General features: G+C 35.3%; 3 protein-coding genes and 1 pseudogene across 3 annotated transcripts; 2 read left to right on the top strand and 2 right to left on the bottom strand.

Moving 5' to 3' along the window:
* The first annotated feature begins 15,622 nt into the window (after nt 1–15,622).
* On the top strand, nt 15,623–16,711 carry LOC130625064 (uncharacterized). The gene is made up of 3 exons (XM_057440145.1): nt 15,623–15,643; nt 15,775–16,114; nt 16,221–16,711. Exons 1-3 carry the CDS (start codon nt 15,623–15,625, stop codon nt 16,709–16,711), a joined length of 852 nt encoding a protein of 283 aa, XP_057296128.1.
* Nucleotides 16,712–29,423: 12,712 nt separating this feature from the next.
* Nucleotides 29,424–36,178, bottom strand: LOC130625919 (gamma-aminobutyric acid receptor subunit alpha-6-like). Its single transcript, XM_057441044.1, has 8 exons — nt 36,029–36,178; nt 33,911–33,999; nt 32,497–32,564; nt 32,198–32,427; nt 31,456–31,538; nt 31,116–31,274; nt 30,562–30,920; nt 29,424–29,868 (listed from the first exon to the last, which is right to left on the bottom strand). Exons 1-8 carry the CDS (start codon nt 36,145–36,147, stop codon nt 29,512–29,514), a joined length of 1,464 nt encoding a protein of 487 aa, XP_057297027.1. The 5' UTR covers nt 36,148–36,178; the 3' UTR covers nt 29,424–29,511.
* A 3,922-nt stretch (nt 36,179–40,100) lies between these two features.
* On the bottom strand, nt 40,101–40,763 carry LOC130625427 (adhesion G protein-coupled receptor L4-like). The gene has a single exon (XM_057440520.1). It carries the CDS (start codon nt 40,727–40,729, stop codon nt 40,241–40,243), a length of 489 nt encoding a protein of 162 aa, XP_057296503.1. The 5' UTR covers nt 40,730–40,763; the 3' UTR covers nt 40,101–40,240.
* Nucleotides 40,764–59,941: 19,178 nt separating this feature from the next.
* LOC130624980 (uncharacterized) lies at nt 59,942–60,601 on the top strand (annotated as a pseudogene).
* Nucleotides 60,602–72,089: the final 11,488 nt, after the last annotated feature.

The raw sequence follows: 72,089 nt of genomic DNA, 5'->3' as shown, positions 1-72,089 counted from the left end.
ATATTCGCTCTCTTCCTCTTGTTCCAACGTTTCTTTACTCCGTTAGAGTCGTTCGTTTTTAATAATGACGGGACTTTTTGCCCCTTCTTCCTCTTCTTCAGACATCCCGAAGATTTCGTTTTGTAGCTTTCTTGTCAGGGCTTTGGGGTTGTCGTGCTCGATTGGGGCTGTCTAACATACGTTTTTGAGACCAAGACCACCAAGTCTTGGAGGCAATGTCAACACCTCGCGCTCATTGGCGTTGATGGTCTTCCCTCCAGTGATCGCTGGAGTACACTGATGTCGTATCACGTCCTCGATAGGCTGCAGGTGTCTCTCAAAGCCAGCTATCGTTCGGATGAAGTAAGTAAGTTTGTGTTGGTATCCGCTGACATAGCATGCGTATGCCGCTTGTGATTGAGTCACGGTGATTCGGGATAGAAGAGACAATTCCTCTGGCCATTTTTCTACTAGAGCTTTACAGTATTTTTCTTTGTAACCTTCACTTCCAATCACCGCGGTCAGATGTCGTTCACCTTCTGTTGTTCGTCAAATGCACTCTGATAGGAAAGTGGTCTTCCAATTTAACACTCAGCAAGATGTAGTAGGATTTTTCGCGATTGCTGCAGATAAAATCTCAACTGAAATCTTAATGTTTGTAAGCTGTAACACCTGCCTGTGCACCTCGGTAAATGTCGAAATGCCAACGACATCTAAAATCCAATCTTGTGTCAGCAAATTTTTAGAACCGGAAATTCTAACCGATGGAAACAAGTTGTTTTGTCTGCAATGCTTTGCACATAGAGAGAGTACTAGAGAAACGCAAATCAGCAGGAGTAGTGAAATCTTATTCCTGCATCTTAAAAGGTTTTTAAAACATGGTGAACATCTGGTGAAAGACAGAGTTGTTGAATGTGTTACTTTACGTGACTCTCTCCTGCAACTACCTTTCGTCAGTAATACAGATACAATGTTTAATCAGAACTACTCGTTGTTAGCAACAATTAATCACTCCGGTACGTTGACCGTAGATCATTATTGGGCTTATGTTAAGGATCCTGCCACAAATTCTTGGTACCACTGCAACAATAGGGCGGTTTGCAAATTCTCTCCACCTATTCTCCACAACAATTCATGTTATATTCTTTGTTACGTTCGCTGTTGATCCGCTTTTTCTTTCTTTCTTTTACATTTATCATTACGTTTATAAAACCTGTACTTCCAGGGTCATTGGGGAGGAAAAGGTAAATCCGAGCGGTTTTGTATTACCCCAGCTAGTTCATTCGAACCAGTTTACCGTCAATACCCAGAAGGTAAAGAGTTTAGCTCACTCTTCTCTGGTAACTTAAAAGAAGCTTAGCAAGGGGGTTTGTTTTCAGACCCCCGTTAGGTAAGGTGCCCAAGTTTACTAACTTGGTCTTCAGACTTGACAACCCTGCTGTCCTTAGTCAAAATATGTACAGGCTGGTCCTGTCATGACGACCTCCTGTGTAAGGCTGAGTGTTGGGACCCTGTAACACATGTGGAAAGCTACAGTCAGAGTCACAAGTTCTGGTGCACAGGAGGGTTTTTATTTTATTCTTTTTTATATTATATATTTTTAAGATATACATTTTTTCTATTTGTGTTTGTTCTGTAACCAGTCCGTTTATGATCAACATCAGTTCGTCCAGGAGAGGTGTTATAGCCGTAGCGTAGACTGCCATGCCGATCGGATCACTTTGGATTGTTCCCTCTTTTGAACTTAGCTCTACGCCCCTAATAACAAATAACCTTGCTGTTGTGCGGTAGCAATTCGAAACATAGTTTGCGAAGACTGTGCATACCACGTTGGCGTTGTGCAGGAGGGCTTGTCGATTGATGTTGTTGAACGCATTTGATGCATCTACCAGAAGAACCGCCTCTGCTTCTTCACTTTCGAACACTCTCCTCATAGCGCGGACTGCAGCCTCTCCTGCCTTTTGGCCAGAACACATTTGCACCCTACAGCTCGAAGTAATGATGTCTTTCTTGATCACCGCCATCACCGTTTTACCACATATTCTCCGCAGTACTTCACCGACTCTGATTGGTCGAACACCGGGTTGCTTGTCGAACGGGACCAGTCTGCACGCAATGAAAGCTTCAAAGGATTCGTCACTGAGACTTTCCGTACAAGGACTCTTGGTTGCATTCGCTATGGCGATTTTTCCGCAATCAACGTACATTCTTTATGTCAGGATTCTTCTCCATCCATCTGAATCTAAACCCGATGGTCCAGAGCCTCCTTTGGTTTCGCAAGGACCTTCCAACTTGTTGTTCTCGTTTGCGTCTCTTGCTTTGGGGTGTTTTTGTCGTAGTAGACTGATGGTTTCGTCGTTTAAAGGCAGTATCCCACCACGCTTGTTGTTCGCCACGATCTTGATAGCGCCATTCACGTCACCTCTCTGCATCTTTTCTTTAAACATTTTCGAGAGCGTTTCGATGTCTCTCTTGTCTGTGGGTTTCGGCAGCCTTGATTGAATCGTAGCTGCTTCGTCTATAAGGTCTGCAATGTTCCCCTGGTGCCATAACTTTAATCGCCATTCCAATGATTCTGTATGGTCCTTCGCTTTTAAGGTCCTGCTTGGTTTTTGCAGAAGCAGGCCAGGTATGATATGGATAGCTTTCAATGCAACTCGACAACAAATCAACTCGAAGTGGACTCTTTTCCTTCCATGCATTCGTTAGTCGAGTTACTTCTCTAAGGAAATCTTTCCTGCTCCTTCACTGGGTAGTTTGAGCAGGTTTCGGCGCCAGTATACGATCTTGTCGTAGCTATCTTCAACCATTTTTGTGAAGTCGCTATCTTTCACCCCAATAGTAGCTCTCTGGCTCCACGTATATTTCGGGCTCGATTGCATTTTATTGATTGTTGGCTGTTTGCGATGTCGCAGGTTCTTCTACTTCAACTCTGTCCGCTACAATTTTACACTGCCTTTGGTGTTGAAGTGCGCCTCATGGCGTACGAAACCGTTTCCCGCATTTTATACACGGAACTTCTCCTTCAGCTTCTGTACTTAATAGTGTATTTATTGTCAGCTAGCTATCCTTAATTTTTTTAAGCAATTCATTGCGTTAAAAAGATAGTTTCACAAACAATTTCGTTAATTTTCACGATCAAGTTTTACGAACGACAGTTAAGCGTCTGCCATCGTTGAAGTCGTTGCACTATTTGTATATATATAGGTTTTATGTCCATATACGTTTCTTTGTTGTTATGTCAGTCGTTTTACCGTGTTTTTCTTTAATATTGTTGTGTGCACATTATTTGTATTGTCCAGAGGGTTGCTTTTCAAATTAACGTGGTTTTACAGACCATCCTGTAAAAGGGAGATCTTGCTTTTCATAGAGATCTTTAGAGGGTTTAAACCTCTTCCACTTAAAATAAGAGTCATTAGAATAATTAAATCACTACAGCTTGCTGTTTTGTTATCTCATAATCTTGAACGTAGTGTGTGCGTCAACAAGAGTGGTTTATTTGCGATAGCTCGTATTAACCTTTGCGCGAAATGTTGTGTTTGTCTAACGCGTACACAACTTTCGTCACGTCCTGCTGTTCTTCGTCTGGCAACTCAACAAACCTTTTTTTGTGGCCATGGGAACGTCAGTTCTAAACTTTTTTGGTGATAATGTTACCTCTATGGGTAAATGGAATTTAGGAATATTTCTAATGTAAATTAGGAATGTTTTTAACGTAATTTAGGAAATATCATCATTTTTGGCACTGTCTCCCAATCGCTATTTCAAGCCTTTTTTTAGACAAAATACATTTTCTGCGAATTTATTTTGATGAATAATCTCAGCTTGCTGTTTCTTATAAACAAAGAAGTTTCAGCCATTACTTACCGCTTTCTATAGTCCTTGGTACATGAAAAACTGCATTGTCAATTGTTTTGAACGACGCGCTTATTGGTTGTAAGCTCTATCCCTCTGAAAATGACAATGCTTCCCGGTAAGTTTCTCTAAAAAGTTATTTGCAAGGTTAGTTGTCCTTGTTAACCTAATTCGGAAGTTGCGTTTCTTAATGAGCAAATAAAAAAAACCCTGGGAAAGAGCGGTTTGTACCGTGTGACGATAACTATACTTTTTGATAACCTGACTTCTGCTCGACGCAATTAAGGAAGACTTCCAGTTTTTTTTGTGTGCCACAGGTTTTTTATTAAACAACAATACAAAAGCAAATTAAATAACGTAATTATTGGCGATGCTGTTCATATGCGTGGAAATTACCTTAAAAAACAAGTAATTTTTCTCTTTTCGTGCGTGCAGCTGTGGTATCTAAGTCAGAAAATTTACGAGCTTGGCCTTTGCCATGTTTTTTAAAATGCATCAAGAAGAAAGATATTCAGGCTGTGACAAAGATTCAAGAAAAAAGGTATATACATCTTGCTTTAATCTAGTATTTACTGAAACTAATGTTTTTGCAGTAACATAAGGTCTTCCGAAATAGTAAAAATTCTGGTATGATATTTAGAAACAACAATTAAAATAGCTAGCTTACTAGCTAGCTAGCTACCTAAAACGACTGAATAATTACTTAGTAATAATATTACGACCTATAATGACGCTATCAAGTTAATTAAAGACGGCAAAATGCACTGGGATGAGGTCGGAAAATATTATTTTTCGCAATTGCTGGCAATCTTGCTGAGTCCCATTAAGCCTTCCGAAAATAGTCATTCAATCATCAAGTCCGGAGTTTTATTCACTTTTTCTTCCCCCTAAGTAGCAAAGCGAGGAACATACAGTAACAGAACTTTTGTGACTCTTACTAGTAGTTAAAACGCCTAAAAACTTACCTGTCTTTTGAAAATACTCTTCATCAGTGTAAAAAAATCTTTGTTGTACAAACAGAACATTGTAACCAGAAGATAAGAGTGATTTGAAATCCATGATGTATCATGCCAATTTCCCAAATGATGTTGGTGTTGCAATTTTTTCAATAGAGCTACAAACCCGTCAATTCATTGCCGACAAGCGACGTGTCCAATCTTTTGAATTCGAACGCCAGTGTTTCATAATCCATATTTTCGTGAAAAGCGTCCTTGTGTAATCGGCAGTGGGTCGAAACCTTCCTGCCCTTGGTCAAAGTTCTGTTCATCTTTTTAAATGTGTTGTGTCCTTGTTATTTTTTTTTTTTAATTAATTCATTGAAAAAAGGGAGAATTGTGCTTTTAGATGCATTTTCTCCAGAGGAGTACAACCTCTAGCTTTTTTCCAAAGACCTAACAGGTTGAGTTCATCATTGCGGTGGCTAGCCACCTCTTTGTAAATTATTTTCTTTTGTTTATTAGGCTTAAACCCGCATGCTCTTAGCTTTAATTTTTCCACAGAAAATTCTGTAAAGATGGTATTTTTTAATGCACTGAAGATTTTCCAATTTTTATGATCTGCTTGAGTTTTAATGCTATTTTTTTATACTGTTCATATGTAAAATCAGCATAACCATTTCCATCTTTAAATAACACTTTGAAATTGTCAAAGTGTTCATGGTAACACACTGCAGTATCTGTCTGGCTAACATTTTTTCCGAATCTGTAACTGTCTTTAACTAACACTTCATAAAAATATGTTTTGGCACAACCACAAGTCAATGGATCTAACAACATTGCACCAATAACAGCTAAAAATAAATAAAACTATACAAGTTAAAAATTTACCTTACCATGCATGCAGATGATATTTAAAATTTCAAACCAAACGAGAGTGCTGGATAGTTGATTAGTGGTTGCAAAATATGTACACTATGCAAATAATTTTACCGATTTTGTCACTATTTGTCTTAACACGACTTGAAGCTGTTTATTTATTGTCTAAAGTTCCCGTGTTTCTATTATGACCGGCAAAGTACGCCGTATGTATTAAACGTTTTCGCTTAAACGTTTGGGCTTGTGATTTTTTTCCAAACGATTTTCTAACTGTTTCTCCAATATGAGCATTTAACAACGCTGCAGTCAATTCTGCTCTAGGCAACACAGAATCCTCTTTAATGGTATTTGATTTAGAGAACACAAATTGACACGAGTATGATCCATTTCTACATTTAAATCTAACATATACAACGGAACATGCCATCATTTGACAGGCGTCACCAAAATCAATTGTATTGATGTACACATATTCTGCATCTGATGGAATAATTGCACGTTTAAATTTGAATTTTCCAAACTTTCCAGTTATTTTTAGATTCGAGATCCATTTTTACCACAGCTCATCAGGAATAATCTCGTCCCAGTCAAATTTCCATCTCACACAAAGTCATGAAGATCCGTTTTAAATGAACTATCCAAGTTAAATTTCTCTCTGCTGATGTGACCAGATAAGATTGTATCATTTTCTGGAATTCAAGACAGTGGAAAGAATACGATTTGAAAATATGAAAATGGTTTTTATTTATTTGTCTGTATCACGCCATACTTAAGTGTTCTATATGTAAAGCTGAAGATGGTGTGAGGAGGTTGGCTTTACTTAATTGTATATTTTGATTTTAATTTGCTGTTAAAGGATGTGATGCAAAGCACCCAGCCCAAAATTTCAACCAAAATGAATCTAGCAACTTTTTACGTCTAGTTTATTCTATTACACTATACGGTATAAGTATTACACTAAAGTTATGTGGAATAACTATCACGTGATTTCTGTTTCTTTCTTTCTTCTTTAAGTGACATATTTATAACAGATTTTGACTAATAATCTATAAATTTTGTTACATTTGCGTTGGTCAAAATTGTAAAATACCGACGAAATTCTTCGTCTTTTGATCCGACGAAATTAGTAAATTATCTTCGACCTCATTCTTTTCTTAAGGCTGCGACAATCAGGTCATCACCTAATATAGTTAATGCGCTGCTTTAATGGGTCTTTTATTCAGCAAATAACTCAAATACAGCAATTACCCATGTATACACGTCTCTAGCAAAAGACAGTTCTTACTTGTTACAGGCAATCTGCTCTACGGTATACACTTAAATCATGCCAAAGAGACCTTGATTTGTATTTGTTAGCGTCAAAGTGAGTGCCTTTGATATCAGACATGTCATCAAGATATGCACCTTTACTATTTGCTGGTTCGCAAATTAAAAGATTCGAAGGCCTAAAATTCTTATGAACAATACGGTGATCCTGCCAATCTTTTAACGCAGATGTTTTTTTTATTTAACCACATTTGAACCTTGTGCAAATACAAACTCTTTCTTTTCGTTTAAAATTAATACCATTTGAGCTGCGCTATGGAATCACTTCTTCCCTCATTTCCACCTGTCACTATCACTACGTCTGAAGGTTGCAGTGCGAATCCGTAGAAACAAACAATATATTAACACCCTTGGTTAATTATTCTGTACCCAAAAAGAAATGATTTCTAAAATTACTCATCAATTTTGTTCTAATGGAACCGAAAATAAACCAGTGATTTGGTCTATTTTTTTTGTCTCCTCACTGGTAATAAACTCGCCATGATACTCTAACTCGATTTTATAAAACGTCTTTTTAGCTGGATCTTGAGAAAATAAATCGTTAAGTTTTTAATAAAGTAGAAACAGTAAAGCACAATCATTATATTTTTGAAAAAAGGCATCTGAATAGAAGTTACAATAACTGTTTTGTTGTTGATATACAGCAAGTGTATACATTCAGTATTTTACTTTCAACAGATGTTTTTGTTTTTCTTGAAAATCAAACAGACATTTTGCAGTAGTGCCGTTTATCCGCCTTTAAAGTAGTGAAGCTGTAAATACGTTTAAAATGTTATCAAAATGTCGTTAGTTTATTAAGAACAATTTCAGCTTCAATTCCTAATAGAAACAAGAAAACCTGTCGGTTTGAACACACAACTCGCCTAGGTGGACCTCCTCGAATGGGTCGATCACCACGATGTAAATTGCTAGCACTCTGGGTTTCTATTGCTAACAGATCAACCAAAATATGGTCATGAAAATCTGTCCATGCAAGAAAAAGAACTTGTACAGGAATATGAAATATACTTCATAAGATAAACAATTATTAATACACTATAATAAATACAACATTTTTTCTCATTATAACTGTATGCTATTTTAAAAATAAATGAGCAGCAAAAACGTTTGTTTATTCAATGCATTCTTGCATTGGGCATTATGGCCTAAATTTTAGAAATTTGTGCGGTGAAAAGGTATATAATTGTAAAATAATCAAATAGCTTAAAAAACGACAAAAGTTCACTTCTTAATTTGTAATGGTAAAGGTCACACTCGTTCAACATCAATGTATAAGAACTACTCAATCATTATTTTAATGGATTTATAGGTATATAAGAAAATATAAGCAACAGATCACCAGAATAATAAAATCCAGTTAAAAAACTTAAAACGAAATCTACAGTCATATTGGCGAAACTTGCATTTCAAAAAAAGAGAATAGTTAAAATCAATTTCAGTGTTATAATAAAAAAAAATAATCTATAAAGAATTTACGCTACATGATCCTGCTTTTACCTAAAAAATTTTCCTAGTTGGATTGTCATGTGGTACAAATTTCGGTTGAGAGAAAACACGGACGTTTCACGGTCAAACTCTCACAAAAGAAGCTTTGATTAAACAAGAACTACAAGTATCTAATTGAAGTAAAGCTAAACTAGCAAGAACTCGCCTAAAATTACACAATATGACAGGTTTAAAGTTAGAAAACAAAGAATCTGTGAAAAATTCAGCCCCTATTTTTGAAGAGGTGACCGGGTAAACAGTGTGTTTTCCCTCAAATCATATTAGATAGCCTGACAAATACAGAGTTGTAATTGGTTTTAAAAGTATCACGTGACAAGCTATATACAATGTAAAAATATAGCTATATATACATATGTATGTTTCCAATACTTCAAAATTTAGCTAAATAAATCAGGAGGATTCTCTGTTGTTATTGCAACTTCACATCGTATTTCCAAATGTATCAAGAGATAATCAATAGACGTCCCAACATTTTTCTTCTTTTATATAAACAAACGACCCGCTGAAGGATTCCGTAATGTTTTTATGTTAAAATCCAGTGAAAAACACATCCCGCATTGATATCACATGGATGCCAAAACAATGGAAATTTGAATAGAATTTTAATGCACACTAAGATGAGTTCAATCTGCGTCTCTATTTCTACCTTTATGATTACAACAAGGTGTTGTAAACATTCTGGGTACAGGAATGTAAAAACACAAACTTGAGTAGAAGCTCTAAAGCAGCCAGCTAGCTAATAAACTCAGAGAAAAAAATATTGGAGTCTGCGGAAATAATTTCATAATGTTTGCCATGCAACGACATCGACAGAAATGTCGAAGGTGGATCTGGGACTTTATTGTAATGTTGCCCACACACACAAATTTGATATGCAGTAAGGAAACTGCTAACTAAGCAGGTGCTGCTAATTAGGCAATTCTCTAATTTAAGAGTAAAACAAAACAATACTTAGGTTAAATATAATTTTTTTTACAGTACTAAATCTATGATTTTACCCTCCAATAATTTCAGGTTACTACAACCTCAAGGTCAGCTCAAAATAAATAAATAAATAAATAGTATAAAAATTAAATAATAAACTCCCTGGATACGAAATGAAGCTCAGTAAAGAACATGGATAAGATTTGAATAAACCTTATAGCGGCACTACTGCACTACACTTAACGTTCATAAGAAAAACGTTTTAGCATATCAATTTATTAAATATTATTGCTTGTGGTGTAGCGATGTTTTGAAATGTTTTATTATACCTGTGACATAACTAAAATCTTTATCAAGTTTAAGATATCTAAGATTTGACCAGAAAGTTGGATCCTACAAGTTTAAAAACAAAAACAGAAATAGAAGTAGGCGAAAGATACAAAAAGGCTAAAAGACTACGTTCATTTGTTTAGAATTAACAGTAGAGACTAAATCCAAAATGAGATTCCGTGGTATCAATTTAGACTAGCCAGGGAACCCGGAGTTGAAACGCTGGGTTAAGCCACAAGTAACTGTGTTACCTGGCTTGAACGCCTTGAAGAGCGATTAATAAGAAGTGTAAACTGTGCCACACATTCAGGTGAAGCGCTTTAGTATAGCATGTCAAGGTCTTTCAAAACAAAAGTCGCATTACCATCTAACCCTGATTTTAGGAATAGCGGTCTAAAAAACTTGGGAAACACATGTTATGCAAACTCAATCTTACAATGTTTTTATAACCTTCCAAAAATTAAAGAAGCCATTTCTGTCACCAAAACAACCTCCCCGAGGTTCTTGAATATCTCCTACCTGGTCTGTAATTAGACTTTCCATTTCTTGGAAGTCTTTTTAGTATTGGCATCAAGACATCAACGACTTGCAATTCATGTCATATTACCAACTCCTCAGAAGTTATAGCACCATGCATCCAACTTTCTTTGCACCCAACTTTCTTTGCACCCTACGTTACAATCTTCCTTAGATAAATTCTTCGAAAGCGAGAAGTTGTCAGACACCAATGCCTACTTCTGCCATGTTTGCAACGCTCATCAAACTGCTCTAGTTGAAAAAGAGGTAGTCGTGCGGTTCCCATCTCATTTTACAGCTAATACGTTTTGCCAGTGCCAACGGCCTTTTGTCAAAAATTGCCTCTCGTATTACTGCTTACCCTGGTACTCTTTCCATACCTTTTACCGTAGATGGAGAAGTGAAATTTCGTAAATATTTTCAATTAAGGGCTATTATCAACCATTGCGGCAACTTAAATAATGGTCACTACACAACCATAGCAGTCGACCAAATGGTTCACAGGTGGATACATTGCAACGATAGATCAGTAATTTTCTGTGATGACCTCCTTATTAACCGTCACGAGTCATATGTTTTCTTTTTAAAAGAGCTGAGGTAAGAATATTTTAACCAGAATGAGTCAGCTAGAAGGCTTGGCTACACTCAGTCTTGTCTTTGGAGAGGGACGGCTCCACTTATTACCCCAGTCAAAAATAAAAACAAAATCAAATAAAAATTAAGTTAGCAAGGGGGTTTGATCAAACGACGACTCCACTTATTGCCCCAGTTAAAAAATATATTAGCAGGGGGAGGGGGGGGGGGGGTGATCACACATGATCTTGTCTTTGGAGAGTAACGACTCCACTTATTACCTGAGTTAAAAACAAAGAAGAGCACAGTTGAACAGAAAGCGGTCAAAGTTTACTTTAGGAAGGTAGGAATGTCTGGTTTCTGCTGATGACCGTCCGCGGACCTCTTCGAGGTGACCCAGCTAGACATCCAGGGTACATAGGTTCAGAAATATGGGTCGAAACCTACCTGCCCTTGGTTAAAGTTTTGTTCATCTCTTCAAATGTGTTGTGTCCTTTTTATTTTTAATTTTTTTTAATTAATTTCTGGTAAAAAGGGAGAATTGTGCTTTTCGAGGCATTTTCTCTAGAGGAGTACAACCGCCAGCTATTTCCAAAGACCTAACAGGTTGAGTTCATCATTGCGGTGGCTAGCCACCTATTTGTAAATGATTTTCTTTTCTTTAAAAAAAATAGGCGCACAACATGTTTTTTCCAGTGTGATATATTTTCAAAAAATAACTTTTCACAATTTTTGCTGCAATAAAAACTCAGTTTACAACTCGTTGCTAACCTGTTATAGCAAAAACAGTTAGCCAACCTTTTTTTCTTTTTCAGAGATCGTTCCCGCTAAAAGTTCAATATTACTCCGGGCTGAGGGATTAATACATGCAAACAATGACACATATCCAGATAGGCATAATACCCTTTTTTGAACTTTCGTAACTTCGGATAAACAGAAACTCGGGAAACAGCCATCATTAACATTTGACATAGTGCTTAGTACAGGTAAACTGTGTCGTCAATGCGCTTAGGCGTAATACCCTTTTCAAAAAAAAAAATCAGTTTAAATAAGAATACGGGGAAGACAGCCTGTCGTTACCCTGTCCAGCAAAAAAAATCACTCAGCAATTCTATTTTGCGGAGTAAGTTTTCATGACACAAATAAAAGCTGTTGCTACCTACTAACTGCATTTAACATAAAAAATATTGATTAAGAATTTTGTTGTAGCTAGCCAAACTGCATTTAACTACTTTTACTCTTAAGCCAGAAGTGGCTAAAAAGCTAGCTAGAAGAGAGTCACAACCCCAACATAAAAATAAATAATAATGTACCAAACTTGGCTGGCTTTAGCAGAATGCTGCCTTGAAATCTACGTTAGCTAGCTAAAATTTGAAATTGGTTTGCTTCAGATATACACATGGCTAGAAAACGTGATGATATTTTCATCTTGATATGTGAAAACATAGACACAATGAAGAGAATATCTTAAAAGTTGATAGAACTAAAATTTAGGCAGTTAAATAATTATACTAACCCAACCAAATATTCCTCTTTCTTCAAAAAAATTTTGATTCGCAGCTTGGTGAAGAAGCCAGAGTATAACAAATATGGCGTCCTTAAACTCGGTCCCTCGAAAGAAACGACTCATACCTTAACCCTTAGAGCTCGGTTTAGTTGAACAAAATCCGTCTTGTTAAAAGCATAACTGGAAACGAAAATTTGAAGGAGTATCTAGCATAGATCACCAATTAAATTAAAATAACAGTCTATAACAATATTTGTGATGAAATTCCTAACGCAGTCTTCATTCTTTTCCCAATTTAACGAATATCAAGATACGCACACAGCTGGACTAGCGCTGGGTCGCGGGGTATTCCGAAATCTTAATTAGGCATTCGTAATCCAAATTAGGCTAGATCATTCTGCTAATACACTCAATCATAGTGCCGTGTTTTTTCCTGTGCGTGCATCATAACATTACGTAAATGCTATTCCAAAAAGATGTGGCGCAGAAATGGAGGTAGCGAAAACATTAGTGCATAAAAAACAAGGATAGCAAAGCGAAAAAAAGTAAAAGATCGACTAACTGCTGTGTTATAGGTGGCTGAACAGCCAAATTTCCTAGGAAAAATGAAAAGAGACCGAATATTTGATTTTACGAGGGTTTATGTCATCATACGTGCTCATGCCAAGCACCGTTCGTTAGGGACACATCTTATGGTTCAAATTATAGAGTTAAAAGATCGCTTTCTCAAAGCATTGATTAGATGTCTACTTTGCGTAAACCGTTTCTTTAAATTACTTTGCTAAACAAGCAAAAAGGTGACAACAAAGATTGCTCATAGATGCTGTGCACGGAGCAGTACGCGAAAGAAGTCAAGCTTTGAAGGTATGTTTTGTTTGTGTGAATGTTAAGAGAAAATTGTCCAGTATAGCATGGTTAAAACATATTGTGAATAAATGTTGAAACCTGAATTTTCCCCACGTTTTTATTGTAGATTTTGTTTGTTTTGAACGTTTTCTTCCGTGTCCGCTTAGTTTGTTTACATTTTTACCTCCATTTCTGCGCGCGCATCGGGCATTACGTAATCACTTAGATGCGCGCACAAGTAACTATCGGGACTGTGATTCCATGTATTTATTAGAAGTAGTACGTCTAATTAGCAGTGTTCGCTTAAAATTAGTTTGCCCCTCTAACTGATATCATGGCTTCAACCAACCAGACGCTATGCATGTGTTCTGTGTTTGTGTACTGATTGTTTTATTTTGCATTAGCTTTTACATTATAGCCAGCTATAGCTGGTTAACTCAGAAAGTCACCAACATCTAGCTAGCTAGCTACAGCAGAGCTAGAAGGCTAAGTGGTATAGTTCACAAACACTAGCTAGGTAACTACTAATCAAAAAATACGAAAACATTTCACTCGTTTAACAAAATATTCTGGTGTTCATATTTTTGCAATATTTAGGCATAACATGGACAAAATTTTCCCGGTTTTCTCATTTTCGGGTTATTTTCATGACTGTGATCAGGAAAAGTCGAAAAGAAAAGAAACAATATTTTATCGATCGGACTTGAACTAGTGCGTGCCAACAATATTTATTTTTTAACTAGCTGTGCGGAAAAATATAAGTAGGGTATATTCTCACCTGTGTTGTCTTTCCAACTTTCTTCAAGTTTTTTGTCGACTACGAATAAAACCTGTCCTCGCAGTAAACGATGCATAGCCAGTCAATGCAAATAAAAAAGTTTCGGGGAAGTTAGTTCAGGGGAGTTCATGGGCAGTGGTTGCAGCCCAGCCTCGGTTGCGTCGGATGCGCCAAACTACACGGCTTTGGTGAATAAAATGCGAAATCCGTGCAAAAATGTTAATAATGTTAAAAATTATAGAAACTTTAAAAAGAATAAACTTGTTGCATGGAATGTACGGAGAACTAATGACAGTATTGAATCTGTCTTATCTTACACTCATCAGCGTTTATGGACCTACTATGCGAAGACTACAGGAAGACAAAGAACGGTTTTATGAGACCCTCACAGACTGTTTAGATAAAGCGAAAGATGACAACATTATTATTCTCGGTGACCTAAACGCACGTGTTGGAAATGATTGGTCCTCTTGGTCCACAGTTCCTGGAAAACATGGAGTCGGAAATGTGAACTCGAACGGTCACATGAGACCGTTGAATTCTGTTCCAGATATCAATTGACTGTAATGGGAACAATGTTTCAGTTGAAAAACATTTTCAAGAACACTTGGCAACACTTACGCTCAAAACACTGGCACACCAAATCGACCACATACTAGCCAACAGGAGTGCAAAACAAAATATCACAGTTACTAAAGTATTTCCTAAAGCTGATTGTTTCACTGACCACAAACTTCTAATCTGTAAATGTAATTTCAGAATAAGCAAAATGAAAAAAGGTACAAAGCCACCAAAGAAGTTAGATACCCATATGTCTAATGAGAAAATACAAATGCTAAACCAATGTCTTGATGAAAAACACCAGAATGCACAGTGAATTAGAAAGAATTTAAAACTTTCCTCCAAGACGCTGCGAAACATACTTTCGGTAAAAAAATAAAGCAATCTGATGACTGGTTTGATGACCACGACGAAGAAATACGATAACTTCTGAAAAACAAGAAACTTCATCGGAATGAACTGAGAGCTGGTATCAGGATGTTGAAAAATCAATGGCTTCAGAAAAAAGCTGATGAAGCTGAACACTTTGCCAAAGTGAAAAACCACCGTGAGTTCTATGCAAATATCAATAAAATCTACGGTCCCAAAAGCAAGAATTCCCATCCTATAAGATCTAGAGACGGATCATTTCTAACATCATCTGTTGCCATAAAAAAACGATGGATTGACCACTTCAGTGATCTTCTTAAACAACCATCTGCAGTCAACTCAACAATTTTGGACGAAATTGAACAACTGCCAATTGACGAATCCCTTGATGCACCAATCAGCGAAGCTGAGCTAGAAAAAGCACTACAAAACACCAGACTTGGGAAAAGTCCAGGACCTAACGGTATCTTACCTGAAATCCTTGTCCATGGAGGAGTTTGCTTAAAAGCATTCCTATGCGCTATCATCACCTTATTTTGGAATACTGAATCCGTACCATCCGACTTAACGGACATCAATATGACAATTCTCTTCAAAAAAGGGGATTGCAGTCTTTGGGGCCACTACAGGGGAATCTCCCTACTTAGTGTTGTAGGGAAAGTTTTTGCTGACATCCTTTTGCAGAGACCGTAAACATTGCAGAAAGAATATATCCTCAGTCACAATCAGGGTATCGAGATGGTAGAAGTACGATTGATGGTATTTTCACCCTGAGACAACTGATGGAAAAGGCTAGAGAGCAACGTCAAAATATACACATTGTTTTTGTCGACTTTAAAAAAGCCTTTAACACTGTTAATCGAGATTTGCTCTTTTAAATTCTCGGAAAGATAGGTTTTCCGTCCAAGTTTGTACGTTTAATCAAGAAACTACACGAAAATGTACATGCACGTCTCATCGTTGATGGGTCACTAACTGATCCCTTCGAATACAACAGCGGCGTAAAGCAGGGTGGTAAGTTAGCTCCGACACTATGGAATATACGCTGCACAATTACTTCTCTTGCTTATAAAACCATTGGTCATTCGTACAGCATTAAAATACGATTTCGGTTTGATGGTGACTTGTTCGATCTAAAGAGACTTAAAACCAAATCAAAATGCTATCTTGACTTTATCAGGGAAGCACAATATGCAGATGATATAGCTATTTTCAGCAATTCATCCTTTGGTTTGCAGGCTCTTTTAACAGCTTACAACGAAATCTTTTAATTAACATCAGTAACACTGAAACCATGTGCATTGGAGAAGAGTGTAAATTCTTTTTGATGGTACAGAACTTATTAACGTCAAGCGATTCAAGTATCTCTGCAGTTTTGTATCCAGAGACTGCTCGATGAAAGGTGAACTGACTGTTCGTTTTCAGGCGGTCTCATCTGCATATGGTCGTTTGCGAAATAGAGTTTTTGATTCGCATGATCTTACTACCTCTACAAAAATCAAAGTGTGGAAGCAATGTTTATTGTCTTTGCTTCTCTATGGCAATGAGACTTGGACACTGTATCACAAAAACATCAATCAATTGCGTACTGTACAACAGCGTCACCTAAGAAGAATATTGAAAATCAAATGGTATGATTATGTTAGCAATGAGGATGTTCTACTTAGTGCTGACTTTGAAGACATCGAACTGATGCTCTTGAGAAACCGGCTACGATGGCTCGGCCACGTATCAAGAAGTGGAAGGAACACGTGCTATTGGTCGACCAAAATTAAGGTACAAAGACACGTGCAAAAGTATTTTGAAAGATGGGTTGGTTTTGAATGAATGGCAAAAACCTTTGCCAATAGATCTCTTTGGAAGGATCTAGTGTCACAGGTGTGTCTGAATATTAATGAGTTAAGAATTATTCGGTATGAGCGAGGAAGGGAGAAGAGAGCTAGAGTATCATGAATTTATTTATTTATTTATTTATTTGTTTATTTATTTATTTATTTTATTTCATATATTTAACTAAATATATTTTATTCATTTTATTTCATTTTGACTAGGTCTAAAGTTCTGTACTTTTATCTCTGTTTATCTATGTTATGCCCGCTTATCGGGTAATTGGCGTACATATATAGTTCAAGGGAATAAAAACTAAGCCTTAATTCACGTATGAACGCATCAGAGCTGGCTCCGCGTAAAAATTCACTAATGTGTTAATTTTTTATCCGGAGACGAAGAAAGGCTAAAGCAAACACAGATCCTGCGAATTGTGTGAAATACGAACTAAATTTAGGTGATTTTAGAAAAACCTGTTTTTGTCTATTAGGATGCTTGCTAATCTGAATTTGGTTCATAAAATAAAAATAATCTTATCAAAAGGAGACTTAACAAGCTAGGACTACGACGTTGTTCGCATTTACGACAAGGACGAAGTAAAAGTGGCGATATCAATACCAATAATTTCATTATTATTAATAACTTAATTTTGACAGATTTTGGCACTAATTTTTGCTTGTTTCACGTACAAAAAGTCAGTTGTGTTATACAAGTTTCTAAAAAGTGGTTTTCTATAAAAACTTTCAATAATATTTACACTCTCTAATTCACACTTTAGTTCAAGGGAAAAAATATAGAACAAGTGTAAATATAAGATCATATAAAAATACAGCGTCAACAAAATGCAAAATAAATAATGAATATATCAGTAAAATTTGAGATTGATTTTTTTTCAGCTGACTGAAAATGATTTCTTATGAAGACCAAGTGAAGGTGTCATGTTTTAATTCACGTTTGGATATTTTATCTATGAAGTTGCAAAAGTTAAACATGACATCTTCTTCGAAGTTTAACTTGATCTCCTCTTTAGAATACTGTGGTGAAAATAAGCTCCTTAGCTTTTCAGCAGATAGCAACCCTGTATACAGACTAATATTACAGCTAAATCTTTGTATTCATTCAACAGTTTACATATTCCCGTACTAAAAAACTCATCATTAAATGTGTTTATCTCTTTAAGGCATGAGGAGATAGTGAGTATTAAGCAGTGTTTTTAATAAAACTTTCCTTTTTCGCGAAAGGAGGGGGATCCTAAGATAAAAAGTTCCTGGAAGTTTTTAATCAAATCGCTGGACGAAGATTCACTTGAAAACGTTTCGATTTTAAATTTTTATTTTCTTATTTCAGAATCAGGCATTGAAAGCGTAGGTCATTGGCGTCTCCTGTATTTTCCATATGTATATAACAGAAAAATAGATATTTACATTTCATTTCAAGCTATTAGTGTACGTATTTCAGTTTTTTATCATTCTTATTAGGCATGTATGTATGATAGACATGGCATAATGAATAAAATTGCCTTGCTGACATAAACCTTATTGATCAGGCTTAATATGAAATGAGGTGGTCCATACCCATGTAATAAGTAGTAGTAATATTTATTTTATATGAGATAACTGTATATTTTACATTAAATAATACCTGCGGGTAAACCATCGGATAGTATAAAATGCTAATGCAGGTGATGGCCACCAATATAAGACCAAACAATTGCAATAAGCAACGTGAAACTACAAAAAAGAAATTTTTAGTGAAATCCTTTTTTTTATGCAGTGGAGAGATTAGTGCTACAACAATCCAGAAGAGGGGTTTTTCAGATTTTTTTAGTTGTTTTAAAGTGAGAGTTGCTATGTCGTATTGGTGAAAGTGTTGTTGGATATTTTTCCAATTAAGGATAAATTAATAACGTATTTATTTGAGACCAAATGAGGTTGTCCTAACAGAGGGTCTAGCTAGGAGTTTAATGGATTTACTTCTTGTTGAATGACCAATTTTAAAAATATCACAAATATTAACTGGAGAATGCAGATTGATAATTTTAAAAGTTAAAATAATATTGAGAAATTTTATAAGATCTGAAAAAGTAAGAATATTAAGATTAAGAAAAATAGGATTTGATGGTGAGTTAAGATTAGAAAAAGTAATGATTCGGAGAGCAACTTTTTGTAAGCGAAAAATTCTACATGACTTTGAAGTGAGACACACTTGTGGATTATAAGAAATACTAGTCGATTAGGCCCGTGGAAAAATCCACTTAGGCAGAAAAACAATTGAAAAGTTCTGTCATTTGAATTTTGATGACATCAGCAAATATTTCAGTATATTGAATATGCCTTTTACTAAAAAAAATAATCTAAAAATGCATAAAAAGAAAGTATATAAGTCATAATTTAACAAAAAAGTTCTTAAAATCTAACACAAAATATCAAATGTCAAATTGCATGAAATCCTCCCAACAAAACTTCAGACAAAATATGAAAAACAACGGCGTGCAAGGTGTAAAATCTAGTTAGTAGAAAGTTACAACATTGACAGTCACAACCCAGACAGTTACGACAACAATAATAATAATGTCAGAAATAACACATATCTCAAATATGTATATATACATCTTATTATGTGATTATGTTGAAAACCTTCAATATTTTAATCTGAAGTGTCGAAAAGAAAGGCTTGCAACAGTAAGCACAGATCTATGAAATAAGTTCTTTACGCATTTTAAACATTGTCTTTTCCTTAAATGCTTATACAACAATACAACCTGAACAATATCAAAAAGCCAAACTTAAACAAACACAAAACACCTAAAAACAAAAAGTTAAACTTTGAAAAATCATTTATTCGGTTGCATACCATCCTCTCCCGCAAAAATATGCACAAAATGTAAAAACTAACCGGTTAACAAAACAATTTTTTGTCTAATTATCCGTACTGACTTTACCAAACATTTTAACCTGAAATGTCGAAAAAGCAATGAGCAAGGAGGAAATTTCAAATCAACAAAAATTATTATTTTGAAAACATTGTATATTTATATGGTCCTTCCTCACAAAAGTTTACAATAAATGTAGAACACAAAGGTTTATGAGGAGCAAATCAATATATGAACAAAAATCAGTTCAATTGGCATGTTCTATATTGTCTTCAGCCATAAAATCTTCCACAAAATTGATATGAAACCCATCAAATTTAACTCAGAATCAATATAGAAAGTGTTGCGGAGAGCACGGCAAGGAAAGGGCACGGCAAAGGCAGGCAAGGAAACAAGAAGAGGAATCAGCAAGGCAGGGGTAGGCAAGGCATAGAGGCACAGGCAAGGGCATAGAAGCCAGGCACCAGAAAAGGCATAGGAAGGGTAGGGAAAGGCAGGCAAGGAAACAGGAAGAGGAAACAGCAAGGCAGGGTTAGGCAAGGCAGGGGCAGGCACCTTAATAGAGAATCCCCCTACAACTCAAAGATTCGTATACTCGATATATCTAAGATATGTATCATATTAATCCAGGAGTATAGAAAATATTGAGATGCAAATATTTCAAATTCAGTAGCTCAAACAAAGCTCTCAAATTTATATCCGGTCAATATATATACAGTGAATCATGTTAGCAGAATTATGTGCCAATACAAATATTTAAACAATCGGTCATAACGCCAAAAAAACTATCAATTTTTAATAAATCTGAGATTAAAAGTTAACTTGGTTCCAATGACAACAACATTAAAAAGTCAAGATATAGAAATAATTAGAGAAGTCCACGAAAAAGGCGAAACATTTACCTGGTTGTTGTAAGTGCAAGATAATTATGTTTTTCCTAGCCCTGTCCAGGATTTGAACCTGGGTCTCTCATTTGCATGAGTGTCATAGCCATTAGACCAACAGGGCATGATTATATATATAAAAAACTTTACATGTGCATCTTAATATGCTCACAGTCTTTTTACTAAAAAATATGGCACCTAGTTTGGTATATTTAGCACGAGGGTGCCGATAAGCCGCATACGCCGTAAAAAGTGCGGGCGTTTTCGGGCGAGTTCGGCGTTTTGAAAAAAATTCAGGTATTTGCCCGAAAAAACCCGCATAGTCCCGAACAATGCCTGAAAAAAAAAAGATTCACCACAAATGACTCTCGAAGAATTATTTAAAAAAGTATAAAAATTAAAATGAACTATGTGATAGCGAAGTTTTTAAAAGAACTGTTTTTTATGATTTGTGATAAGATTTACTTGATAAATAACTTATATAAAAACTTTATTAACTCCTTTCTCTTCAAACGCATTCTTTTAACTGTCGTCCGCCATGTTTATGTTACAAGGTGTTGCATTTCGGGAATGTTCCGGGCGAGTTCGGGCGTGTTCGGGAAAGTGCGGGCGGTTTCGGCCGGAAACCGTCAATTTAATTCGAAAAGTCGCCCGAACTCGCCCGTATATATGCGGGCGTTTGCGGCTTATCGGCACCCTCTTTATTTAGCTAGAAAATCTGAGCCACTAAATTATGTTTTATGCTTTAGTTAGGAGCTTTTTAGGGGTGTGAATGACCTAAAAGTGAAAAATAGTGATAGCTCTACATAACCTTCCATTTTCACTATATTTTTCAAAATAAATACTATGGACAAGTTTGCAAAAAACACATTATGGAGTTTGCATTTATTCTTTTATTTATAAAAAAAGTCCAGGCTCTTCTGCTAAAAAGAATATATGTCTATACCAATGTTCTTTTGCTGATTTGGCTAAACTTTTGGTTCTTAGTTTTTTGTCTAAAATTGTTAGAACCAACATATTTTGTGGATAATTGTAGATATTTGATGGTACTTTCCTAATCAGAGCATAATTAACTCACTGTGCAGTATGTGTATGACTAGAAAATATGTCTTAAGGATCATTTAAATCTAGCTACATAGCTAATTTTATGCCGGCCAAGTAGCCAGGTTTATGTCAGATAAGTAGCTAGTGAGAAAAACAGTTTTGTGCTGGTTAACTACCTAGTTTATGCTGCTAGCTAGCCAATTTGGTAGTGTTTTACCAGCTTATTTTGCCACATATGTTGGTAGTTATTTGCTAGTTAGGTGTGGGTGAGAAGAGGTTCATTACATGTAAAAAATAGTGATATACTAGCTAGCTATTCATACTTCCCTCTTTCGTTTTCTTGAAAATATCAGTTCGTCCCCATTTTCCGCTTGGCACCATCTTTAAAAAACAACAAACACTCCATCGCTTTGCTCTTTGATAAGCACGTTGTCTCGCTTACTATAAACTGTACTAAAGAATGACCACATTAAATTGCTGGATTACTGTGATTTTTTGTTTGAATTTTTATAATTCGGATGTATAGGGACGAAATCGCATAGAAATGCTATATACTCTCCATCGTACTTCTTTTCCCTTATATTTGGCTTATATAATGAGGAAATAGGCTCCGCTACGCTCCGTGCGCTGGCGCGCACTCCGCTACTCTCCGCAAAAAGCAGTCATTTAAGTGCATACAAAAATACAACTTGTAGAATATCAAATTATTATTTTTAGTATATATAATTGCATATGGTCCTCCCTCACAACAGTTAAATTTTTGCACTAAATTTGCAACACAAAATACAAATTCTAAATAATTCCTATGGTTTTCCTCAAAAGTTTAATCAAAATATAAAAGATGAGAGGTGAACGACAAAATCAAAGTTTGCAGAATTTAATTATTTTGGTATATATATGTCTATTGATATATGCCCTTTATAACAATATTTCAATCCAAAATGTGAAAAAGAAAAACAGTTTGCAACAAAATCAGTTATTCTGATGATATTGCATACACTTTTTCTCCACAAAAGTGTAAAAAAAGAATGGTTGTAGGAAATACTTCTGATTCAACAAAAATCAGTATTTGCATCTTGTACTCATTAAATATTACCCAAAATTTCAAAAAAATTTGATATGGAACGCATCAAATTTATAAATAGAGAGGGATCAGTCATTTCGGTATGTTGTACAGAGTCCTGCCCGGTAAGAATTTATACAAAATATAAAAAAAAACACAAGTTTTTTCGGTGTTGTACTCCCTCAAAAAAGTTGAAACTTTTCTTGAGACAAAATGCCATAAACAAAAACATTTTAGTCAGAACATCTAGAACAACAAAAATCAGTACACTTAAGGTACCAGAATTACTACATGTTAAATAAAAATCGTTTCGTCATATGTCATGTAACCGATGTATATAAGTTTAGTTACACAAAATGTGAAAATTACATTATTTGCATACACAAATTGTGAAAAATACATTTGCTTAAAAACAGTCCTTAAACTCTTCTTAAATATTATGTAATACTTTTTTAAAAGTTGTTGTGGCTTGTTAATTTAAGCTTAAAATGTCAATTAAAATAAGTTACAGTCACATTCTTAACAAAAACCACTAAGATTAGCTTACATGTAAAAAGCAACATAAAACTGAAGCTAACATAAGGTAGCTACAGCAGCTAATAGCTGGTCACTTAAATATAAACTGGAGACTTAGCTAGGTATAAAGAACATGGCTACATATTTATAAATTCCTAGCTACCTAGCTAGTTGTTGATGGTGTGTTGATTCTAGCTAACAAACATGTCTCGCATCAATAATATCATCAAAACTTTAAAAAACATAAACAAACCTTTCTATACTTCATTTATATACCATGCCCCTTTTTAAATGCTTTTGTAACGATTTATTTTGAAGGCAAGAGAAGACAAATGCTTAAAAAGGACAGCCATCTTTTTTGCAAACACAATTTCCGTTACTTTGTGCTAGAACTTCATTTAACAAACCACACAAAACTCGCGGCTTTTCACGACAAAGAAGACATATTTTTTTCGGCAACATCAAAGATTTTTTTCGGCAACATCAAAGGAAAATGACGATATCAACTTTGCCTGTCACAGAGACACGGAACTGGCGTATTATTATATAGATGAGAAGAAATGTATGATAAATTGAGAGGAGGATATCCTTAGGCACATAATATCATAGTTTGCATAGAGCTCCATTCGGTTTTCTTCCCAATTAAAGATATGTGAAAATCCAATCTAAAATTTCATTTATTAATATACCTAGATATCTTACATGAGATAAAAATTCAAGTTTTTTTTTCCATTCAATTTCAACCTTATATCATAGTTATTCAGTCTTTGCTAGATTTAATGCTATCTTGTTTGCAGTTAGCAATTTGTATATACATTTTAAGTCTATATTTAAATGCTTCTGCATTTTCTTTAGATCATGGTTAGCATGTAACATATAAGTGCCAATTATCTCCTTGGAAAAAGGAAGAATTGTGTTCGTTTATAAAGGCATATTTTTTAGAGGAGCTTTAAATTTTAAGACTTAACTGATCGGGTTTATCATTGTGCGTGCACTTTGTAACTTTCATTCTTATACTAAAAATATCAAAAAAAATCATGGAACAGCGTTGAATTGAAAACTTGGAAAAAGGCAAGAAAGTTTATCAATGTGATCTATCTTAATTTTCTGATCATTTCTCTTTAGTGTATACTAACTCTCTCAGCGATCACTGCCTAATCGGAATCAGCCGAAAAGCAAACTGTAAACGATATCCTCAAAAGAACATCAAAGCACGTGATTACTCAAAATACAACAAAGAAGATCTAAAGAATGAAATTCGCAACGTGCCATGGGAGAATTGTTTAACTGTCACCGACTTAAACCGAGCATGGGACTAATTCAAATACTACTTATCAACCGCAATCAATAAACATGCGCCACTTAAAGAAAATACTGTACGTGGAAAATCCAACCCCTGGATAACCAGAGAAATCAGAAACTTAATGAATACGCGAGATTATCATCATCGCCGTTTTAAACGATCAAATTCTACCGGAGATTGGGAAAGTTATAAATCTTACCGAAACTCTGTAACCAATCGCATTCGTGTTGCAAAGGCAAACCACGTTCGTGCTGTTCTGAAAGAATCTTCAGCAAATCCAAGAGATTTTTGGAAACAAATTAAGTCGTGCTACCCTACTAAAGATTCGTCAAGTCCGAGCAAAACATTCGTAATTAATAGAACAGTAACATCCAATATTCGATCAATTGCGAACAATTTTTGCTCTTTTTTCACCAAAGTTGGTTCAAGTCTCATGAAATCATCAATAACCAACTTTACTTGGAAACTATTCAACATACGTAATTATATGCGCACGATTAATAAAAGCAATGTATCATTTAAATTCCAACCAGTGACAATTAATCAGGTGAATAGAGTACTAAAATCGGTTAAAACGGCTAAAGCTGCTGGTATTGACACTATTCCCGGTAGGATAATTAACGACATCTCAAACGAACTAGCTGCACCTGTCATGTTCTTGATAAACAAGAGTTTGGAAACTGGTACATTTCCAACCTGTGAAAAATCTGCAAAAATAACACCATTGCATTAATCTGGCGATCGCTCAAACATAGATAACTACCGACCCATTTCCGTACTAAATGTGTTGTCTAAAGTCATCGAACGAATCGTCTACGACCAGCTAGCTGATTATTTAGAAAATCAAGATCTATTGAGTGAGCACCAATATGGTTTTCGACGAAAAAGATCTACACGTGAAGCGGTTAAATCACTTGTTGACGATATAAGATACAATATAGATAAAAGTAAGACAACCGGAGCTCTATTCATGGATTTGAGAAAGGCCTTTGATACCGTAAACCATGGCTGCTTTCTCCAGAAACTGCCTTATTATGGTATTACTAGCACTGAAATTGATTGGTTAAGCAGTTATCTTTTTAATCGAAGTCAAACTGTTTTCATTGATGGAGCATACTCAGATCCTGAAAATATGACGCATGGTGTACCCCAAGGTTCCATTCTGGGTCCATTGCTATTTATTCTTCTTATCAATGAGTTACCGTGCCAATTGAAACACTGTCGAGTATTGATGTATGCTGATGACACAGTCATATATTCATCAAGCAAGTCGTTGGATGAAATTGAACATTGTATAAATTTGGATGCAAATATCATTCACGATTGGATGAAGGAAAATTGCCTAATTATTAATCCAAAAAGGGCAAAACAGAATTTGTCGTCTTTGCGTCCCGAAAACCACAAGCCTCTGTCAATATTGTGATCGATCAAAATGATATAAACCAACCAGATTATTACGAATACCTTGGGATTCAACTGGAAACTCACCTTAACATGAACCATCACCTTAAAAAAACATACAAGCGTATAACCTCACGCATCAAACTTTTATATAAAATACGTTACAAAATTTCTCCAAATGTTGCTAGAAACCATCTTTAACTCAATGATCCATCCACTGTTCTTTTACTGCTACGACATATTTGGTGGAATGAATCAAACATGGATTGGAAAATTTGAGTCCTTGCTGAGAAGAGCTAAGCACATCAATAAAACCCGCAAGAATTGGTCAACATTCGTCACTCAAAGAAAACGGAAAGTAGCAATTGATGTGTTCAAAGCCGTTAACGATATTACTGTTGACAGCAATTACAAATTGGTTAGCCATTCGATTAACACCAGAGAAAATAGATCTAAATTAGTCTTACCTATCATCAAGACGGAAGCTGGTCGGAAGCTTACGTATTATCAAGGAGTTTAGTTTTTAATAGTCTCCCCTCTAATATCAGGGAAGAAAAGAGTATGATAAATTTTAAAAAGTTTTTGAAACAAAGTGAGTTCTAGGTCTATTACCTTAGCTTGATTATTTTTTTGCTGAGATACCCTGTAGCTACAAGGCTTTGTGAATTTAGAATCCTATTTTTCAAATTCGATTTTGGCAACTTACCTTAGCTTGATCCTATACGTTACAGGGTGTCTCGGAGATACGCTATTGTTTCTCTGATTTCTAATGTTGTGAAGTTTGAATCCTAAACTCAAATTTTTTCTAATTCCCATTTTTGCTAATTTTTCTGTTCATAGTCTGCTATTTGATTATTATTTTCTTTTCTTTCTTTTTTTCTAACATTCTCATAATTTTATATATGTTATTTAAAAACAAAAAACAATTTTTGGCTCTTTGTTTACTTTGTTTATTTTTGTTTTAACAGGTCACTCGTTGATAACAGTGCAGATATATTATATCATACTGAAGATGTAAACCTGTATAAATGTGATTAATAATAATAATAATAAAATCAACAACGTTGACGAGATTCCCATTAAAAACCCAAAAAAGATTGATCACCTTCTCTGAATGAATTCTCTTACATTTACCCCACATGTCGTGTACGGGGATTACAATTATGAAATTACTTTCTTTCAGACTAATTTCTTCTAATTTTCGAGTTCAAATCTCTCAACTTGAATTTATTTGCATGTAAAAGTTTGCTTTTTTTGTTAACGAAGCGTACAATCGTCGTCTTAGTTTCGTTTTCTCTAGCGTAAAGGCGGTGGCATGCTTTAATATCGCTTCCAAAAAATTCAATACCTATAGCCTTAACAATCTCAATAACTTTATCTTGAAACTCCTCTTGTTCAATAGAAATAGGTATACCACAAACTTCAACGTTGTTCCATCGGATGTACTGTTAGAGATTAATTTGGTTTTAGTACGCGGGGTATCACTTTCCAGACGTCTTTTGGTTTTCCCACTGACAAGGCTTTTTTGTAGATCGATCTTTTAGCATTTCGTATGGACTTTTTAAGCCGGTTTCTAATATTTCTAAAGACTGTCTAATCATCATCCGTTGCGGTGTGATACGCTTTCGTTCGACACTTTCCGTTCGTTAACAAGTGTGGATAAAAAAAGCAAAAGCTTTTTACCTTGACCAAGCTTATGCGAAATGTGTAAACGACGTATGAATTTATGTATATGTATAGGATTTAACTTACCTGCATGAGTCTACGATACCTTTTTCTTTCTTTCTACAGTCATTTATCCTTACGTTATTGTTTGCAGTGTTATTATATATATATATATATATATATATATATATATATATATATATATATATATATATATATATATATATATATATATATATATATATATATATATATATATATATATATATATATATATATATATATATATATATATATATATATATATATATATATATATATATATATATATATATATATATATATATATATATATATATATATATATGTATAATGGATCAATCCCATTAAAACAATTTTGGGTTCACTTTTTGTCTTAAAACTTTCTTGGTTTTTGTTATCAAAACGTATATAAAGCAAAGTGTAAAGAAAAAATATTACATGTTCTCTGGTCTCCCATAGTGCTCCCCTACTCTTGATGTTGTTTGAAATATGATACAGCAGTTTTAGCCGTTGAGGTTGCTTATTTGAAAAAAAAAATCTGTTTGCATATGAATGTTATCGCAACGAGGATAGGAATGGCTGAAAATAAAAACAATGAAGGCTGAAATTTTAACTCAGCCTAACGTCTAATTCCAAAATGACTGACTGATGGTTGACTATCATTAAAAGTTGTGTATAAAATTCACTTGCTGGTTTGCTTGGTGCGGTAAGGAATTGTAACCAGAAGCATTATGTTGTTCATAGAAAATGTTTTGACTTGGGTGATGTTGTGTTTGTATTTAAGAGCTCAAGGCACGTGAAAGCACTTCCATCGAGCTGCACCAACCCTTGCTTAGGTAAGACATAAATTTACTTATTTCTTCGATTCAACCACAGAAAGTCTCGGTGAGGTCTTTTATTAATTCAAACAAACCTTGGCGACATTCTCTATAGGCTGTAGATACGACTCTTTTGAGGTGGTTTCGTTTATTGTGTGACAGTTGTTGTGCTATGGAAGTTTTACGTTTACATTAGCAAGAATTTAAAGGTTTTTCAGTTTCACAACTACTCTCGGTCACAATATTTTTCATTGTATCTTCGTTTTCTCTAAGTTGTATGTTTTAAAACCACTACCATCAGTATCATAATTAGCATAGCTACCTCCACTTGCACTATTACTTGACAAACCAAATTTTAAGGGCTTAGAGTTTGCGGCTGTCGAATTTTCCACTTTTTGATGGCTCGTTTTTCCCCTTCTTATCTATTTTCACTTTAACTTGTTCTGCAGGTCCAAAAAATCTCTCATCATTTTCTTAGCAGTCATGGCTTCTCTCACATATTGTTCAGTTTTATCTGCCTCAAAATAAATCGAAAATCGAAACTATTAGATCTTTGATAATCTTGGGAGTTTATTTAAAGTTCTTTTTTTAGTTTTTGTTCCCTCTTTCTTGTCGTTCTCTTCTTCAGCAGATAGGTTTGAGATTTTATTTGACATACGCCATTGTAATCTCGTAACACTTGATTATATGTGTTTATATGGGAAGAATTCCATTCCATCTTGCCCAGATATAAAGGTTCTGTAATTTTTTTTTAAAACGGTTTTTGAAAAGTAGTTTTAGTAAAAATAAGTTATTTTTAATTGCTGAGTGCCGTTATTCTTACCTAGAGTTTTTTTTTAAAAAAAATTTTGATCAGTTTGCCCTTTCGATTGATCTATATATTTAACTTTTGAATGGTGAGCATAGAAGAAAGGAAGACAATTAAAAATAGTGGGAACCATCGAAATTAAAAGCTTTGAGAATGGACATGGCTAAAACTAGCTTAAACTTATGCCATATAGCTCCTTATTACTTCACGTGCCTATATGCCTTTGTTTTTAAATGGGTACGGATTCTTTCATTGCATAAAAAAAATATTTAAAAAATACTAATAATAAAATAATATTTATTTTTTTTGGCCTGTTTATCATACAAGAAATATGTTGCTGTGTTGAAGTAACTTCCGTATTTAGAAAACATATTTGCTAAACATTTACAACGTATTTTCATGCATCTTGTTTTTTATAAGGTATTTTACACAATATCCTATATTAAAGCAGATGAACGCCAAAGGAAAAAGGAAACGTGCAACTTTATCCGTTCTTGATGATTCCCACGTTAATTCACCTTGAATTGAATTCTTTATTTTATGTTCAATCGTGTCAGGAGTGCGTTTCCTTAATTCACCAAAGAAATACTCTGTTTCCAGATCTATTATGGTATTTTTGCAGGATGGCCTGAAATTATCTGCATAACTTCTTCGCATTCTCAATTTCGCTTTTTTTGAACTGGAGCAATAACTGTTGGTATCCGACGTGCTGTTCCACGCCTTTTGTGTTGGGTATTTTTCCTAAAAATAAAATAGTTAGCGATATATGTTGGAGCTGTATAACACGTGTGAAGCTATAGCCAGGGTCACAAATCCTGACGCGCAGATAGTTGTTTGCTTTACTTTAACATACTATCGTTAGATATACTTTTTTAAAATTTATCCGTTTTAGGATATTAACTGCTTTGGCTTCTTTTTATTAAACGATAAGCGTGACGTTTTCAATTTATAACGATTTCATTGATCATAATTGAAACAGAAAGTTTGCACACCGTGAACAGGAAGTTTTGCAAACGAATTGCGTAATGTGATTTGAGAAGACATTTTTGAGAAACCATAGAAACATTATTTACAACCGTAGGAATATCTTTCTATCCTTATGGAGAAGGCCTGTCTTTCTACACTTCTACAAAGTCTAAGTTAATTTCCTTTCGTTAGAAATTTACGCTATCAGAAGTTGAACGTTTTCTATGTGCGTATTCAATGCAGTTACAAATACTCAGTAACGTTATTGATCTGTGTTATTATTTTTATGAAAGTTCTTGCTAAAAGGTAGATCTTGTTGTGTTGCAAGCTTGAGGGTTCACACGTCTACTTATTGCATACCAGCTGTTACTAGAAATGTATTATCATTGCAGCTAGCCGTTTTGTCACATCATCGTCATGAAATTTTTTTGTGCGATAGAAAGTTATAATTAAATTTATGGTACTTACCTTTCCTTCTTCTTCTTCTCTTCCTTCTTCCTTTTTAAGAAAGTAATTTGCAAAATTTAAGACCAGAATGTATTCCAATAAGGACAAGAAAACAAATATAAAGGACACAAACAAATACAAATCCAAAGCTTTGATGTAGCTCACTTTCGGCATGTTTACATTTACGATGCCTAGCATTGTGATCAAGGTTAGTATAGTCGTCACACAGATTGCAGAACGAGCAGGCACTGCAGATGGAGTGATCCAAAATGTTGTCCATGTTACCATGACAATCAAAACACACGGTAAGTAAACTTGTATTAAAAAGTATTTTGAACGCCGTTTAAATGTAAACTGAGCTGTAGCACTTGAGTATTGCGCTAAAAATAAACAAGCAAACAATGGTCCTGTTTCACATCACTGATCAAATTATTTACTTATTTTTAGAACTAGATTCATCATGCCAGAATGCTAAAATTTAAACTACAACACTCTAGCCTGCGAGAATTTGCCGTTAAATGAAATCTCTCACTACATGAAAAAATAATTCCTTTTAAAAAATAAAACAATCTTACCAGCATGGTAGGGCGTTTTATTGGTTGACTTCATAGCTTCTATCACATCAAAATTAGACATTTGTTTGTCGTAAACACTTATGTTTGTACATTCCCCGACGCATTTGTCTTGGTCGTAACTTTGCCATGCATAAAGAATTTGACTTTTATTGTGACCATCTATCAAAAATCAAAAAATACGCACGCAATGCGGTATAAAACGCACGGGTAAACTCATAAATTCCATCCGACTAGTTTATATAAAAATATGAATATATATTATGTTTAAAATATTATTTACTTTGTTGACAAATAACCACGAAGCAATAATATCAACAGTAATCAATAATATGTTTCTTACAACTTTCTATAGCCAAAAAGCAAGTCTGTTTGTCAAACGGATAGTCTCGCAAATCCATTAAACACGATGCTTTTGTTGTTATCCTGTAACAAAATTTCCCCACTGTACAAAATTGATCTATCGTTAGCAGCACAGGGAACACATTGTTCTGAAGATTTCTAATGCACTTTTTTATAAACAATGCTAAATTTAAAAAGTGGCCCATAAAAGTTGTCATTTGTAAACAATAGGTCGATAAATTTGCATGGGGAGAATAAATGGTCAAAAATTAAACAATTTGCTTGCAAATAGTCAGTCAAATTAGTTAGAGAAAAAACCCTTGCAACTTTACCTTACAGTTGTATTAAACAGTGATTTAACAGACAGAGCAGATAAAAGACCGAATCTGTCTTTTTGAAAATTCAAATGATATAAAATATATGCAATTTTCACTCAGTTTTAAATATTTTGTAAATTTGCTTCATTTAATCTAACCAAGGTAAACAAGGACTAAATAATTCTTTCACCTATCCTAAGTAACTAACCAGTGTTTGAAACAAGGTGCAAAAAATCAATTGTATATAAAAATTTGTGTAGTAGCAAGATTACTGCTGAGACATCCTACATGTGCATTTGGGTTTCATATTAAATAAGTGACATATTGAATATATCCAATTATTAATTGCAATTTTCCCATGACCTAGAACGGTTAATTTGGCAATGAAATTGTATGTAAGTTATTGAATTTGAAAACAACACCTACCGCGCGTGGTAAACCACATTGCCATTGCTCAAATTCACTGATAAAAATCTATTATTTACTGTCACGTCATGGTACTTTGATTCTTTAGAATTGATGAATACTGTGTCAGGTAACCATAACTCTTCAACATTTTTCCCTACTAAGTTTATCAGAGCTTCTTCACGAGTTTTGTGAACTTTAAATCGGTAATCGTCCCAAAATTGAGCGAAGTAAAAGTCCATTTCAAATTCCTATACATGAGATTAAAAGTTATCAGTTAGAAAAATAGTGTTCTTTCAAAATTTTTATGTTTTTATTACCATTGCTCCTTCGTTGAGTTTGCTGAATGATAGTACTTGAAGTTCCAGCTTTACTAAAGTTGCATTTTCTAAATAAAAAGAAGTTCAATATATTTTGCTTAGTTCTGTGAAGAGGTTGCTCACTGATAATTGCGCTGCAATAAACTAACACAGCTGCAAGACCTTTTATACACTTCACAACCACATTAGCATCTACACAACCTGCTTATGAACGCTATTCATGCTTAGTATAGAGGCATGAGTGTGGTGCTGCGGTAGTCGTTAAAAAAGGCCTATCCAATAACTTGCCTTCTGATAGGCCGTAAGTCATAAAACTTAACACGAGTGATGTCTGTCACATGATAACTAACAGAATTAAAAATCAAGTCTCAAATGATGATTGTCAGAATAATATTTGCTGACGTCAGAATTTTCCTAAAAAATTTCCAGTTTTCGAAGATCTGATTTCAAGGCAAATTTTTTGGCGATATTTGCTTAAAATACTCAAATTAACCATTATTGAACAAAAAAACGCAAATTTAATATTTTTTATGTTGTTTATTTAGTGGATTGTTTGTTGGAAATATACTTTCTTTCTACTGTTTTGAAAAAAATCCCACAAAAGCATCAATAATTAAAAAACAAATCGAAATATTCGCAAAGGGTAAGAAAATAAGTGGATATCATTCTTCACTATAATATAACACCAACAATTAAATATAACAGCCAGAGATATAAACACTTCATCTGCAATATTTGACAATGCATTTGACATATTTTTGCAAATAATTCAAGCAATAATAAACTCGATACTGGCATAATAAGAACTTGAGTGACCATTTTCCAACTTTTCTGCAAACTGATAGCTCCTCAATCACAACTAAAAAACTCACATATTCTGTTATTAATAAAAAAGCAATCAATCGACACTCCCTATTCTCAAAAACCAACTATTAATAAATTGCTTTAAAATTAGTCATGCAAAGACAAAATTTTTAGTAGTGCGTACGAATTACCTTCAAAATAAAATATTTCGACACACAGTAAGAAAAGGAATTTCCGAAAACCCAAGGTAACACTTAAAACACAAGCCTGTTAAGCCCGTGGTTCACAAAAGGAGTCATTAAATTAATCCTTAAAGGAAAAGCAAAGAATATATGAAAAGTATTTAAAAAACAAAACATACTCCCATAAAAAGAAGGAATACAAAACACAAGGAATACAAAAGAAGTGTCTAAAAAGCATGTTTTTTGTTTTACTTAAAAGGGTATAAAAGAAGGATGGAAGAATCTAATTTAAATTTAACAAAGCTTGCAAAGCAACAGTGCTGGTATTGATGATTAGTTCCAATGCTGTAATAAAATATTTTTGTCATCAACCCACATTTAGATACTTTTCCAGCAAGTTTTAACTTAAGGTTTGTCAACTATTTTACCTCCATATCCTGCTCGAAACTTTTTATCGTATGACTTCATGACTCGATTATACAATTTCGACAAATCTGTAGCGTTTATTTTGCGTTCCCTAAAAGATAAATTGCATGTCGTTCTTACTAGTATTTATTGCATTTTTTTCAATTTTTCTTTGAATCCAACCTTGCCAGTTTTATCGGGGAATCTAATTAGTCGAATTGGCCAATATCAATCGCTGACATGTTTTTTTGTCCCTGGTATCCGGTGCAAATCAATTAAAATACCCACCTATAATGTAAAAAATTTCCTAAGCAGAAATCCTTAGGTAATTTAGCTGGCATCAAAAGCAACTTTTTAAATATTAGTGCTAACACAAGGAATTAGTAATAACACAAGAAATTCTTGCTAATTCTTTCGAAAATCAAACTCGAGCTTGCTAGATGTGGCATCTTATTCATTGGTACAAAAATGTAAAACACTTTGGAAGAAAAAGAGTTTTCTGATATTCGGAGAAAGGTGAATGCTTTTAAATAAAACGTTGGAAAGAAGTATTAACTTAATTTATAGGGTTTTCGCACATCCGTTTGTTAATTCTCAACAAAGAATGAACAGACGGATGTGAAATGATAAAGAATTACCTATATATACTAAGATATTGCCGCACGTAGTGTAATGGGTTTGTCTGCGGCGTCAAGTTCTTGGGAAGGCGGATTAAATCCCGCTCAGTGCCGCGCAGCATGTTAGTGATGCGCAAAGTAGTTCTTTCGCAATATGATTAACTCAATTATCGTTCTTAAGTACGTTGTTGGCGTTAATAGGAAATTTATTGACTAATTATTAATATTTTGTAATTGTGGTGTGAAACAGGATTGTATTGATAGCAGTTGTTACAAAACTAAAGCAATTTGTCCTGTATATTTAGTTTGAATAAATAAATAAATAAATAAATAAAATAAATAAATTAACAGCTATAATTGCCTCCAAAAATGTGCCTTTAGAAGTAGCGTTGCCGATAAAAACAATTTAGTTGTCTGCTTTAAAGAAAGAGACAATTGTAGATGATGTTAGATGTGCCTCTTAAACATTTTAAGCGCCTTTTCTCTGTCGGTAGTGTGCTGTCTTCAGATTAATAATTAATGGCAGTTCAGGCAATAGTTTTTAAAGTCGCCGAGAAATATGTGTTTGCAAACATTATTGCACCTTCCTCTGCACGGTAAATTCTGTTTTCTTGCTATACTTTTACCAATCAAGAAAAACAATTTTTTATTTTGCCATTTATTATATTCTAATTTTGCGTTCACTGCCGTATTTTGACCGCAAAAAATACGTTTGTGACCCAGCATAGTTTCATATTGTTCAGGCTAGTTTAAAGAGCGGCCAGTAAAAGGCAGCGTTAGATATTCCCTTTAGAGCGTGCGTACATTTATTTTAAAATGATCCCGTGACAAATTTCACTATGTAAATACAAAATTAATTTTTGGTACGAGCGTTATAGGATCTAGCATATCGTTTTTCGTCCGCTTTTAGTGATTATGACATCCCAACTTGTAAAAGAGTCCCTTAAAGCGAAATACAGCGATCTTGGTTTATTTGAGAGATGATAACTTCAGCAAAAGACTAACGCAAGGGGTTTATAGTACATATTAGCATTTTTTTGTTGCAAAAACTCACCTAAAACACCTAAACATTTCAAATTATGGTGGCTGGCTATCTTTTCGACCACTTTCCTTATCCGGCTTTGTATAACTCGTCACCATTCAGTACATTAAAGGAAAACGATTTAACCTGAAACCATTCTTGCGAAACTTAATACCGGGCCTTTTTAAAGGCAATCAAATTTCAAATTTGTCTGAACAGTCCTGGTACTTTTTCTCTCGTTCACCCTATTTAACAGCAAAAAAGAAGCTCTAGGTATAAGGGGTGGCGTCTCAATTTCGTTTAAACACACCAGCACTATGGTTACGCAAGTAAAATAGATGTTTTCTGTTAGAATTTACGAGTTCTACTTTAATTTTACTAAAGATTTTCTTTAAAATGATACACTCGCAAATTATTAAATTGCCATGCGAATCTAAGATTCTCGTTTCAAAGCCAGGTGTTACATAACGTATTATAAAAGAAACACAAGGACATATACTTACTTATGTGTGACATTTTGTGATGGAGATTTTGTTTGAAGTTCTTTTTCCATGTAATTACTACTTCCTGGGCGATGACCTCTGACAATTGATAATAGTAATATAAAATAAAGAAGGTGCATTGTTTCTCCAAAATTACTTTCAATTTTATCTTCTAAATATAAATTAAACGTTAGTGTTTAGTGCCGCTAGTTCGCCCATCGGTCAGCTGAAAATATATTTTTCACTGCCAAAATAAATTTCACTCAATTAATTGTACACAATTTTATATACTTGTTTAATATACTATTATTATACTACTAGTTGATAAAGCTCGTGGAGAAATCCCCTTAGGCAGAAGGACAATAAAAAAATAGGCTGTTTTCGATTTTTTGCTGCCGTCAGAAGTGCAGATACAAAAAATATGACGAAATTTAGTTTATTCGTTGCCTGTAATGTGTAGATGTTAAAATGCTGTTCAAATAATGTATAGGATCATGTGTTTTCAACAAAAATTCAAGGAGATATATATGCGGTTTTAAAAATTTACGGACGTCAGCAATGGCCCGTCGAAACCCAGGAAATGTTTTTAAAAAAATTGTATACCCGTTGCCTTTATTGTGTAGATCTTGAAACGCCGATCAAGAAAATGTGTAGGATCATGTACTTTTGACAAACGGTTGCAAAGATATTAAGATTTGAAGGTTTTTTGATGATACCATTAACCCATCTATTCCGAAACGGATTTGGGGACCCAGGTTTGGGTAACTTACCCAAATTGGTCCCAGGTGGTCCCTAGTTACCCTCGCGGTGAAAAATCATTGACGTCACCGCCTCGTTTCCAAGTTATTTGGCATCAAAATTTTAGGTGCATTGTAATGGCTTCATTAATAACATAGGATATTGACGTTAAAGTAGTGTTATTTTCGTTGCGCCGTAACGTCAGAAATTTTAACATAATAGAGATGCATTTTTCCGCAACATCAAAGGAAAATGAACACAACCACTAAGAGACTAGTCGATATGACCCGTGGAAAAATCCACAGGCGGTAAACCAATGGAAATGAGAACCATCACTTGAATTTCAATGACATCAGCTAAATCTCACAAATGGCCCCCAAATGTACAAAAAAATTTTTTAGAATAGAATGTATACCTGTTGCCATTATCGTATAGATCCTGAAACGCTGATCAAGAAAATGTATAGGATCTTGTACTTTTGACAAACGGTTGCAGAGATATTAGGGTTCAAAAGTTTTTGATGACGTCATCAACCCGTCCATTCCGAAACGAATTTGGGAACTCAGGTTTGGGAAAATTTCTCAAATTGGTCCTAGGTGGTCCCTAGTTACCCACGTGGTGAAAAATCATTGACGTCATTACCTCGTTTCCAAGTTATTTAGCCTCAAAATTTTAGGTGCACTGTAATGGCTTCATTAATTTAATATACTTTCTTTGACATTAATATTATTTAAACGTTAAAGTTTGGTAAATTGCAGAACAATTTTAGGGGCGATGTTTTCAGGACTGTATCAAAGAGAATAGTGAAGAATATAAACAACTTTGCAAAAGTCCCAGACAGACAGAACTGGCTCTAATTACATAGATATATCAAAACAAGCATGCGTAAAAATCTAAATCCCTTTTTGCATTAAACTGTGCAGCACTGATGGAAATCTAGTTCATGCAATTATTAAAATAATATGCCATGCAATGTATAATGTCAGTGTTAAGCACATTTTATAGTTCTTTTTAGATATGCCTCCAGCAACAGAACTTTCTTGTGTCATTTAAACATACATATGGCCAATATATAGAATTTCCAAAATGACAGATAGTATTCCATCCAAACATAAAGCCAAAAAGCAAATATAGATAAACGGAAAAAACAAAAACAAACAAAATATAACATAAACAAACAAACCAGTATACAAACAAATACACAGAGTTAAAAACAAATAAGAAGATAACGAATTTTCATTTATATACGAATTTTCTAAATCACAGCTGCACCTGGCAACGTTTCGTCTTTTCACAGTTATATACCTTTTATTTTTTCTGGCTAATAAATAGATATTGATTAGTATTGAGGTTTCTTTTTGTTATTAGTTTTATTATTTTATAAGTTCGTATTTATTTATCTATAATATTTTAAGTTATTAAAGTATCTATGGTACAATCCTTGTAAAAATAGGTCGATTGTTGCCCTTTGGTCTGTTCTTTTATTTAATGTGTTGATAGATTTAGATATATTAAAGAAAAATTAGAATCGATATTTTTAGAAGACTTAAAATTAAAGTCTTGTTATTTGATCTGACAAACAATGGAATTGAAATTTTCACAGTTTCTACAGTGTATTCCTTTGTGTAAATTTTATCAGTGGTATCAACAATAATACATTTTAAAATAAAAAAAACGTTGTTTTCATGATCTAATAAGAAACAAAATTACAATCCCAGGCTACACAAGTTGAAAATCATTGGATAAATAACAGAATACAGATTCCAATACAGATGGACGTTGTTAAATCTACAGAAAGTTTATAAAGGTGTCTCGGCTTCTTAATGAAATGGACCTTTTTCGACGTCAAAGACGTCGCACAACCTAAAGAACGTCGCTTATATATTGGTTAGAAATGTTCTTGCCACTGTTATTAGAAATTGCCCCGGATAAGCCAACTTTTACTATGATCAAAACTCCTGAAGTGTGAAGCAAAATTATGGCATCAATTTCTTTAATTGGCTGTATCAAAGGTACTTAGTGAATGCAGTGAATACAGGAGTTTTGTCATAAATATTAGTTGCGACTACGGCTATAATGCTATGTTTTATAAAACGTATACTTTTAAAGACTTTGCAGATATCAAAAAATCCATATTTATGCGACTCTGTTTTTTAAGTAAAACAAAAGATTAGCTAAGGGTGAGAAGAGAACAAAAAAGGGTGCCTGAAATCATATATTATAAAGGGGATTTTCAGATGCTGGAAACCCTATTTCCAAGTAAATCTTCCGAAAAAATGCGACTATTATTAAACATGGGCGAAACGTTGATTTTCGAGTAGTCTTGATATTAGGGTAAATTTTAGCCTCAATGTTCTATAAAGCTTGGTTCCTACTGCGCGTTTAAGTGCGTAGAAGTGCGTTTATGATTCTTAAACACACTTATACGCCCAGTGCGAACACTCACTAAACGCACCTAAACGCCAAAATTTACTAAACGCGAATATCAAAAAATTTTGTTCTTCGCATTTAACGATCAAAGACACCGCCATTCAGAAGGATTTAAATGTGCTCAAAGTAGAAAAGTTTCCAAAATATCCAAATCCACTTTAAAAAGGGCTGTGGTTGTTTTCGTTTGGCTGATAGTGGTTTTGCGTTAAGATTAGCCGTCAAAATAGGCACCAAAGAAGAATGACTCGAGTGAAGATGTTTAAGAACTAACTCTTTTGTAGCTATGATCTGGTTGCATTTAATTGCTACGTTACCTTTATATACTTTTTAAATAATCGATATTTTTGCTGTGATGGGACATCGTAAGCTTGCAGTTTATCCTTCTTCAATATTTTCAGTTTGTATACTTATGGGAGCTCAGTGTCCTAGCTGCTAAATTTCAAAGTCGCCTTAAATGCTCAAGAAATGCTGTTGGGACGTGTCAGCAGTCATCATGGTCGATATTGAGAAACAATATCTACAGAGTTTGTAATTTAATTTGCAAAATTATAGCATCCTTGTCTACATAGATGACTGTTGCGATTCATCCATCCACTAAACTTTTAAAGTGGATGGATTAATGTAGGTTGGTTTTTGGGGTTTTGAAGATTACTTTGTATGGCGATTTTGTTTCATCATATGAATTTTAGCATCAATAGTTGTCAATTAAGGGAGGAATTTGATTAGAAACAAATAGAAAAAATGTGATTAAAAAGAGAACGAAATTTAGAAGTGAACATCTCTGTTTATTAAAAAAATTCGGACTGAATGTGAATAAGACATCAATTTTTGTAAGTAAAGAAAATTTATATTCGTCGTTATGCGTTGCGTTCTGCTAAAATATGTTACATGTAGATTGCCATGAACTAGTAAGTTATGTAGAAGGCTTAAAACAGCTCATTACTCTTTTTGTGTAAGCGAAAGGATAAAAACAGCCACTCCACGGAAACTCATGGAAATAGGATAGGCGAATCTAAACACTGATTTTAGAACAACTGCATAATTCGACAATTCTTTTAATTGAAATTAAACAAGGAGTTCTGCAAATCCCAAAAAAAGTTTAATGGTCATTTTTACCAAACTTAATTGTCTCGTTTTATTCAACGCATTTGACGATTGCTTCAAGTTTTTCTTCAGACGAAATATGGAAACTGATAACAGAAACATGGTGGTGATTTGTAGTAGTAACACAGGTGCAATATAAGCCACAACTCTTGACAATGTGTTATTGATCCAGCAGATTCCACTTGTTCCATATTCCATGTTCTGCTTACCGATATATTCCAGGAGCAAACAGATAGAGACAATGCGGGTGGAAGAAAAGTACGTCATCATGGAATACCAAAGTACTTTACCTTTATGACAAACGCTTGATGCAAATGTACCGCCAAATCGCCTTTGCATGTCATATGCTACGATAAATGTCCATAAATGCGCCGTCAGCCACAACCAATGTAAAAATATTGCCGAAATCTTGCATATCTTATGAAGTAACTTGTTTATTTCTAATAACATTACGATGTACGTTACCAGTAAAGTGCAAGACAACGCGATTGTAATTTTACCTGGCGTATTTTTTAAAAAAGGTATGATTGAGTATAACGTAATTGTTATGATGAGTGCAGCGATACTCAAAAAACTGTTGTAATTAGGTTTTCTACATAAAGTGTGTTCTCTTTACTTTGTCCGGTGAGGTTATGTTACATAAATGATCACTGGAAATAATAGTTTGATTTTTCATGCATATGCTCTTAACACAACCACCATAAACGATATCAAATATCTTCCCATTTCTGCAGATTGGTAATTTTCTTTTTCCATTCGCACCTGAATGTAAAGTGGATGTAAAACTGACCAACATACTAAATGACCATAAAACTTCGGGAAGAAAACAAATGTCCATCATTTTACTATCGACAAATCCACTCGACCCAAGGTCCGGCAAGGGTCTACTTTCGTTGCTATAGCATTTCATGCGATGTGGATTCATCCAATACTGGAACAAGCGGTCTGACATAACGACTCCTGCATAAGCGAGACACAGATTATTTTCAAAAATCGGAACAGTTAAGTCTTTTATGAATTAGTCCTCTATTCAGAGTCGTTACATTGCTGGAAATAGTTTTCTAACAATCCGAGAGATTTTTAATGGTTAATTCGTTTGTAGAAGAATCTATATTGCTCGGTAGACACCACTTAATATCGAATTGAACAAATTTGTAATCGTTAACACCATGGCACCTTGCACATGCTGAATTTTTATATACCACACCAGTACTTGTTTTTGCGGGGATATTATAAACATCATATTGTTCCTTACAACGCTTATAATATTCCGATCTTTTGTTTCTACAACGGGATATCATGTATACTTTTTGAATGCTGTGAGTCGGGTTGACTTTACGATTTAATATAGCAGTACATCTAACGTCTTGGAAAATATATGCCTTATTCAGAAATAACTTTAGATATTCTTTAGGGGGCATTGGGTTCTCCTGAAAGAACTTGTCAATGCAGCATGTCCCACCATACGGACAATGGTCATCACAGTCGCAGCTTCCAGGACGATCATTATAACATGAATAGTACATACCGATTTCATCAAATAGCCCGGTGACGTTAAAGAACAGAAGGTTGCCAAAGGTACTTTGAATTAGATCTCGATGCCACTTCTTGCCTTTGTCTGAAGATTGATTAAATTCAGTTTGGCAATCATGTTTTATCTCTATAAATAACACAGGTGAGTGAACTAAATTGAATATTTGAATGACAGCATATTAAAGGTAAAAGAATCCAAAATAATTTTTAAATGTCTTTAAATTTATGTTAAAAGGACAGTAGGTAATTGTGTATGAATGTTCATTAAGATAATGCTTTAAGTTATGCCTTAATATGCGTGAAGAACATTTGTGAATGCAGGCTTCCTATATTACTTCAAGTTGATGAGGAGTTTTAAAACGCCTTGTATTAAAATTAAAGTCCCACCTCTTTTACGTATTTTACTGTTGAGTTTTTATGTGTTTTTTAACGACAATAACATTTATTTCTGTGAAACACTTTTATTTCCAAAACAACGTAATAGATCTTATTACATTGCAATTGGTGGTTTGAATTCGTCCACTACATAGTTTAAAACAAATTAATAAGCAGATTAAAGCATAAGAAAAATTAGTCTTTATAGATAATATAGTCAATACGTTTATTTTATTAGGTTAGCTGCAAATCGACATCTTTATTAAAAACTTATACGAATTGAAAAATAAAAGAGTCATTTCAAAGAGGAAATTATTATTGTAAGTATTAAGGCTGCTGTCCCAATGAAATATATTGTTGATGGGCGTGGCAATAAAGTTATTCTTAGCAGTTCATTGAACCAAGTTTTGGAAATTTTTCTACTACTTATCGTAAACAGGTGGAATTTACCCGTAACTTTTCGGAGCTACGAGTTTTGGACCAAAACAGAAAAATAAATTAAATAAAGACACCGGAAACAGCCAGTTGTTTGTGAGACAAAAAGGCCTAACAGTGCAATATCATCCAAATCAAACAGTTGGAATCATAGAAACATGCAGTAGAACATGCAGTAGAATAAAAACTATCTAGATTTTAAACTTTTAATTATCAATACATGTTTCCCGGATTTCATGTTTCTAAAAATTTTAGTATGTTATTGTTTTGACTTTAGGTTGTTTCTAAAAATTTTAGTATGTTATTGTTTTGACTTTAGGATCATATTCAGCATCATTAAATGGGTTTGTGGGTCTAAAAAATTTTAACTTGATCCGACATATGAAAACGCTGTTTTGGTGGTGTGGATATTACGGTCAAAATCTTCTTAATCTTCGATCAGTTTCTGTTTCAGGCAGAGGTGAAGTAGTACAAAATTAAAAAAGCTGTTTTAACAGGTTTTTTGTTTGCTGTATGAACCTAAAGATTTCACATTTTATCTTATCATCCTTAATTCTCTTTAAAAAAGTCGAGAAATAGCAGGGGTACATCAAAAAGAGCTAATTCGGGTAAGGTGTTTTGTCAATTCCAATTTTATTAGCCATATTTTTTATAAGAATGCTTACGCAATGAAACAAGTGTTAGAACCACTGATCTTTAATATATAATTTGCTAGGTTTAGGGATACGATGCAGTGTGTAATGTAAACAAAAACTCAAATATGTTGCTTTGATTTGAATTTGTTTTTATTTAGGATTGTATTTTTTTTATATTTTTATTTGGTATAACAAACACTCGATATAACGAACTTTTCTTCGGTTACCTTCGCAGTTCAGAGTTACTGTATACCGCATTTGGCATTTCGTGCGGCATAACATTTTTCTCCCGACAGATGGAACATGGCTATTAATACTATAACAGCCAGAATTGAGTATCAATGCTACTTTAAATTTCCTTTCCAGCATAACTTGCGAAAACAACCAATAAAAGCAACAACAACAAAAAAAAATTTAAATTTACTTAGTCAAATAGTATTCAATGTCTTTCCGAAATATAACACTAAACTTGCTATAAACAAACCCGTGTCGCGGATATTTATATGGCCCGTAAATAGACATTTCCGCGTTCACACTTCTCTGGTTCTACAGTGGAATTAAGAGATTATTATTATCATCAGTACAGTGCATATAAGATTATAAAGCACTTTTTTAAAGCGCGCTGATAAAGGATATCAAAAAAAAACGTGACTTTCTTAGATTAAGCTTAGAGAAGCATAAAAAAGACTATTATACATTTATAAACATTTTTCGAAACAAGTAAAGACATAAGCATAGGAGAGATACTCTTCAGTTACGTATATATCCGCTGCGCGTTGTTGAGTATCACAAGCTTAACTAAATAAGTTGATATTGTTTATCATTAGATGGCAAAAATATCGTCGCCCGTTTTTAAATTTGTCTCTCAGAAATTACCTCTATTACTGATTAAACTTCGATCTTATTTATGAAGAAAAAAGAATATGCAGCTCATTAAAAATAATAAACTAAAAAAAAACATAGAGGATTTATAATGAAAATAAATCTTGCCATACAATTGAAGAAAATATATTGTCGACATTAAATAACTAATCGAAAAAGTTCTTTAAATTCTTAAGTAAAAAAAAGATTTATTATATGTTTTTATTTGACGGTATTAAAACTAAAAGCTAATATTTATTTATTGTCATCTGCCTGGAATCAATAATATGTTCAAAAAATTATATCTCAAATCATACTAACATTAAAACAAGAAAGTACTATGTTGAACATTTTAAATGTCAAAATTTTCTTGATCGTCTTTTGCTAGTTTCTTATGATCTCTTGATATAAAGCAGCCTTGGATAATGGGAATTGATTAAACCCCTTCGTTATGCTCACAATTTGTAGTTACCGACTGGCAAACCTTTTTCTCCAAGCCCACATTGTACAAGGTTAACACACAGACATAATACCATTTTCAAGACAACAGATTTGTCAATGTACAATGGTTTGTTCTGTTGTATGAGCTGTAACCACAAGAAACCTGAATAAATAAAAAAATTATGAAATTCTTCCATGTAAGGAAGTAAGCTTGTATATAACTTGTAGGAAAAAAGGTGTTTTTGCAAAGAAGTAATCTCTTAAATGCAAAAAAAATAATGCTTTGCAGAGAAAGTGGTGGTATTCTTGTAGTAGGGTAATTGGAAACAATCCTGTTTAACTCTTGATCCAACCCTATTTTCAAACATTATTGACGGGTGGGACAAAAACAGTCCAATTATTTGATTTTTTTAAAATTATATTTAAAAAAACAGCATTTTTTTACCTTTTTTGTTACTTTGTTATGCTCCATAACAAGCAGAAAATATTTCAACACATAATAATATATGTCCAAATGCGGATACTTCCATTGTACACTCACAGAATTGTAAGATGGGGACATTAGCAGAAGTCTTAGCTTGTGGCCTTGTAAATTCTGAAAAAGGGGGCTGCTTAAATCGCCTAAAAACGAAAATTTATTGTCTTTGTTAAACAAAGGATTTATATTTTTATTGTGAAAATTATTGTTCCCGCCGTCTGGTTTATACGAGCCTGCCAAACGACAAAAAATAACCATGAACGTAATTCTGTTCTAAATAACATTTCTGACCAAAAAGTGCGTACTTTAAAAGAGATTGGAAATTGTTTATGTAAAAACGTTCTCGTCCAACTAGGCCTTTAAATACAATTTAAATTTTAACTAGTCCTAGATACTTTTTGGATAAAGGACACGCGTGTCAAAACTTACTATAGCAGTGAAATGCTTGCTCCCCTGCGTAATACCATGGATATAACAGCGTATTACTAACAAGAGTTGCGTTACTCTTTACCAACAATCGTATTGAATACATTCCTGGATCCACAATATCAAGCAGTTTACATCGAACTTGATGAGTGTAGTGACCATCGTGCGTCGCTAAAATATTTTTGCAAATGGTTGTCCAGTTGTTAGAATTGAATGTTATGGGATTAGCCTGGATTGATATTGTTTCTCGTGAAAATAATTTTTGAAGCCTTTTTGATTGTGTACGTGACATTGAGGTAAATCTGTCGATGCACAATATCACATTGTTTTGAGGTTACCATCACTGAAATCAATATAGAAAGTGTTGCGGAGAGGTTGCCAAGAATATTTTTAACTTGAAATCTTTGGGACCATTGCCGTCAACTGTCAGAGGGTGTTCAGGGTACGATAAATCTATTAAATATATTTTATGACTGCTTGAATATAATCGATATAAAGCACAAAATCTATAATATTAAGTATTAGATATCGAACATCGAACTTTATTCAGTAGTAACTCCCAAACGTTCCATAACGGTTTGTTGCAAAACATAAAATATTGCTAAAAAAATATATTTCCAGAAGTCGCTAAAAATGTATAACATTACATAATTATTCAGTTTCAGTCTCGTTTTGACTTTATACGACTCTTTTGTGATATCCGCGTCTTCGTTAAACCTTTTGTCAAATTTATGTTTCTTAGATACAACACTTAAGCATATTTTTGGCGGTAAAATATTTTCGCAGAATTGACAAATTTAACTGTGAAAAGGAATTGACTAAATTGAAAAGAGAAGGCCACCGTCCAATACATCGAGTACTCGTTACTTTAACGAGGTTTTGACGCATATTAAGCAGCGCTTTTTGTTCTCTCGTGTTTGTATCAGGACAGAAAGGCGTACACTTCAGATTAAAGCAAAAAATATATTACTAAGTCATGTTTGAATTGTTACATAATTTAAAGTGTACATATTGTCAACTCAATTTCCAAATTACTTACACTGCCGTGAGGTTTCGATTGGCTTTACGTAGATAATGCACCAAATGAAGATAACATAAGATGGAGACATGCTGCACACCGAACCTGTGATATCCTTATTATGCTATATTGGTCTTGTTATAAAGTAAACAAACAAATGTGAGATATTATTTGCAGTATATAGTTGATTTGTTTATTTTTTCGTATGATTCCTTTTCATTTGAAAGAAACTTATTAAGGTTTTGACGTCAGAATACATGTGTAAGGAAAACCACCATACAACGGCCCTACTGTTTAATCTTATAAAAAGGTTTTAAAAATGTTATCAATTCTTAAAGTTTCATTTAGTTACCTAAAATTTATGGTGAGTTTTCACTGATGCCTTCCTATAAAACTCCAAATGCCTTTTTCCTTACTATCTATGGACTTGGATTTCTAATTCTACACAGGAGCAAATGTATGATAATAGTATCTAGTTACCAAAGCCTCGTACAGGGCATGTAAAAGATCAGGAACGAGAAACCAACAGGTGGCATAATTTAGAGTTAACTGGAACTCTTTCTTGTTTTTTGTCCAAGAATTAAGGAAGGAAGACGGAGTGGAAGAACAATCCCATGTAAAATAACGTGTCTTTTTTCTTCGTTTTTTTTATCTGTCAAAATAAAAAATAAAAACAAAAAAGGACCATTGTCATTTCTGAAATCTTAACCTTCTATTAAAATTGCTATATCAATTTGATGGATGTGGCAATCTGTCAACAAGTATGAGCAGTGTGAACATAGTCTTTTTAATCTATGTTCACACTGAGAATGCACTTTTATGCCTCGCCGTATTACTTTTGCCTTTTTTGTTTCGATTAAATTTTAAATCTTTTTTTTGCATACAAAATGATAATGGCAAAGGTTCATATCATCATGCGGCAACGTAAAACGCTGCAGCGCAGCTTCCTGCGATAAACTGAATGCAGGTATGCGTTATTTTCGGACTACTCTATATGGGCAAAACACACGCAACGTAGAACATTTTTCTTCAGTGCAAATTAAACTTAACATGTCAACAAGCTTTCTTTAAATATATATATATTGTTTATATGTAATATTTTCATCGTGTGTTAAAATCTTGGGGTTGTCTAGGATAAACAAAAAGCTTATGTCCTTTCTCTACATGCCAACCCACAGCGACACAACCGCGATTTTTTAAAAATCTTTTCAGTTTCTGTAATCAAAGGCGACGCAACTGCAAAAGTTTAATTACTTGCACCTTGAAATCGCGTCGTCACAAAACTAACTTATTTTCATTCATATTTTTTGTACTTCTTTAGTAAATCTTTTCACATTGTTCTATCTATTTAGCCATGTACAATCGGGTTTAAATGTATACACCACCTCGCCTGATGAAAATCAGATGATCAAGAAAATTCATCATAACGTCTCTGTCTTTGTGTTAACTTGGTTGGGCTCGCTTATTTGTGTGAAGTATTAAATTATGAACTTTTATTTTAATTGGTTCTTTCTTCTTTGCACCTAAACCAGTATGACTCACAATGCTTAATTGAAAAATCCCCATTTAATTGTATGTACCATACATTATTTTCAAAGATATTGTCTGGCACTTAAAGTTTTGACCCTATTTAGCCAGGGGTTTTGCAAACATGTTATGACCGGGACTGATTCAACATTTTTGTTGATGTTACCACCTTTTCTGTGACATCATCAAAACTTGAAATTTGTTCAAAATATCAAGCTTTAAATCCATGCACTTCTGTTTTAAAGAAATTTTTAACATTTTGTCCGGAGTTCTTGCTTGCCAATTCTAAAGGAAACGATTTGTTTTTTAATTATTGCCAACGTCATCAAAAAATCACGTGAGCAAACGTATAATTATGGTCATTAATTGACTAATGTTACGCCATTACTTTTGCGGTTTAATTTTAATATTAACTTTAATTATATAGGTTTCTTAAAAGAAATTAAAATTTATAAGCATGTTTTGCAACAAATAAATTATTACTGGAAACAATAAAATAAATACTGCACCTATTTTCTTGCGTGGAATATCCTTCCGAAACTAAACAACAGACATGCGTACCTTTATGTTTTGGACCTTTTTATGTTTGTGACAAATCTTAGCTACTAGTCTCAATATGTAGACAAGCTTTAGTATAGTTTACAAAAATGACATGTCAAATAAACATAGGTTTTGCTTTTAGTAATATTTCTTGATAAAAATGTTTATTTTTATGAAAACTGGTAAGACAAGAACAATTAATCCTAACATTGCTTAACGAAAAACAATAATGCCAATTAAAATCGGATGCTAGGGGATTTTTTTTGAACTTTTTTGCACTTTTATTAACGTCTGTTTCGTTGACGCAAAAACAATGTTATCAAAACAAAATTTTAAATATCTACTAAAAGTTTATTATCTATCAAAACAATGTATGTTTTTTACGCGCGTTTTTAACTGGTCTGTGTAAATAGAATCAGGAGAACAAAAAATTGTTGTCCTGCTAAATCATCTGGATATTCGTTGGCCTTGTGATCTCAGACTTAATAACACAGAATAAATGAAATCATGAAGATGATTAAGCTTCTCTTAGAAGGTACATCATATTGTGAGTTTCAAAAGAATCTACTTCTATTTAAAAACACACCACAATCGTGGAATTTAAGACTGGTAGAATACAGACAATTTACTTTACATATTTAACCAACTAACGAGTGGCAACGCCTCAAACGTTCCATTTCCTGTTTGTCACTCAAGCGAATGGAGATCAGAAAGTTGAGAGCAATATTAAAAAATATTAAAACCTTGCAGATGCGTTAAGAACTAGCTACACCTCAATAAGATTTCGATAACATCAAGGAAGTGTTTGATCTGTAATCTCGTATAATTTTCATAGCTTTCTATATTTAACCAGTATCGTCCATACCTTTGTCTTTACTTTTACAAGAGTACCTGACTGTACTAGTCTAGTAGTCCCATTTGTTATTTGTACTTGAGCAACATGTGATATAGTAAACATTTTTGTATAATCAAGTCAAAGAACGACACACTGGTTGTCTCCCTAAACCCACCTGCCAAATGGTCCTTACCCTTCTGTTATCACCACGTCTGCATATTTTAGCTTGCTTGTCTGCCACATTGTGAATTTTAAATTAGCGGCACTCTAAAATAAATTTTCAAAATCACAATTATATTTTGTAGATTTGACATTTGACCTGTTTAGTAAGCCCTACGCAATAATGGTACAACAAGGATTCTTTATATCAAGGATTAATTTCTTTGCGCATGTGCATTAAAGCGACTGATAGCCTTGTGGTAGAGCGTTCGCTTTCAGTGCGGGAGGTCTTGGGTTCAAACCCCGGCCGAGTCATGCCAGAGACTATAAAAGTGTGAATCTATCCTTTCTGCTTAGCGCTCAGCACGAGAATAGGATTGATATCTTAGGCGGTTGTCTAGTTGAGCGATTGCTGTGCTTCCACGACTTTCGTAGCTCAAATGGGAGCTTTAAATGCGCTAGGACCCCCTTCGCAGGACCCTCGTTGATAGCAGTACCAATAGGAACTGAAGAGGCTATCCTGGGTAAATAATAGTAATAATAATAATAACCGCTTTACTAAACACAATAATAATATTTTTTGCTATATTTGCCAATAAATTTCACTTTTAGCGGTCCTTTCTCGTCAACAGGATAATTCATCTTCTTTAATACACTACAAATGTTTCCTTTTTTAAGTCACTAGATTACTGCGCTGCAGAGAAACCGGATACTCTAATGACTTTAACCCTAATTTTGGACTTTGTGTTGTTATACCTACAATCGATTTGAAAACATACAAGACGCGTAGAACGACTATGACGCACATATCTCGCCTTGACTGTTTTAGTGTTTACTGTTTTACATATAATTAGTCGATAAGCGCTAGGAAAAATCAAGTTACGCGGTGACACAAGGTCAATAACAGACATGCTTTCTCAGCTGCTTCAAACGAAAACAAACAAAAAAGGTATTATCATTAGTGACAATGTATGTCTGTCGCAAACATGTTACTTTAAGCCCATCATCAAAGTCCTTGGGATCTTAAAATCAAAATTTACATTGAAAGACAATGTGTGATGGCCAAGAATGGACAAGAAGATAAAATTAGATTAACCCTTTTTAATTTATTGATTTTAAAGTTGTTATAAATTTGTTTTGTTTATTCGATTTACTTCAACTTGAATATTTATGACGAAATCGATCGAAATAACGCTACTGGTTATACTAGTCATGCTTAATGGTTTTGACTTGTTTTTTGTGGTGAATATTGAATTTTTTTTCAAGTTATGTACTTTTTGCTTACATGTTGGAGAAATCTTTTTTACACTCAAAACACATTTTTTCTCTCATAACATCGAACGGAGAAACCAGGTATTTATAACTTTATAAACATGAGAAATATCGTCGTTTTAATTGCTTTAATTGGCATCTTTCACACTTTGTCATTTAATGATGTTGCATCTCAAGATAATACAAACGTTTATAAAGCAAATGTTATTCGTACAAAGATAAAGAGAGGTAAATCACCTATCGTTTATTATGCGAACTCTGTATCAACATTTAACATAATTTTGTCAGGAGATATTCAAGAGAATCCAGGACCTGGTTTATCCAAGTGCACTGAGTGTAATAAAGGAGTTGGAACAAATAGAAAACGTTTACAATGTATTAAGTGTTTATGTTTTACACATGCATCATGTTCTAACCTTCCCATCTTTGAACAGAATCGTATGACATCCAGAATTGTTGTTAAATGGACATGTAGTGGATGTATATTATCAGAGCTTCCCTACTTTTGCGTACGTAATATCGCATTTAACACAGACACTACTGATGACCCAATAACTACCGAGAACAGTCATCTAAGGCTTTTAAACAAGCATCGCAATCAAACGTCTATCGCTCATATAAACACCCAATCTCTCTTATCGACATTCACAGAATTCTCTTTAATGTTAAACATTTATGACTTTGACATCATAACCCTAAGCGAGACTTGGCTTCAAGACAACAAGGAACAGTTAGATTACGTCAACATACCAGGATATAAGACACTTTTCAAAAACAGAAAATCTCGAGGGGGTGGAGTTGGGATTTATGCCAAAGATTCTCTACACTTTAAATCGAGAGATGATTTGACAAAACATTCTTCAATGGAAGTTTTATGCGTCGAATTTCGTGGTCGGAACAAAAATACACCCTACCTTCTAATTACAGTATATCAACCAAGCTCAAAGGAAGAGCAAAAGATCGAATGGCTCAATAATTTTGAAACATTTGATAGCCGAAATATCTATTAAATGGAGCGGTGTCATTATTGTAACCGGTGATGTGAACATTGACCTTCAAGGCCAAGAAAAAGAATCCACCAAACGTTATAAAGACATACTAAATTCGTACAATTTGTATCAACATGTCAATAAACCAACCAGAAAGGGAGCTACTCTCATTGATCATATTATTACTAACATTCCTGGTAAAGTGACAAACAGTGACGTGCTTATTACTGACGAAATAAGTGATCATGACACGCCATATATTCTACTTAGCATTAAAAAAGAACGTTTCGAACCGCGATATAAATTCGTTCATGACGAAAAAAATCTGGATATGAATTCCTATATCGACGATTTTTCAAAATTACCATTTAGTTTGATATTTACATTCGATGATCCAGATGAACAAATAGATACACTGAATCATCTCATATTATCCTGTATTGAACGTCATGCCCCACTGAAGCGAGTAAAGCTAACACGCCCGATCGCTCCGTGGATGAAAGACCCTGCCATCCAAGACAGTCGAAACCAACTGGAATTTTATCGTAAAAAAGCCCAAGAAGATCCAAATTACAAAAATGACTATAAAGAAAAACGCACTAATTATCGAAAGACATTGAAGGAAATAAAAAACTCGTTCTTCAAGAAATCGTTATCGTCAAAGGATCAAAAATCTGTCTGGAATACTATTCATCGTATTCTGAGTAATCAAAAAACACGAATCAAACACGATCCTTCAGAAATGAATGAATATTTTAGCAATCTAGCAGCAAACCTAACTGGGAAATCAAACGTCGAGTCTACATTACCAGATGATATCAAAACTACTGAAAACGAACAATCGTTCAAAATTCAACATACTACTTACAATGAAATAAATAAAATACTAAAAAACCTCAAGAATGACTGCTCCAGTGGTCATGACAATATTCCAATACGACTTATCAAGCCAGTATCAGAATTCATAACATCCCCTCTGGTCCATATTATTAACAATTGCATCAACAAAGAAATATTTCCCCAGCAATGGAAGATTGCTCGTGTTTGCCCAATACCAAAGATCGACACACCAATTAGCACAAAGGACTATCGTCCAATCTCAGTACTGCCAGTATTGTCAAAAATCTACGAGAGAGTAATCTTATCTCAGTTATGTGAATTCATCGAAAGTAATCAACTTTACAATGAAACACAATCCGGTTTTCGCAAAGGTCATACGACTACCACATTGATGCTTAAGCTTCGTGACGACATAAAAAAAGCAATGGCGAAAAGTGAAGTGACACTCTCTATCCTCATCGATTACTCCAAAGCTTTCGACACGATTGATCACAAAAATCTGCTGCTGAGACTACGTGATATGAATTTTTCATTTCGTGCTTTAAAGATATTATCAAGTTATCTGAAAGATAGGAAACAATACGTTCAAATTGAAGACAAAATTTCATCTTTAAAATCAATGTTTTACGGTGTACCACAGGGTAGCATACTTGGCCCTGTCCTGTTTAACCTCTACGTCATCGAGTTATCAAATCAAATCAACTCCGCCAGTATCCAATATGCTGATGATACAACATTATATAAACACTGCAAAGTCAGAGATCTATTTCATTCAATCAAAGATATGGAAAAGGATGTAGATAACCTTCTAGCTTGGTCAAAAGAAAACAATCTTTTGTTCAACAGTGACAAGCTTAAGTTAATCATATTTCATTCTAAGCGACTGAGAGCATTTGATTCTGACCGAAGCTATCTTTGTCGTTGTGCTGGTATGTCAATCGAGCAGGAAGATAATGTTAAGTTACTAGGCATTCAATTCGATCAAAATCTATCATGGACCTGCCATATAAACAATGTTATAAAATCCTCGCACTCAACACTACGTGCTCTACGAAAGTTTAGTCGTTTCACACCTTTCCATGTACGCAAAACCTTGGCGGAAACGTTGATCTTATCAAGGATAAGTTACGGTAATGTTGTCTTCTCGCAAATACCTGATTATCTGATATGTCGGCTACAAAAGATCCAAAACATGGCTGCTGGTTACGTTCTCCGCCGTTATGCTAATCTGCAAGAAGTCACGAATCTAAAATGGCTTCCCGTAAAAGAACATATTGAATTCAGTATAAGTAAACTTGTACACAAATCGAGAATTGATAACAACCATCCAAGCTATCTAAACGTAGAGTTTGTTGTACCAACACGAAATTTAAGATCTTCTACGAAGGAGCCTCTTGTTAAAAATGTTGGAAATGGCACTTTTCAAAACCAAGCACGGTGTTACGATGAAATCCCGGATAGTATAAAAATTATTGAAACTCTAGAAAAATTTACTAAAGAAGCAAAACAATTTTATCTAAATAAGGCAGTCGCTAGAGTCTTGTCTGTTTGAATTCTGTTCGCCGAAGTTTGGGTGCCAATATTCTATCGACCTGTTCACAATCTACCCTTACTCATTTTCAGCTTGTGTTTACTTTTGCCTTTTCTCCTTTTGCGACTAGCCAAGTATATATATGAAATATTTTTTTTTTTTTTTTTCATAATTCAATTAGTTTATTTTATATTTTCTTACTTCCAAGGCCATTTATCGTTTTCTCTGGGTTTTTTTTTTCTAGTTACTCCTATCTAGGTTGATTCCAATATCGTCTCTATTTATCTTGTCGATTCGAGTGTTTCAATTTCTTTCCAGCCTTTCAAGTTTATTTTTAATTTTGCTTTTCATCGCGGTTTTTATAATGTATATATATAAAAAGATAATATTTTTTTGAACAATTATTTATTCTTTATTTATAGTTTATTTGTATTTTCCTTACTTTCAAGGCCATTTATCGTTTTCTCTGCTTTTTGTCTAGTTACAATTTAGGTTGATTCCATATATCGTTTCTAATTTCTCGTCGATTCGAGCGTTTCAATTTCTTTCAAGCCTTTTCAGTTTTTCTCATCGCGGTTTTCTTTTTTATTTAATGTATATAAAAAAATTTATTTTTTGAACACTTATTTATTCTTAATCTATAATTTTTTTCATTTTTATATTTCATTTTAGGGAAAAGAACAATTTTGTACAAAATTGAACCCAAATAAATGTTAATAATAATAATAATAATAATAAACATATCAACCTTGCAGACACAACTAACTATTACTATAGTAGTCGACAAAATTGTAGACATATTCGCTTGGGAAAAAGAAAAATGTAAAAAAATGACGTCAGCTATAATCCGTCAATCCAAAAATTTTTTTTTTTGAAATTTCTTAATCTGTCGCCTTTATTGTGGAGAAGTCAAAATCAGGAAAATAAGGATCATGCGCATAATCAGGCACAATACACAATAATACTGAATCTTAGGAATCCAGGTATAGGTCACAATACCTCTCGCATGCAAAATGAGCGCTATACTAATGACATAATTCCCCTATGACAAATGACTTGTGACACCATTATACATTTGAATCAGAATCTTCCTTGGACGAACTACCGTACATTCAAATTTACGTGAAAAAATTACCTAGTGAGTGTCCAAAAAATACGAGATACATTCTTTACGTTTTCTTACATAAGTAGGGAATCACATCATTAATGAATGTAAAATCACTATAAGTTATCGTCAGGTCATTCGGTAGTTGGTAATGAAATCACTTAATAAAGAACCAATGCCTTCATATATGACATCGGCATTAAACATATAGTGTCTTTGCTGAAGTGTGTAAAATACATCGCGTAAACTATCTCCGTGGTTCGAAACATAGAATGGTTTAGTTGTTTTATTATACCAATTCAAACAATAATCATAAACTTTACAAGTGACAACAAAATAGCTAGCTAAACAGCAAAATAAATTTCTCCTTTCTCAGACTGATATAGTACAGGCGATTGATAGTGCGTAGTATAATTGAGTTTCAATATATTGAAACATAAAGAACATAGAAAATTTCTCAATTGACAAGTCGGCTCATTTCATTTGATATCTCGAGACAATCGACATATACTTTTATTAACCTTCGTTTTATATTTCCTGATCCTCGAATACAAAGTATTGCTGAACGCAATAAACAAAATTATATTTTCGTCCGAAGCCAGTTTGTAACGGTACTTTGTTCCAGAATTCTTTTTTCCGCTACTGCATTCGACAGAGTGGAGACTGGATCCCCCATATGGTGTAAAAATCAGCGATGTAAATGATCCGTGTTCTACTTCTAGCACTCTTTATCCATATGCACGTTTCTTGATGTTTTCATTCGATTTGAATGCATTAGGCAGTTTCTGATTGAGGCATGTCAAAGCAAATGGGTTAAATACCCTAACCCTTGAAAACAATTCAAACAATTAGATTGACTTAATGCACATGATCCACTAATATCTTCTCTGTAATAATACGATGACTGTGTGTGTGTCTGTGTGTCTGTGTGTCTGTAGGGAAAGTAAATGTGTTCATTTTCCTTTGATGTAGCCACAAAATATGTCTTTAATAAATGACATTACGGCACGACGTCAATATCACTACTTTAACGTCAATATGTTATATTAAATTAATGAAGCCATTACAATGCATTTAAACGAGCTGGTGACGTCACTTATTTTTCACCGCGTGGTATCTAGGGACCACCTGAGACCAATTTGGATAATTTTTCCAAACCTTAGTCCCTGAATCCGATTCGGAAGATGATGACGTCATTAAAAAACCTTTAAACCACAGTATTTCCGTAACCATTTGTCAAAAGTACACGATCCTACACATTTTTTTGATCCGTTTCAAGATCTACGCGATGAAGCCAACGGGTATACGAATCTCCAAACAAACAACAAATTATTGTAATTTAGAGGAAAAAACGTCGGTTATAAAGTATAATTGATCCCTATTCAGATTGGGGTCTAATTGACCCGGTCATTGGTTGGGGTGGGGTGGGAGGGGGAGTGGCAAAAATGCCCCACACCTATATTTTCTGATATTTTTGAAAAATATTTGGCACAAATGCTAACTGATATAAATTAACTTGGCGAAAAATTTTTTAGTTTTGATCGCGTGCTAAATTATTGTTTTTATTGTTTTTGATTTGACCACCTGAGGGCGGTCGTCATCAGTCGGTCAGGGCGCGATATTTCCCGGGGTTTTTTGGCGGGAGTTGAATTCTTGTGCGCAACTTCTGTGCCATGTTTTCTATTGTTTTCATGAAGCAGTTACACCACGGTTCTCTTGATAATGGAGATAAAATTTGATATATGAGCGATATGACTGATTTTGACTTTATCTCCGGCAGTCACCACCACCCATATGCATACATCTTGATTAGCGTGGTCTTTCTTGAGCGTGCCTCTTCAAATTATAGATCCGTAAGTGAAACCATAATGAACGGATTCGATTAAATGTAAGCTACGACTTTTCAAATTTTTTAGTGTATGTGGTAAATATATATCCATGACATTATTCTTTTTGTTGTGAAGAGCGTAAAGGCTCAAACGAGCATGAAAACTCAAACCTCAAAAACTTATCTTCATCTTTTAAACTCTGCTCTTGATACTGCGGGTGTTTATGGTTGTGCAGTTGATTCGTTTTCAGAACTCATGTATTATGTTGTGTATAATAAGCTGAAGGATTCGTCTATTAATTTATCTTTTACTCCAAACAGAATTTTTATTGCATGAGAAGCGTACGATAGGTTACTGAGAAGTCACACAATGATCCTGCTCAATATGAACTATATGCTATTGTCGTCCCCAGTAAGAAAACCTTTGTGGGGTTTCATAATGTCAAAATGGGCATCATTCCAAGCACGTGATTCAAATGCACAGTTTTCAGAAATATTTCAAGAAAGTGTGTTTTCCAACATAAATGATTTTGAAAATTTTATATTTTTAACAAGTTATTATTATCAAAAAATTTGGAAATAATTCTAATGATTCAAGCCAAACATTTCTTCAGTATGTATCTGCTGTGGATGAAAATTTGGAATCAGTGGTGGAGAACTGGCCCACAATTTGTTTCAACAAAATTTCCCTATACATGAATCAGTGTGTAGTGTGTGTGGAACTGTTTCTCCTGTGAACAATTATTTTGTAACACCTGCCGGTGTGTTATTCGTTGAATTTAGTACACAAGTGTGCAATTTTGTCCACATGCATGAAGTGATTTTTTTTCGAATTAAATATGCATTGAAGGGTGTAGTGCGAAACACAGGTGCACATTTTGCAGTAGCAGTCTAAACTGACCACGGTTGGGCATATATTGATGATTTGAAAAAACAAACAATTTTTTTGACTCGTTCACCGATTTAAAGTGCGAGAATCAACATGGTTGGTTTCTCTGCTGTTTCGTATTAGAGTAAGGTACTCTGGGTATATCAACGGACACAAATTTATATTCAATAGATAATATTGGCTGTGTCCCTAGCAGTCTGTCACTACAACAGGAAAAACATTAGTTCATACAATATTTGACCATGATTACTGTACACCATTTTAAAAAAAAACTCTGGTCTCTAATCGTAGTGTGAAGAGAGGGACAGAAAATCTGCTATTAAGTAATCCATATCTGTCTTCGTTGCCTTCAGCAAGAAAAAACCTTCAACATCCATTTCAAATAATGGCCATAAAAATAACCTTGCATTGAAAAATTTGTTTTGTACATTGAAAACTTCACATACTTCTGAGAGTGTGTCAACTCATAATGCTGGAAAATTCCCATCTACTCAGTTCCCACTCGATGCGCTGGACATCATGAGAAATTTTCACAATAGTTTTTGTAGAGAAGCGTGGCCTGCTACTCTTCAGCATGAGATATGTGGTAGGTGCAAGCGCGACAAAGGATATCCAAAAAATTATAGTGCAGAAAATAACATGGGGCCATATGTTGTTCCCTCTGAATTAACTGACTTGAGTCAAGCTGAAGAAATGCTCATTTCAAGAGCTCTGCCCTTCATGAATGTTGCTGACACTTTGCCAAATTTAGTGGAAAATATTCCTATTGTCAGAATATTGTCTTCTGATATGGAATCTAAGTCAAAAGATTTCAAAGATCGTAGGCATAAGATTTTAACAGCTTTGTCTTGGATAATTGCTAATAACCCGTGGTATCATAAATGTGGTAATCGATTATAACAGAATAAATAATTTACCTATAGGTGGAGAAGTTCAAGATTCAATCCCTTTTATATCCAAATATGTGGATGGTGATAAGAATAACTTGCCTGTTGACACAGGACCAGAATTTGATGATAAAATAAAGTCAGAGATTATTTCATCTTTTGTGCCTTTAAATCTTGAAAAAAACAAAAAAACAAAAAACTTTGATCAAGGATCATGTTAACGAAGTAGTTGAGCTCAATATTGTCGATGAAAGCCCAGCCAATAAGTGTCGTACTTAAACCCTTGCTTCACTTGCTTTTCCTACATTGTTTCCCGATGGAAAGGTTGATCCAACAAACTTATCATTACCTAGAGATATTGAAATCTTTGCAATGAAATTAGTCCATTGGATTAAATTTGGGAAAAAATTGACGGAAGCTGGCATTACAGGTTTGCTTCTCATCCTCGTTTTATGTATTGGGCATTCAATATATTGTATAGAAAGCGACTGCTTAGTAGAGGTAATTTATATGTGAAACGTAACCCAGATGATGCTGACTTCACTTAAGAAGAATTCAATGAAATGTTATCTGAACCTGGAGGCTCCAGGAGCAGTAGTTTACTGTCCAAAATTTTTTACTACAGCAAAGAAATTACTGGCTCATATTCGTATTGGAACAAAGTGAGAGAAAACTTAAAAAATATTGTGAAACAAGTTGGTGTTCCAACAATCTTTTTCACACTGTCCAAGACCGAGTATTACTGGTCAGACTATCTTTCTTTCCCGGGTTATTCTGGCGATGACACGTCAGAGATAAAAAAATTGATTCAAGAAAATCCACATCTTGTGGATTGGTATTTCACTCAACGAACAGAAAAATCTGGCAAAAGTTGGCTCTAAGAATATCTTTATGCCTTATGGCGTTGGTATAGATTTGAATATGCATCTCGTGGGTCCAATTCATTGCCATGGCTTGCTAAACTAAAGGATGATCCAGGACTTGTCAACTTCACTTCTATTGTACTTAAGGGTTATTTGGCCAACCAGAACAAATCAGGTGGTTTAGATCTGTCTTCTGATGAAATGGGGAGGTTGAATTCAGAAATTGATGATGGGAGGGTTGCAGAAGCACAGGTATGTGATTACACTGATAAGTTGATGACTATTTTGAACCCTATTGGTCCTGATGAGTTTTCGAAACCTGCAACTCATCCTTGCAAAGTATCCTTCACTGATCTAGACGACTTTGCCATGGACCATGAGAATATTGTTAGTTCTGTTCAAAAACACATATGTAGTACAGCATATTGTTTACGAGAAACTGACAATGGGTTACAATGTCGTTTCTCTTATCCATTTGAAAATACTTCGAGGACACACATAAGATTTTCTAAAGTAAATACTAAAGACAAGTTTGTCAAATATAGAGCTGAGATTATAACTGCAAGGAATGACCCAAGACTAAATAGATATTAACGAGTCCAGCTGCAAGGGTGGAGAGCAAACTGTGACATAAGTGTTGTAATTGATTACTATGCATGTGTAGGGTACTTGACAAAGTATGCATCGAAACCAGAAAAGCTTAGTGCAGTTGCTAAGGATGCATTTGATAAAATTGCTATTGGCATAAATGAAAGAGATTTTGATTCTGTTAAAGTGGTGAAAAAGCTTATGATGCAAACTGTTTGATTGCGTGATATGAGGAAGTCCCGGAAGTTTGTCACTCAGTCATGAAACTCAAATTTTACAGTAGTTCGTTTGGAGTTGTCACTGTTTCTCTCTTTGGTGCATGAAAAGCAGAAACAGTCGAAGGGGAAGTTATTCTGAAGCCTTCCATGTTGGATATTTATGCTGAATGTTTTACCTATACTGACAATCCAGAAATTTTGAATTGTAACTTTGTTTCTTTCCACACGAATTATTGCATGCAAAATGGCAAATTTGTAGAAAGAAAAAAGAATGTTGTCATACGAGTTGTACCAACTTATTCTTTGAGTCCAGGCAATGTACACTATGGTTTATATTGCAAATTCAGTCTTCTCAGGTATAAGATTTGGAGGGATGATCCTTCTTCAGCATGGGATAACTTGGAAAAAACTGAAGAAAATTTCATCACTTGTTGGCATGAATTTGTTCAATCTGAGGAAGGACAGAGATCGATTCCGAATTACCTGCAGGAGTGAGAAAGTATTGAGGCAAGCTGTTCAATTGAACAACCAGGTGTGATGGAAGAATCACAGCACACTGAGCAAAGAGAAGAATGGATGTCTTTGACTGATTTCTTGGCATCGACTGAACAGGGAAGTTCTGATATGCCTGCTGATGACCAGGATACAGAATATTGGCAAGAACAGTGTGATCAGTTTGATGACAATTGTAAATCAGAAATGCCAATGTGGATCAGCACACGGAAAAACTCTTTTCACTTGCCAACTATAGATTTTAGCGAAACTGATGCTAAAATTGCTTTATTAAACAATGAACAACGAAAAGCTTTCAATATTGTTCACTCTCACTTTAACAATACTTCTAGTCACCAGTTGTTACTTTTGGTTAGTGGTAAGGCAGGCCATGGTAAAAGTTTTTTAATTGACAGGCTCCGTCATCTTTTGCAAGGACAATGTGTAATCTCTGCACTTTTTGGTTTGGCTGCTTACAATGTTCTTGGGAAAACATTGCATTGTTTGCTGAAACTACCTATTAGAGGCAAAATAAATCATGAACTTGATGGTGCAGCATTATTACAACTACAGGAAAGTATAGCTAAAGTAAAGTATATTATCATTGATGTGTAATTTGTTATAAGTCAAAAGGACTTGGCATGGGTGAATAGAAGATGTAAACAAGCTATCCTTTTGCGTGACTTAAGACAGTTACCACCTGTGAGTGAGAAAGTACTTTATAATTTAAATACGAGAAACGAGTTTGAATCTTAAGGGCTTTTTGTTTATTCAGAGTTCAAAACAGTTATTCAATAGAAGGCAAATCAAGCTGTTAGTGGAACCACTGGTTCTCGTGAAAGATTCAAAGAACTTCTCTCCAATATCCATGATGATAAATCAACCAAAAAAAAATGGGAGTTGCTATTGTCTAGAACACCAACTTTTTTGAAAGACAAAGATGACTTTATTGAAGCTATCAAACTTTCGTATGGGAATGAGCAAGTCGCCAGAGATAACTTCCAGGCCTTGAAAAATCAGAATGTGCCAATAAGTAGAATTGATGCGTTACATAGTAGGAATAGTGCAGCACAGCTGTCTTCCGATGACATGGGTGGGTTTAAAAAAACAATTTTTCTGTCTGTTGGAGCTCGTGTGATGCTTTTACGAAATCTTTGGTTGGACTTTGTAATGGAGCTCTTGGAACTGTTCACAGCGTAGTTTATGCTCGCAACCATCATCAGCCATCATTGCCTATCGCAGTGATGGTTAAACTTGATGAATCGTACCGGGGACCTAGCTTTTCACAAGATATCCCAAGGCTTGTTCCAATCCCACCATTGAGTTCAAATTCTGAATCCCTCGGAGCTTCCTTTAAAAGGACACAATTTCCATTCATATTAGCATGGGCCATAACAATTTATAAATTACAAGGGTTGACATTAGGGTGTGGATAGATCTAGGTAAGAAAGAACGATCAAGTGGATTAACCTATGTTGCATTCTCCAGGGTCAGAAATTTGAAAAGTATAATTGTTGAACCAATGTCATTCGACAGCTTGATTTCTGTAAGAAACAGTAGTTGCTTTATGGATAGAACTAGGGAAGAGAAAAAGTTACATGAGCTATCTTTGAGGCAGTAGGCACCACATTTCCTATTGATTCAATTACATTGTTTCAATAAACTGTTATTTTGTTTCCTGATTTGTTAGAAAAAAATTCTTTAAATGTATCATAATGTTTCAATCTTATTTTTAGTGCCTAAGGGAAGTAAACACACCAAAGCCGTGTCAGGTAAAAAATTGAAAAATTTGGCCGTGCACGTTATCAAATTATCACATTTCTCACTGATAAATAAGACAAATTTCGTTTTTAGATAAAAAAAACAATTCACCACACTCATGCTGGAGGTAAGTATTTTGCTTTAATATTTCTCTGTATTCATATGTACCCCAGGCACAATTGACTTTTTGTAAGTATTTTTCACATTCATTTTTCAATGAGAGATTTATAAATTAGAGACCATAACAAAAATACATCCCCCATGAATTTAGTCAGTGAATATAAATACAATCTTTAATTTTTGATTTTTCAGGTGAAAGTACCATCGTTCCAAATGCATCAGTTGATAACACCATTGACACACAAGATACTGCAGTCGAAGGTAACTGAATTGTATTATGTGAAGTTATGACCACATGATTCATTTCTGGTGCAAGTGGCAGGGAATTCAGATTTTGTAATCTTCATGATTGATTCTTACTTCAGTCACAACAACTCCAACTAAAGGGAAACATTAAGCTGCTGAATCTGCGGTGTAGACCCCACCAAAACGACTATTCAGCCCGAGCAAATCAGGATATTCTCCATCTGCTCCAGCTAAGTCAGTTGGTAAGTTCACAAATCATTTTTGATAATGTCAAATACATCCAATAACTTTAAAGAAGGTAGTGTTTATCAGTCCAGTATTACTCATTCAATCGCTCGCGAAAATATTTTTCATTACAAATGATGTTGTATTCCTTTTTTTCTTTCAGACATGACTGGCTTCATTGGTGCTATAACTATTATGAAACCCAATCAAAGTAAAAGTCGACACTACTTTACAGTTAACTTCACGACAAATGCGACACAAATAGTGAAAGTCATTGTGGCTGAAAACAATGTCAAAAATTTGAAACAAAAACGCCATAGCTTCATTGATAAATGTCGTAACCAAATGCTTACAAAAATTCATGCCTGGCAACGATGTCTATTTTTTCAATACATACAGTTCAATTGCACCAGCAAAGGAAATATACTTCGATTTAAACGATGCAGATGCGATTCCACAAGAAAATCTTGACAATGATGACTTGGTTTTGTCGATAGTAGGGAAGTTAAAGTTGCCTAAAGCAATTGTACATCAGCCATTTTTCCGAAATAGGAAAAATTATGTGGAACGTATGCAAGAATGGCTTATATCTGATAAAACGCGAACAATGCAAATTACATTCTGGGGGGACTTTGTCGATATCCTCAAAGAAGATGAATTAATTCAAGTCGTGAATGCCAATACCAAATTGTTGCACGACAATGTTGTGTTAAATACCACATATTCGACTGGTTTGTGCTACTTGAGTGCTGATCTAGACGCAAATTTTGATCAAGCACAAATAGCAGAACAAACATAACGGCCAGAGGGACAACAAAGTTTGATTCTTTATTGTCCTATTATTAAAAGTATCGTCATGGATTCGTATCTCAAGTGCAAAAAATGCAACAAGAAGATCAAACTTAATCCAGGAACAGGCGTTCTCTCTTGTGATAACTGTCATCGAGAGTACTTGGTGAATAATTTACAAAATGAGGAAAACACTAACCGATCAATTGTTACCTTTGATCTCAGAACAGAAACTACAGCAGTAACTGCATCAGCGTTTGGTGAAACAATCATGGAATATTTTGGTGAAAATGTCCTCTCCTGCAGGGCGAACATACAATTGAAAGCGAGAATACTCGCACTACAAAAAGTGGATTTTACAATCACAAAATCGAATATGATAATAAAAAAATAGCGAACCTAACAAAGATGACGATTAACAAGCGTTTGTTGAAGAGGAACACTGTTTTATACTGTTTTATAACACTTCAGTCCTCATTCTTTTGTTGCGATGTTTTCGATACTCTTTTGTTTTAGTTGAAACCGCATATGATGTAAACAAATACTAGATTCAATTCAAACTATCAAAGTTTGATTAGAAGCTTGATGTTTCCTCTTCCCACTATTTGATATTTCGGCCATTGATGCATTTACAGATGCGGTTTTTATGATTTTTACGACGCATGTGAAATTTTCTTTGTCGATTTCTATTCATGTAAATGCGTGAATTTATTTTTACGACCTATGTAATTATGTATTATCATTTTCCACTTATAAAAAGATGTATATATTTTGGTATTTTTTCACCTCTCAATGAGAAAATAAACAACGCTCGATCATGATAGCTCGACTATATCGGTGCTAAACAATATGCGTGTGTATAGTAGAAGATATACTTGGATTTTTTTATAGTATTGCATTTTATTATATGGTTTATAACATGAAGTTTGTTCATTATTATGGCTTTGTTTTGTTAATAAATATGAAACGAAATACCATCCAAATTTTCTATCAAAAAAGCTTTATGTGTATGTCCATTTTAGGGAAGAAATTTAATCGAAATTTCATTAGGCGAATGACACCAAAACCCGACAAGAAACAAATATGCAGACCATTTCTATGAGTTTCCTTGAATCCTACCTGTAAATCATTTCAGTCTACTCACAGACCCTGTGTTCCTTTGGGTCTACTTCGTCTTGTTAAATTTTCCGTACTACGTACGTAAAGTCTGATATACGGCTTTATGCTTTGCACTCCATCATTGTTGTCATCCCCAGTCCCTATTCGAAGCGCGCTTCGTACGGAGTTTTGCTACCAGACTTGGTAGACCATGATAACGCAGAAAAAATGGTTTACGGGTGGTAGGTTACGCTCGACATGCAAAGTCTGCAAATCAGAACCCCCTCACTTAGGAAGTACATAAGTCAAGACACGTATCGAATACATCAACCTTGCTGCACTGCCAGTCCCGTTTCTTTTGCGCAAGTGCTGTTTGTGTATCGCTGCTTTTCCGCGGTGACTATCAAGGGAACGTCTAAACGGATACTTTATTACGAAATCAATGCGGTCGCACCGGTGTGTCACCGTACTAGTACTTAGCACATTTATGTTTCAATGTTACTTACTGTAGTTTTTATTGATTTTCTGATTACCTTATATATAATTTCTATGCACTGGTCCTTTAAAGATAGTAAAATGTATGTTCTAGGACAGAACGACGACGACAACGACGACGACAAGGGAAATTCCCCGAAATCCCGAATTCCCCGAATCCGGCAAATCCGACAATTCCTGAAATACCGATAAAGTCTCGCGCATGGGCATTAGCGACCAGCGGAAATAATGCTGACATCAACAAAATTTCGAGCATGCGCAATCGAGTAGGGGAAAGTCGATAGAGTTGTGACTTCCAGTTGAGGCTAGGATGCAATAATATGAAAAAAAATGAGCCGACAATAATATGAAAAAACATGAGCCGACATCGTGAGAATCTAACTCGCGATCTTATCAAGGTACAGAAAATTTGTACCAGGGTAGTTGAAAAGGATCCTGCGATGTTCAGATATGTTCCGGATCTTATCAAGACCCCGAGAATTTGTGCCGTGGTCGTTAAAGAGGAACCCCAGATGCTCGGGAATGTTAAAGACCATTTCAAGACTCAAGAGATGTGTACCGGGGCGGTTCAAGAGTACCCATGGCTGCTTAAGCATGTTCTGGATCGGTTCAAGACGCTGGAAATGTGCGCTCGCTGCTCAAGTATGTCCCAGAACATTTCAGATCCCAGGACGTGTTCCCCTGGAGGTTCTCGTGAAAGCTTGAATAAATGATAAAAAATATTTTTGAATGAGTATATAGTAAATGTGTTATACTAATTCAAAACTAGGTGATATAGTCGGAGATGCAGCAAATATGATTTTAATCGCCGGTATTAGTTTTACTCTACCCCTCTTGGATTTTGCTTTGCTACAAGAAGTGGAGAGGCAAATGACCTTGAGTCGAGGTTCGAGCGGTACGTGGAGGATAATAGTACTTGTGAGTGTAAAAATGAATAAGAATAGGTTTCAAGAATTGCGCAACGATATAGAAAAAAACTCTGGTTGAAGTTTTATCTTCAAAATAAAAATGTTATTGAATTTCGGAGATAAAACTGTTAAATCTGAAGACTTTTACACCAATTTGAACCTACTAAAAATCCAAGAAGTGAACATTGAAAACCTTGTACTGAGCGACTCTATACCAGCAAACAAGGGCAAGGATGAGCGCTTCGTGATTGGCTATCAGGACCAAGACGGAAACCTAGGATCGTTATTGATACTGACTCCTGAAAAGATACGCTCCAAAGGTGTCTCTCAATACAGCGAAGGCTCCGCGCTTACTATGTCATTTGACCTGGCCAGCTATCTCGAGTGGTTGGAGAAATATGAAGAGATCTTGGATAGGGTGGGATCCTTGGAGGGAGTTTGCTTCACCAACACCAGCGTGAAAAAAGGGCGGTACCTCAACACCAAGCTCAAGATGTGGGATGGTGAGATCAGAACAAAAATCCACAAGAAGAAGATACCCCAAAAAAGCTGCAAGTGTAAGGCCATCGTGAAACTAGCGAGTATCTACAGGCAAGGGCGCAACTACTACGACTTACTTGGAAGAGTGCAAATATAAAAACATCGAAGGATACCGCACTTGCTACTCCAGTGACTCTGATGACGACGAGAGTTTCACCATATTGTAAGTGGCTTGTCAAGGTTCTATGTTGTACCTCAACATAGAAACAAAACATGAACGTTCCCGCGCTGAAAAAAGAAGCGAAAGCACTAAAGGACCGTAACTACTTAACTATGAATAGAGGTCTTCTTCTCGAAGCGAACCGAAAGGTCAACTACAAGTCCGTTTCGACACAAACAGACGGTCCTTATTGCGAACCTTGCGTCAGGATCGCGTGCCAGAAAAATCTTGAGCAATACTCGATACAGCTCTCCAAAAAGCAGCAACGTGTCGTACATGACTGTGGCCTTATCATCAACTATGATACCGGAGAAGTACTCGAAATCGTCTAATATGTTGACAAAACACACTAGACCTATGAAAAAGCAGGTGGTTCGTCTAAGTACCGCTGACATACTGCGCAAATTGAAGTTTTTTTATTGATAGAGTTCACGATTTTGCGCGTTCGTTGTCGGGCTTGCTCCTTCAATACCATATATGTTTGCTTCTCTTGCATGATTAGGTTGAACTCGTAGTCGCTGATGACACCATTCTCTACAGCTCTACTTATCAAGTCAACGATAGAGTTTAACTTAGTCTCCGCCAATAGTTTGATGCCCTCGTGCTTCTTGCTCTTAGCGCCTAGCCTCTTCCCAGCGTTCCGTAGACCCGCTTGTCCCGGAACTACGGCGATAGTGATACCGCTCATGGCAATACAGAGGGGAGCTCCAAGAACCGAAGCCAATGCCCCTATTCCAACACCAGTTGTGATGATTCTGATACTCAATAAACCGTGGTCGCAGAACCTCACCCAGGTCCTATGCATCTTGAACTTTTTAGCGAGCTTGTCCCACTCTTTAATCTCGGCTCGCAAGTATTCTTCCACTTCTTCAATTTTTCCGAGCCTGTAGTGTTGTGAAGTATCCTCCTGCCTGTCTTTCGCAGGTGCAGAAGGTAAGGGCGGGTAAAGCTTTGCAATGTTAGTCATATTCTATAAGCAAGTTCCCACGAAAGGGTTCTTTTCGTATTAATACCCGTTGATGAGCATGAACTTTAACCTGTCTGTTGAACCTTTAAGGGGGAGGTATACAGGAGTGTCGAAACTCCGTGTCACTATATCTCCACAAACGTTTAGCTCTTTCATAGAAAGCAGGGCTAGTACATTGGATTTCTCACCATTCAAAAGAGAATAATCCAGATCCAGAACGTCAGTCTTGTAGATGCTGTCCTACTCACCTGCGGTAAATATTACAATATTATCAAAGGCCCGTCCCATATTGTCCTGCAGTGGTTGATCGATTACCACACTGTACCCTTTGTTAACCCTAAGTCTACAGATTCCGTCCCTGAGTACGAAAAGATTGATCCTTCCTCCCGCTTGACTGTTGACTATTGTCGCGAGATCCTCGATTCTATACAAACCCGGCGCAATCGAGATGAGGACTTCCAAATCACAGACTTTCATCAACTTAGACCCCGCCTTATGGATGTTGATTTCGCTCTTAGTGAAGAGGCTCACCCACCTAGGGCGGATACTGATCGATTTTAAAGCGATCCTCGTGTCCTCCCCTAGATGAGGTTTGAATATCGTGGAGCTCGCAATGTACAGTTGCTTCATGTTTCTTTAAGAAAAGATGATCATTTACTCGTATAACCCGAAGGTAAAGTATGCCCCTGCGCATGGGTGATATCTCGAGAGACTCAAGGGAGATGATCTCTCAACGCAGTACATCGTTATTGACGCGAAGGGGTCCTCATTCAAGGTGAAATTCCCCAACTTCTTCGTCGACTACGAGTTCCACTCTGAGGCGGTATTGAAAACATGGCAAAGCCACCCTTTCAGTCTCTGGTCAACTCAGCTCAATTATACTACACACTGCGCAACTTCAGCTTTCGGCATTTCTATGCAGCATCTAACCACATCCCTACCTCTTGTTCGCTCCGTTTACCGTTTCCACGTGTACTTCCAGATTTGCAAAACCCTCCAAGATCTCGACATTTCTCTATCGGGTTCTGATAGATTCCGCCGTCTCAGCAACCCCTTTAACTTGAAAAAATTCCTGCAATTAGCACGTGAATTCGGGGTAAGTACCACCAAGAGCGAGTAGAGAAACGAGACCCTCTTTAGTAGCTAGCAATATTTTCGCAAAGACTACCCCAATAGCGGCTCGACCTATTTCGATGAAGATTCATAGAGTCGATGGATTCTCGAAACCTCTCCAGATCTCACGCCAAGCTAACGCTAGGTTCAACATCATCGGCAATTAAGGTAGTTCGATCGATGCGCAGCGCCTTTCCTTGACGACTTTTGAGGATCTGATCCTCCGGCCTAGTGACACGGGTGAGGAAGTAAGGCGACTCCAAAATGTGCTGAAGTACGCGCGGCTCAAAGTCGATTTCTCGGTGGCGCATGGAGTCTTCATGATCCCTAGCGACACGAGTCTTCATATAGGGAATCTCGTGAATTTTACAAACAAGATACTCATCAGCAAAGAGTATTTCTCGATTGGTGTTAATCCGCAGATTAACGCTAAGCAGGTGAACCGTGAGTCAGCAACACGGAGCACAGTTCCGATGAAACAGCAAGAAATTGTGAGGCGAAAAGGGGAGGGTGCCACCCTCCACCTTGGAAAGGAATCCATGCGTCTGACGTATGCGTCTGAGAGACACGATGATACCAAGGCCGCACTGGTTACGGTAGGGGTAGGACTGATCCTCGCGTATGTTTGGCTGAAGTAAGTTTAATCTGTTGATCAACAAATTAAACACTCATCAATTCTTTCCACCCTTACTCCTCCTCTTACCCACATACGTAACGACAATACCCACAGTAGCAGCCATGGCCATGTTCAAGTGCTGTGCCGCAAATTCGCCGACTCTCGCTCTCGAAAAAGAACGACACCACGCTGCCAATGATGCCAGGAAGAGCTGCACCTGCCTTGCCTGCTAGATACTTCAAGAAGCGCCCGAGTCTTTCAAGCTGTTTCCGCACAAAACCTTTCTTGGCACTGCCTCCTGCTGCAGCACCCGCCCCTGCACTTCATCCCGTAAGCGCAAGCACCAACGTAGAGATCAGCAAGCCCACAGTTGATAATTAAGCCTTGTTCCTTGAAGAGGATCTTAAGCTTTTCCCGTAGGGATGTATCCTCTCCAGCAATCTTCATCAAGGTCTCCTTGATGTGTGAAAGTTGGCTCTGAGATGAAAGTAAACCGTGCGCTTCTTGTGCGGCTTCCTTTAGATCTTTTCGCAGTCGTTGTAGATCTTCTTTCGCTTTGGCAATGCCTTTATCCCAATTTTTTTGCTGTTCCTCAGATACACCGGGCCAGACTTTCTTTGCCTCAAGACGTTTGATCTCGACTTCTGCTTTGTTGATCTCAATATTGTATAAGATCATCTTGCTTTTCAAGTCCTTGAGGTTACCCCTTAGCGTTTAAATTTCGACGTTGAGCCCTCTTCTTTTACTCTCTGTGATATCGCCGTCAAAGGAAGTGATAAAGCTCTCCGTGTCATTGAGTAGCGGCAACACTTCGGTGTCATCACCCTTATCCTCGATATGGTTATACTCGCCCCTGAGTTTTTGAGCCGCTTCTTCGAAGATTTTATCTCGACGGGGCTTGATTGGTGTTGTATACTCTGTAAAAACCATGGCTATTAGATGATCCCTAGCTATCACCTTTCGTATCCAACCATCCTTATTCGTGATCACTTTTCCATCGAAAAGAAGCTTCCCTTCCTTCAGTTCAAACATGTCGTACATTTTAGCGATGGGCTGTTGTTTTAACCTATTGCTGAGACGTTTGTGAAGATCGTCAACCCTTTATTTGAGCAGATTCCACCTCTGCTTTGTCATGGTATTTCCCGCTGAGCTGAATTGGCCCTGCTCTTCGAGCGTTGTGCTAGGCCCTGGCATAGCCTTCTGACTCAAGTCTTGAGCCCTATTAAACTCCTTGTCCTCGTGGTCAATATCCCCCTCCGTCGTAATGTCGTCTTCTTTATATATTGGATTACCAGGCATTAATTCAACCCTCTACAACCTATTAATAAATGTACGGAACCAAGCTAGATCCACACAAGGAACTAAAGACTATGCTAGCGATGAAAGGCAAGCAGCACCGTGTCAAAGTCTCCCATGTCCCCAGTACGATCAATCAGAACGAAGATTTGTATGTCGATGTTCCAAACATGGGACAGAATGATGTAATTTTCCCCGGCTCTCTCATACTCCTCTTTGACCTGGAATTTACTGGCAACAGCACCAAACGCACCATTGTCAGCAACATCGGCAAGGCCCTGGTGCAGAACCTTCGCATTAACCAGAACGGCCACGAAGTTCAGAACATCAGCGATTTCAATATACTCGCAGTATATAGGGACTTGTGGCTGCCAAAAATTGACCGTGAGAACAACTTGATTCTAGAAGACATTAACCCTAATGCCAACGAGACCTTAAGCGTCAAGCAGGCGAAAGTCTTAAAGAGCTTGATGAAGGCATGAGAGAGTACTATATCGCGACGATCCAAAAAGCTTCGAAACTCTCCGACTACTATATACCTTCCAAGCAACAACAAGATGGCGAGCTGACTTTCATTCTTGGATCCCTTGCATTCTTTCGTTTTGCGGTATACAAGTTCACCTAGCGGCTCTGCAGAAGCTGCCGCAAGGTGAGGAAAAGCAGGATGAGAAACCTCTACTTGTATCTGCGGAGAAGAGCATGGAGATTCTA

The sequence above is a fragment of the Hydractinia symbiolongicarpus genome, chromosome 14, assembly GCF_029227915.1.
Source record: "Hydractinia symbiolongicarpus strain clone_291-10 chromosome 14, HSymV2.1, whole genome shotgun sequence".
Taxonomy (NCBI): Eukaryota; Metazoa; Cnidaria; class Hydrozoa; order Anthoathecata; family Hydractiniidae; genus Hydractinia; species Hydractinia symbiolongicarpus.
Note: the sequence above shows the minus strand (reverse complement) of the source record. Positions and strands in the feature narration are given on the sequence as shown.

Bases quoted from the DNA above. Each gene is read 5' to 3' on its own strand.
- LOC130625064 (XM_057440145.1), top strand. From the start codon at position 15,623: ATGGTAGAAGTACGATTGATG. The intron at 15,644-15,774 runs GTATTTTCACCC...ATTCTCGGAAAG, and splicing joins TGGTAGAAGTACGATTGATG to ATAGGTTTTCCGTCCAAGTT. The intron at 16,115-16,220 runs GTTTGCAGGCTC...TTGATGGTACAG, and splicing joins TTTCAGCAATTCATCCTTTG to AACTTATTAACGTCAAGCGA.
- LOC130625919 (XM_057441044.1), bottom strand. From the start codon at position 36,147: ATGCACCTTCTTTATTTTATATTACTATTATCAATTGTCAGAGGTCAT. The intron at 34,000-36,028 runs GTAAGTATATGT...TTTATCTTTTAG, and splicing joins TCACAAAATGTCACACATAA to GGAACGCAAAATAAACGCTA. The intron at 32,428-32,496 runs GTAATAAAAACA...TCTCATGTATAG, and splicing joins AACTCAACGAAGGAGCAATG to GAATTTGAAATGGACTTTTA.
- LOC130625427 (XM_057440520.1), bottom strand. From the start codon at position 40,729: ATGTTATTAGAAATAAACAAGTTACTTCATAAGATATGCAAGATTTCG.